The sequence below is a fragment of the Triticum dicoccoides genome, chromosome 2B (assembly GCF_002162155.2).
Source record: "Triticum dicoccoides isolate Atlit2015 ecotype Zavitan chromosome 2B, WEW_v2.0, whole genome shotgun sequence".
Lineage (NCBI taxonomy): Eukaryota > Viridiplantae > Streptophyta > Magnoliopsida > Poales > Poaceae > Triticum > Triticum dicoccoides.
This window is the reverse complement of record NC_041383.1, coordinates 190,103,249-190,175,337: the sequence shown is the minus strand read 5'-3', so window position 1 is coordinate 190,175,337 and position 72,089 is coordinate 190,103,249. Positions and strand designations below refer to the sequence as shown.

The following is a 72,089-nucleotide window of genomic DNA, read 5'->3' as shown; positions in this document are numbered from 1 at the left end:
CGCCTCCCCCTAGCTCCTTTATAAACGGGGGCGGGGGGCACCCCAAGGCACACAAGTTGATCATTGATCTTTAGGCGTGTGCGGTGCCCCCTCCACCATAATCCACCTCGGTCACATCGTAGCGGTGCATAGGCGAAGCCCTGCGTCGGTAGCTTCATCAACATCGTCATCATGCCGTCGTGCTGACGGAACTCTCCCTTGAAGCTCTACTAGATCGTGAGTTCGTGGGACGTCACCGAGCTGAATGTGTGCAGATTGCGGAGGTTTCGTACGTTCGGTACTTGGATCGGTCGATCATGAAGACGTACGACTACATCAACCGCATTGTCATAACACTTCCGCTTACGGTCTACGAGGGTACATGGACGACACTCTCCCCTCTCGTTGCTATCCATAACCATGATCTTGCGTGTGCGTAGGATTTTTTTTTGAAATTACTATGTTCCCCAACAGTGGCATCTGAGCCAGGTTTATGCGTAGATGTTATATGCATGAGTAGAACACAAGTGAGTTGTGGGCGATACAAGTCATACTGCTTACCAGCATGCCATACTTTGATTCCGCCGTATTGTTGGATGAAGCGGCCCGGACCGACATTACATGTACACTTACACGAGACTGGTTCTACCGACGTGCTTTGCACACAGGTGGCTGGCGGGTGTCAGTTTCTCCAACTTTAGTTGAATCGAACGTGGCTACGCCCGGTCCTTGTGAAGGTTAAAACAGCACTAACTTGACGAAATATCGTTGTGGTTTTGATGCGTAGGTAAGAACGATTCTTGCTCAGCCCATAGCAGCCACGTAAAACTTGCAACAACAAAGTAGAGGACGTCTAACTTGTTTTTGCAGGGCATGGTGTGATCTGATATGGTCAAGACATGATGCTAAATTTTATTGTATGAGATGATCATGTTTTGTAACAGAGTTATCGGCAATTGGCAGGAGCCATATGGTTGTCACTTTATTGTATGCAATGCAATCGCCCTGTAATTGTTTTTACTTTATCACTAAGCGGTAGCGATAGTCGTAGAAACAATAGTTGCTGAGACGACAACGATGCTACAATGGAGATCAAGGTGTCGCATCGGTGACGATGGTGATCATGACGGTGCTTCAGAGATGGAGATCAAAGGCACGAGATGATGATGGCCATATCATATCACTTATATTGATTGCATGTGATGTTTATCCTTTATGCATCTTATTTTGCTTTGATTGACGGTAGCATTATAAGATGATCTCTCACTCAATTTCAAGGTATAAGTGTTCTCCCTGAGTATACACCATTGCCAAAGTTCGTCGTGGCGAGACACCACGTGATGATTGGGTGTGATAAGCTCAAACTTCATCTACAACGGGTGCAAGCCAGTTTTGCACACGCAGAAATACTCGGGTTAAACTTGACGAGCCTAGCATATGCAGATATGGCCTCGGAACACTGAGACCGAAAGGTCGAGCGTGAATCATATAGTAGATATGATCAACATAGTGATGTTCACCATTGAAAAATACTCCATTTCACGTGATGATCAGAATTGGTTTAGTTGATTTGGATCACGTGATCACTTAGATGATTAGAAAGATGTCTGTCTAAGTGGGAGTTCTTAAGTAATTTGATTAATTGAACTTTAATTTATCATGAACTTAGTACCTGATAGTATTTTGCTTGTCTATGTTGTTGTAGATAGATGGCCCGTGTTGTTGTTCTCTTGAATTTTAATGTCGTCCTTGAGAAAGCTAAGTTGAAAGATGATGGTAGGAATTACACGGACTGGGTCCGTAACTTGAGGATTATCCTCATTGCTGCACAGAAGAATTACATCCTGCAAGCACCGCTAGGTGCAAGACTTGTTGCAGGAGCAACGCTGGACGTTGTGAACGTCTGGTAGAGCAAAGCTGATGACTACTCGATAGTTCTGTGTGCCATGCTTTACGGCTTAGAACCGGGACTACAACGATGTTTTGAACGTCATGGAGCATATGAGATGTTCCAGGAGTTGAAGTTAATATTTCAAGAAAATGCCCTGAGAGATATGAAGTGTCCAATAAGTTCTATAGCTACAAGATGGAGGAGAATAGTTCTGTCAATGAACATATACTCAAAATGTCTGGGTATAATAATCACTTGATTCAACTGGGAGTTAATCTTCCTGGTGATAGTGTCATTAACAGAATTATCCAATCACTGCCACCAAGCTACAAGAGCTTCGTGATGAACTATATGCAAGGGATGGAAAAGACAATTCCCGAGCTCTTCGCGATGCTAAAGGCTGCGGAGGTTGAAATCAAGAAGGAGCATCAAGTGTTGATGGTCAACAAGACCACCAGTTTCAAGAAAAAAGGTAAAGGGAAGAAGAAAGGGAACTTCAAGAAGAATAGCAAACAAGTTGCAGCTCAGGAGAAGAAACCCAAGTCTGGACCTAAGCCTGAGACTGAGTGCTTCTACTCCAAAGGGACTGGTCACTGGAAGCGGAACTGCCCCAAGTATTTGGCAGATAAGAAGGATGGCAAAGTCAATAAAGGTATATGTGATATACATATTATTAATGTGTACCTTACTAGAGCTCGCAGTAGCACCTGGGTATTTGATACTAGTTTTGTTGCTAACATTTGCAACTCGAAACAGGGACTACGGATTGAGCGAAGATTGGCTAAGGACGAGGTGATGATGCGTGTGGGAAATGGTTCCAAAGTCGATGTGATCGCCGTTGGCACGCTACCTCTAGATCTACCTTCGGGATTAGTTTTAGACCTGAATAATTGTTATTTGGTACCAGCGTTAAGCATTAACATTATATCTGGATCTTGTTTGATGCGAGACGGTTATTCATTTAAATCTGAGAATAATGGTTGTTCTATTTATATGAGTAATATCTTTTATGGTCATGCACCCTTAAAGAGTGGTCTATTTGTGTTGAATCTCGATAGTAGTGATACACATATTCATAATATTGAAGCCAAAAGATGCAGAGTTGATAATGATAGTGCAACTTATTTGTGGCACTGCCATTTAGGTCATATTGGTGTAAAGCGCATGAAGAAACTCCATACTGATGGGCTTCTGGAATCACTTGATTATGAATCACTTGGTACTTGCGAACCATGCCTCATGGGCAAGATGATTAAAACGCCATTCTCTGGAACAATGGAGCGAGCAACAGATTTATTAAAAATCTTACATACTGATGTATGCGGTCCAATGAATATTGAGGCTTGCAGCGGGTATCGTTATTTTCTCACCTTCACAGATGATTTGAGCAGATATGGGTATATCTACTTAATGAAACATAAGTCTCAAACATTTGAAAAGTTCGAAGAATTTCAGAGTGAAGTGGAAAATCGTCGCAAAAAGAAAATAAAGTTTCTACGATCTGATCGTGGAGGAGTATTTTTGAGTTATGAGTTTGATCTACATTTGAAACAATGCAGAATAGTTTCGCAACTCACGCCACCCGGAACACCACAGCGTAATGGTGTGTCCGAACATCGTAATCGTACTTTACTAGATATGATGCGATCTATGATGTCTCTTACTGATTTACCGCTATCGTTTTGGGGTTATGCTTTAGAGATGGTTGCATTCACGTTAAATAGGGTACCATCTAAATCCGCTGAGACGACGCCTTATGAACTGTGGTTTGGCAAGAAACCAAAGTTGTCGTTTCTTAAAGTTTGGGGTTGTGATGCTTATGTGAAAAAGCTTCAACCTGATAAGCTCGAACCCAAATCGGAGAAATGTTTCTTCGTAGGATACCCAAAGGAGAATGTTGGGTACACCTTCTATCACAGATCCGAAGGCAAAACATTTGTTGCTAAGAATGGATCCTTTCTAGAGAAGGAGTTTCTCTCGAAATAAGTGAGTGGGAGGAAAGTAGAACTTGATGAGGTAACTGTATCTGCTCCCTTATTGGAAAGTAGTTCATCACAGAAACCGGTTCCTGTGATACCTACACCAATTAGTGAGGAAGCTAATCATATTGATCAAGAAACTTCAGATCAAGTTACTACCGAACCTCGTAGGTCAAACAGAATAAGATCTGCACCAGAGTGGTACAGTAATCCTATTTTAGAGGTCATGTTACTTGACCATGGGGAACCTACGAACTATGAGGAAGCAATGATGAGCCCAGATTCCGCAAAATGGCTTGAGGCCATGAAATCTGAGATGGGATCCATGTATGAGAACAAAGTGTGGACTTTGGTTGACTTGCCCGATGATCGGCAAGCCATCGAGAATAAATGGATATTCAAGAAGAAGACTAGCGCTGACGGTAATGTTACTGTCTACAAAGCTCGACTTGTTGTGAAAGATTTTTGACAAGTTCAAGGGGTTGACTATGATGAGACTTTCTCACCCGTAGCGATGCTTAAGTCTATCCGAATAATGTTAGCAATAGCCGCAGTTTATGATTATGAAATTTGGCAAATGGATGTCAAAACTGCATCCTGAATGGATTTCTGGAAGAAGAGTTGTATATGATGCAACCAGAAGGTTTTATTGATCCAAAAGGTGCTAACAAAGTGTGCAAGCTCCAGCGATCCATTTATGGACTGGTGCAAGCCTCTCGGAGTTGGAATAAACGTTTTGATAGTGTGATCAAAGAATATGGTTTTATACAGACTTTTGGAGAAGCATGTATTTACAAGAAGGTGAGTGGGAGCTCTGTAGCATTTCTAATACTATATGTAGATGACATATTGTTGACTGTAAATGATATAGAATTTCTGGATAGCATAAAAGGATACTTCAATAAGAGTTTTTCAATGAAAGACCTCGGTGAAGCTGCTTACATATTGGGCATCAAGATCTATAGAGATAGATCAAGACGCTTAATTGGATTTTCACAAAGCACATACCTTGATAAAGTTTTGAAAAAGTTCAAAATGGATCAAGCAAAGAAAGGGTTCTTGCCTGTGTTACAAGGTGTGAAGTTGAGTCAGACTCAATACCCGACCACTGCAGAAGTTAGAGAGAAAATGAAAAATGTTACCTATGCTTCAACCATAGGCTCTATCATGTATGCAATGTTGTGTACTAGACCTAATGTGTGCCTTGTTATAAGTTTAGCAGGGAGGTACCAAAGTAATCGAGGAGTGGATCACTGGACAGCGGTCAAGAACATTCTGAAATACCTGAATAGGACTAAGGATATGTTTCTCGTTTATGGAGATGACAAAGAGCTCATCGTAAATGGTTACGTCGATGCAAGCTTTCACACTGATCCGGAAGATTCTAAATCGCAAACCGGATACGTGTTTATATTGAACGGTGGAGTTGTCAGTTGGTGCAGTTCTAAACAAAGTGTCATGACGGGATCTACGTGTGAAGCGGAGTACATAGTTGCTTCGGAAGCAGCAAATGAAGGAGTCTGGATGAAGGAGTTCATATCCGATCTAGGTGTCATACCTAGTGCATCCTGTCCAATGAAAATCTTTTGTGACAATACTAGTGCAATTGCCTTGGCAAAGGAATCCAGATTTCACAAGAGAACAAAGCACATCAAGAGGCGCTTCAATTCCATCCGTGACCAAGTCCAGCTGGGATACATAGAGATTAGCAAGATACATACGGATCTGAATGTTGCAGACCCATTGACTAAGCCTCTCTCACGAGCAAAACATGATCAACACAAAGACTCCATGGGTGTTAGAATCATTATTGTGTGATCTAGATTATTAACTCTAGTGCAAGTGGAAGACTAAAGGAAATATGCCCTAGAGGCAATAATAAAGTTATTATTTATTTCCGTATTTCATGATAAATGTTTATTATTCATGCTAGAATTGTATTAACCAGAAACATAATACATGTGTGAATACATAGACAATATAGTGTCACTAGTATGCCTCTACTTGACTAGCTCGTTAATCAAAGATGGTTAAGGTTTCGTAACCATAGACATGAGTTGTCATTTGGTAAAAGGGATCACATCATTAGGAGAATGATGTGATTGACTTGACCCATTCCATTAGCTTAGCACTTGATCGTTTAGTTTACTGGTATTGCTTTCTTCATAACTTATACATGTTCCTATGACTATGAGATTATGCAACTCCCGATTACCAGAGGAACCCTTTATGTGCTACCAAACATCACAACGTAACTGGGTGATTATAAAGGTGCTCTACAGGTGTGTCCAATGGTACTTGTTGAGTTGGCATAGATTGAGATTAGGATTTGTCACTCCGATTGTCGGAAAGGTATCTTTGGGCCCTCTCGGTAATGCACATCATTATAAGCCTTGCAAGCAATGTGACTAATGAGTTATTTGCGGGATGATGCATTACGGAACGAGTAAAGAGACTTGCCGGTAACAAGATTGAGCTAGGTATTGAGATACCGACGACCGAATCTCGGGCAAGTAACATACCGATGACAAAGGGAACAACGTATGTTGTTATGCGGTTTGACCGATAAAGATATTCGTAGAATATGTAGGAGCCAATATGAGCATCCAAGTTCCGCTATTGCTTATCGACCGAAGACGGGTCTCGGTTATGTCTACATAGTTCTCGAACCCGTAGGGTCCGCACACTTAACGTTCGGTGACGATCAGTATTATGATTTTATGTGTTTTGATGTACCGAAGGTAGTTCGAAGTCCCGGATATGATCGCAGACATGATGAGGAGTCCCAAAATGGTCTAGACATAAAGGTCGATATATTGGATGACTATGTTGGACTTCGGAAGTGTTCCGGGCAAGTTCGGGCATATACCGGAGTACCGGGGGGTTACCAGAACCCCCCGGGGAGGGTAATGGGCCTATTGGGCCTTAGTGGAGAAGAGGAGGGGCGGCCAAGGCAGGGCCACGTGCCCACTCCCCCTCTAGTCTGAATTATACGAGGAGGGGGGCGGCGCCCCCCTTTCCTTCCCCCCTCTCTCCTCCTTCCCCCTTCTCCTACTCCTACTAGGAAAGGAGGAGTCCTACTCCCGGTGGGAGTAGGACTCCCCCCTTGGCGTGCCCTCCTCCTGGCCGGCCACCTCCCCCTATCTCCTTTATATACGGGGGCGGGGGGGGCACCCCAAGGCACACAAGCTGATCATTGATCTTTAGCCGTGTGCGGTGCCCCCCTCCACCATAATCCACCTCGGTCATATCGTAGTGGTGCTTAGGCGAAGCCCTGCATCGGTAGCTTCATCAACACCGTCATCACGCCATCGTGCTGATGGAACTCTCCCTCAAAGCTCTACTGGATCATGAGTTCATGGGACGTCACTGCTACATCTTGAGCTTGCATTGGTTTTCCTTGAAGAGGAAAGGGTGATGCAGCAATAGTAGCGTAAGTATTTCCCTCAGTTTTTGAGAACCAAGATATCAATCCAGTAGGAGGCTCCTCGAAAGTCCCACGCACTGATGACCCACAAGTATAGGGGATCTATCATAGTCCTTTCGATAAGTAAGAGTGTTGAATCCAATGAGGAGCAGAAGGAAATGATAAGCGGTTTTCAGTAAGGTTTTCTCTGCAAGCACTGAAATAGTAGGTGATAGATAGTTTTGTGATAAGATAAATAGTAACAAGCAAAAGTAAATAAAGTGCAGCAAGGTGGCCCAATCCTTTATGTAGTAAAGGATAAGCCTGGAAAAATTCTAATAATGAAGAAGGAGCTCCCGAGGACACATTGGGAATTATCGTCAAGCTAGTTTTCATCACCTTCATAAGATTCGCGTTCGGTACTTTGATAATTTGATATGTGGGTGGACCGGCACTTGGGTACTGCCCTAACATGGACAGGCATCCCACTTATGATTAACCCCTATTGCAAGCATCCGCAACTACAAAAAGGAGTATTAAGGTAAACCTAACCACAACATTAAACATATGGGTCCATATCAACCCCTAACGAAGCAACGCATAAACTAGGGTTTAAGCTTCTGTCACTCTGGCAACCCATCATCTACTTATTACTTCCCTATGCCTTCCTCTAGGCCCAAATAATGGTGAAGTGTCATGTAGTCGACGTTCACATAACACCACTAGAGGAAAGACAACATACATCTCATCAAAATATCGAACGAATACCAAATTCACATGACTACTAATAGCAAGACTTCACCCATGTCCTCAGGAACAAATGTAACTACTCACAAAGCATATTCATGTTCATAATCAGAGGAGTAATAATATGCATAAAGGATCCGAACATATGATCTTCCACCAAGTAAACCAAATAGCATTAACTACAAGGAGTAATCAACACTACTAGCAACCCATAGGTACCAATTTGTGGTTTTGATACAAGACTGGATACAAGAGATGAACTAGGGTTTTGAGATGAGATGGTGCTGGTGAAGATGTTGCTGGAGATTGACCCCATCCCGATGAGAGGATCGTTGGTGATGACGTTGGTGATGATTTCCCCCTCTCGGAGGGAAGTGTCCCCGGCAGAACAGCTCCGCCAGAGCCCTAGATTGATTCCGCCAAGGTTCCGCCTCGTGGCAGCGGAGTTTCGTCCCGTAAGCTTGCCCACGATTTTTCCTAGTGGAAAACCCTTCATATAGAAGAATATGGATGCCGAAGGCCCACCAGGGGGCCCAGGAGATAGGGGGCCGCGCCCTAGGGGGGCGCCCCTGTCTCCTGGACAGGGTGTGGGCCCCTTGGCCTATTTCTTTTGTCCAAAAATTCTTATTAAATCTAAAAAGTTGTTTCGTGGAGTCTCGGGTCTTTTGGAGTTGTGCAGAATAGGTTTCCAATGTTTGCTCCTTTTCCAGCCAGAATTCCAGCTGTCGGCATCCCCCCTCTTCATGGTAAACCTTGTAAAATAAGAGAGAATAGCCATAAGTATTGAGATATGATGTGTAAAAACAGCCCATAATGCAATAAATATTGATATAAAAGCATGATGCAAAATGGGCGTATCAACTCCCCCAAGCTTAGACCTCGCTTGTCCTCAAGCGGAAGCCGAAATCGAAAAATATGACCACATGTTTAGAGATAGAGGTGTCGATAAAAATAAAATACGGACATGAGGGCATCATGATCATTCTAATAACAGCAACATATATGGATTTTGTCATATGGTTTGCTATGTTCAAGTAATAAGCAATTCACAATGTCAAGTATGGTTCAAAAACTTCATTGGGAACTAACAAACTATAATCTCAGTCATTGAAGCAATTGCAATTTATCGTGACATCAGAAAGAGTCAGTAATAGAGCTTTTCAGCAAGCTCACATACACAACTATCTCGTAGTCCCCTATAATTATTAACACTCACGCAATACTTGTGGTTATAGAGTTTCAGCCGGACACTAAGAAAGATAGGGGCTTATTGTGTTGCCTCCCAACATATTCACCTTTAGGTGATGTCAACAATAATAGCCTATTCCAACTTACATCCAATTGGATATATGTATCATGATCTTTCAAACACGAGGAGCTTGCCAAAGGATAAAAATAAAAAGGGAGAGGTGAAGATCACCTTGACTCAAGCATTAAAGTAAAACATAAAGTAAAATATAGGCCCTTCGCAGAGGGAAGCAGAGGTTGTCATGTGCATTTAGGGTTGATGCATGAAATCTTAATGCAAAAGAACGTCACTTTATATTGCCCCTTGTATGTGGACCTTTATTATGCAGTCCGTCGCTTTTATTACTTCCACAACAAGTTCGTACAAAGCTTATTTTCTCTGCACTAATAAGTCATACATATTTACAGAGAAATTTTTATTGCTTGCACCGATGACAACTTACTTGAAGGATCTTACTCAATCCATAGGTAGGTATGGTGGACTCTCATGGCAAAACTGGGTTTAAGGATATTTGGAAGCACAAGTAGTATCTCTACTTTGTGCAAGGAATTTGGCTAGCATGAGGGGGAAAGGCAAGCTCAACATGTTTGGAAGGTCAATGACAATATACTTTAACTGAGATGTCAGAAAACATAAACCATTACATTGTCTTCCTTGTCCAATGTCAACTTTTTTAGCATGTCATACTTAATGAGTGCTTCACAATCATAAAAGATGTCCAAGATAATATATTTATATGTGAACCCCTCTTTCCTTATCACTTCCTATTAATTGCAACGATGACCAAGGCTACGTTCATCAACTCTCAACAATTTTTATGCCTCATACTTTCTATGTGTGAAGTTATCACTATCCATAAGATCAATATGAACTCTTTTGTTCTTTCTACTTTCTCAAAATCATAGCCACATAGCAAAGCCCTTAACTCAACACCAATCTTTATTATAGATAGCACACGGACTCGATTACATAAAGAGATCACAATGAAAAACTCAAAACTACTTGATAGCAAAAACTTCAACTACTAAAAGATCAAGATACTACTAAAGGATCGAACTAAATAAAGTGGTAAAGATAGGAGTGTGATGGTGATACAATACCAGGGGCACCTCCCCCAAGCTTGGCAGTTGCCAAGGGGAGTGCCCATACCCATGTGATTATTTCTTCGAAGGTGGTGAACTAGGAGTTGTTGCACTTTTCTTCTCTAGCTTGCGTTTGAGGCTAAAATTTTCCTCCCTCAGATCCTCATTCTCGAGCTCGAGTTTCATTATCTTTTTGCATAGTGTTGCCTTGCTGTCCTGCAAAAAACGTGGTGGGATAGATTGGACCTTAGGGAGGCTTGACTTCTTGAACTCCACATGCATATCACCAGGTTGAGGAAGTGGATCGTCCTCTTCATCAGAGCTTGTCTCCTCCTTCCTTTTTGGATCATAGTCTTCTTCTTCCTCTGTGGTCCAGCCATAATGTTCCACATCCCCATATACTTTTGGGTTTGCAATATAATCAGCCATGTAGCTCTCTCCCTCCGAATCTTGGGACGACATCTTGTTCCAAATCTGCAACAGGAACAGCTCGAAACGAAAACAGAGGATATTTGCGTGATACGATGGTCAAAACCTTCGGGAGTATATATAATGAATTTTTACCGACCAAAATACATAACATACAAGAAAACGGAGTCCAGGAGGCACACGAGGTGCCCACGAGACAGGGGGCGTGCCCTATAGGGGGGCGCCCTCCTCTCTCGTGGGAGCCTCGTGTCCCTTTCGGACTACTTCTTTCTTCCTAAAATCCTTAAATAATCCAAAACTGATAAAAATTGCCATTAGAGTTGTTTTGGAGTCGGTTTACTTACCGTACCACGTACCTATGCCTTTTCGGAGTCTGGAACGTTCTGGAAAGTGTCTCTTATGTATTCCTCAGGGGGTTTGGTTTCAATAATATTAGTTTCAACATTGATAGGATTACCTGAAATATAATGTTTAATTCTTTGACCGTTTACCACCCTCGGATTTGTGCCTTCGAAGTTGTTGATTTGTATAGCACCAGAACGATAGACCTCCTCGATAACGTAGGGACCTTCCCATTTTGAGAGAAGTTTTCCTGCAAAAAATCTTAGACGAGAGTTGAACAATAACACATAATCTCCTACGTTAAACTCACGCTTTTGTATCTTCTTATCATGCCAGCGTTTGACTTTTTCTTTGAAAATCTTGGCATTCTCATATGCTTGGGTTCTCCATTCATCAAGTGAGCTAATATCAAATAACCTTTTCTCACTGGCAAGTTTGAAGTCATAATTGAGCTCTTTAATAGCCCAATATGCTTTATGTTCAAGTTCAAGAGGTAAATGACATGCTTTTCCATAAACCATCTTATATGGAGACATACCCATAGGATTTTTGTATGCAGTTCTATAGGCCCATAATGCATCATCAAGTTTTTTGGACCAATTCTTTCTAGATCTATTCACAGTCTTTTGCAAAATTAATTTGAGCTCTCTATTGCTCAACTCTACTTGACCACTAGACTGTGGGTGATAAGGAGATGCGATTCTATGATTGACATCATACTTAGCAAGCATCTTACGAAAAGCACCATGAATAAAGTGTGAACCACCATCAGTCATAAGATATCTAGGGACTCCAAACCTCGGAAAAATAACTTCTTTAAGCATTTTAATAGAAGTGTTATGATCAGCACTACTAGTTGGAATAGCTTCTACCCACTTAGTAACGTAATCAACAGCAACTAGAATATGTGTATAACCATTAGAGGCAGGAAACGGTCCCATATAATCAAAGCCCCAAACATCAAACGGTTCAATAACAAGAGAATAATTCATAGGAATTTCTTGACGTCTACTTATGTTACCTATTCTTTGACATTCATCACAAGATAAGACTGTTGGGGAACGTAGTAATTTCAAAAAAATTCCCACGCACACTCAAGATCATGGTGATGCATAGCAACGAGAGGGGAGAGTGTTGTCCACGTACCCTCGTAGACCGAAAGCAGAAGCGTTAGAACAACGCGGTTGATGTAGTCGTACGTCTTCACGATCCGACCGATCCAAGTACCGAACGTACGGCACCTCCGAGTTCAGCACACGTTCAGCTCGATGACGATCCCCGGACTCCGATCCAGCAGGGTGTCGGGGATGAGTTCCGTCAGCACGACGGCGTGGTGACGGTGATGATGTTCTACTAACGCAGGGCTTCGCCTAAGCACCGCTACGATATGAACGAGGTGGAATATGGTGGATGGGGGCACCGCACACGGCTAAGGAACGATCACGAAGATCAACTTGTGTGTCTAGAGGTGCCCCCTCCCCTGTATATAAAGGAGTGGAGGAGAGGGGACCGGCCAAGGGGGTGGCGCGCCCTAGGGGGGCAGTCCAACCCCAACCGGGAGTAGGACTCCCCCCTTTCCTATTAGGAGTAGGAGAAGGAAGCAAGAGACGGGAGGGAAGAAGGAAAGGGGGCCCGGCCCCCCTCCCAATTTGGATTGGGCTTGGGGGCGCGCCCCCTCCTTTGCTCCTTCTCCCTCCTTTCCACTAAGGCCCAATAAGGCCCATATACCTACCGGGGGGTTCTGATAACCTCCCGGAGCTCCGGTATAGTCCCAATCTCACCCGGAACCTTTCCGGTGTCCCAATATAGTCGTCCAATATATCGATCTTAATGTCTCGACCATTTCGAGACTCCTCGTCATGTCCATGATCACATCCGGGACTCCGAACAACCTTTGGTACATCAAAACTCATAAACTCATAATAAAACTGCATCGAAACCTTAAGCATGCGGACCCTACGGGTTCGCGAACTATGTAGACATGACCGAAACACGTTTCCGGTCAATAACCAATAGCGGAAACTGGATTCTCATATTGGCTCCTACATATTCTACGAAGATCTTTATCGGTCAAACCGCATAACAACATATGTTGTTCCCTTTGTCATCGGTATGTTACTTGCCCGAGATTCGATCGTCGGTATCCCAATACCTAGTTCAATCTCGTTACCGGCAAGTCTCTTTACTCGTTATGTAATGCATCATTCCGTAACTAACTCATTAGCTACATTGCTTGCAAGGCTTATAGTGATGTGCATTACCGAGAGGGCCCAGAGATACCTCTCCGACAATCGAAGTGACAAATCCTAATCTCGAAATACGTCAACTCAACAAGTACCTTTGGAGACACCTGTAGAGCACCTTTATGATCACCCAGTTACGTTGTGATGTTTGGTAGCACACAAAGTGTTTCTCCGGTAAATGGGAGTTACATAATCTCATAGTCATAGGAACATGTATAAGTCATGAAGAAAGCAATAGCAACATACTAAACAATCAAGTGCTAAGCTAACGGAATGGGTCAAGTCAATCACATCATTCTCCTAATGATGTGATCCCGTTAATCAAATGACAACTCATGTCTATGGTTAGGAAACTTAACCATCTTTGATTTATGAACTAGTCAAGTAGAGGCATACTAGTGACACTATATTTGTCTATGTATTCACACATGTATTATGTTTCCGGGTAATACAATTCTAGCATGAATAATAAACATTTATCATGATATGAGGAAATAAATAATAACTTTATTATTGCCTCTAGGGCATATTTCCTTCAGTCTCCTACTTGCACTAGAGTCAATAATCTAGATTACACAGTAATGATTCTAACACCCATGGAGTCTTGGTGTTGATCATGTTTTGCTCGTGGAAGAGGCTTAGTCAATGGGTCTGCTACATTCAGATCTGTATGTATCTTGCAAATCTCTATGTCTCCCACCTGGACTTGGTCCCGGATGGAATTGAAGCGTCTCTTGATGTGCTTGGTTCTCTTGTGAAATCTGGATTCCTTTGCCAAGGAAATTGCACCAGTATTGTCACAAAAGATTTTCATTTGACCCGATGCACTAGGTACGACACCTAGATCGGATATGAACTCCTTCATCCAGACTCCTTCATTTGCTGCTTCAGAAGCAGCTATGTACTCCGCTTCACATGTAGATCCCGCTATGATGCTTTGTTTAGAACTGCACCAACTGACAGCTCCACCGTTTAATATAAATACATATCCGGTTTGCGATTTAGAATCGTTCGGATCAGTGTTAAAGCTTGCATCGACGTAACCATTTACGACTAGCTCTTTGTCACCTCCATAAACGAGAAACATATCCTTAGTCCTTTTCTGGTATTTCAGGATGTTCTTGACCGATGTCCAGTGATCCACTCCTGGATTACTTTGGTACCTCCCTGCTAAACTAATAGCAAGGCACACATCAGGTCTGGTACACAGCATTGCATACATGATAGAGCCTATGGCTGAAGCATAGGGAACTTCTTTCATTAGTAGATATAGGTGCGTTGCATACATGACTGATTATCTTCTGCAGTGGTCGGGCATTGAGTCTGACTCAACTTCACACCTTGTAATACAGGCAAGAGTCCTTTCTTTGCCTGATCCATTTTGAACCTTTTCAAAACTTTATCATGGTATGTGCTTTGTGAAAGTCCAATCAAGCGTCTTGATCTATCTCTATAGATCTTGATGCCCAATATGTAAGCAGCTTCACCGAGGTCTTTCATCGAAAAACTTTTATTCAAGTATCCCTTTATGCTATGCAGAAATTCTATATCATTTCCAATTAACAATATGTCATCTACATATAATATCAGAAATGCTACAGAGTTCCCACTCACTTTCTTGTAAATACAGGCTTCTCCAAAAGTCTGTATAAAACCATATGCTTTGATCACACTATCAAAGCATTTATTCCAACTCCGAGATGCTTGCACCAGTCCATAAATGGATCGCTAGAGCTTGCACTCTTTGTTAGCACCTTTTGGATCGACAAAACCTTCCGGCTGCATCATATACAACTCTTCTTCTAGGAATCCATTCAGGAATGCAGTTTTGACATCCATTTGCCAAATTTCATAATCATAAAATGCGGCAATTGCTAACATGATTCGGACAGACTTAAGCATCGCTACGGGTGAGAAAGTCTCATCGTAGTCAACCCCTTGAACTTGTCGAAAACCTTTTGCAACAAGTCGAGCTTTGTTGACAGTAACATTACCATCAGCGTCAGTCTTTTTCTTAAAAATCCATTTATTCTCGATGGCTTGCCGATCATCGGGCAAGTCAACCAAAGTCCACACTTTGTTCTCATACATGGATCCCATCTCAAATTTCATGGCTTCAAGCCATTTTGCAGAATCTGGGCTCATCATCGCTTCCTCATAGTTCGTAGGCTCGCCATGGTCAAGTAAACATGACCTCCAAAATAGGATTACCGTACTACTCTGGCGCGGATCTTACTCTGGTTGACCTACGAGGTTCTGTGGTAACTTGTTCTGAAGTTTCATGATCATCATCATTAGCTTCCTCACTTATTGGTGTAGTCGTCACAGGAACCGGTTTCTGTGATGAACTATTTTCCAATAGAGGAGCAGGTACAGTTACCTCATCAAGTTCTACTTTCCTCCCACTCACTTCTTTCGAGAGAAACTCCTTCTCTAGAAAGGATCCATTCTTTGCAACAAATGTCTTGCCTTCGGATCTGTGATAGAAGGTGTACCCAACAGTTTCCTTTGGGTATCCTATGAAGACACATTTCTCTGATTTGGGTTCAAGCTTAATAGGTTGAAGCTTTTTCACATAAGCATCGCAGCCCCAAACTTTAAGAAACGACAACTTTGGTTTCTTGCCAAACCATAGTTCATAAGGCGTCGTCTCAATGGATTTTGATGGTGCCCTATTTAACGTGAATGCAGCCGTCTCTAAAGCATAACCCCAAAACGATAGCGGTAAATCAGTAAGAGACATCATAGATCGCACCATATCTAGTAAAGTACGATTATGACGTTCGGACACACCATTACGCTGTGGTGTTCCGGGTGGCGTGAGTTGTGAAACTATTCCACATTGCTTCAAATGTAAACCAAACTCGTAACTCAAATATTCTCCTCCACGATCAGATCGTAGAAACTTTATTTTCTTGTTACGATGATTTTCAACTTCACTCTGAAATTCTTTGAACTTTTCAAATGTTTCAGACTTATGTTTCATTAAGTAGATATACCCATATCTGCTCAAATCATCTGTGAAGGTGAGAAAATAACGATATCCTCCACGAGCCTCAACATTCATTGGACCACATACATCAGTATGTATGATTTCCAACAAATCAGTTGCTCTCTCCATAGTACCGGAGAACGGTGTTTTAGTCATCTTGCCCATGAGGCATGGTTCGCAAGTACCAAGTGATTCATAATCAAGTGATTCCAAAAGTCCATCAGTATGGAGTTTCTTCATGCGCTTTACACCAATATGACCTAAACGGCAGTGCCACAAATAAGTTGCACTATCATTATCAACTCTGCATCTTTTGGTTTCAACATTATGAATATGTGTATCACTACTATCGAGATTCATCAAAAATAGACCACTCTTTAAAGGTGCATGACCATAAAAGATATTACTCATATAAATAGAACAACCATTATTCTCAGATTTAAATAAATAACCGTCTCGCATCAAACAAGATCCAGATATAATGTTCATGCTCAACGATGGCACCAAATAACAATTATTTAGGTCTAAAACTAATCCCGAAGGTAGATGTAGAGGTAGTGTGCCGACGGCGATCACATCGACTTTGGAACCATTTCCCACACGCATCGTCACCTCGTCCTTAGCCAGTGTCCACTTAATCCGTAGTCCCTATTTCAAGTTGCAAATATTAGCAACAAAACTAGTATCAAATACCCAGGTGCTACTGCGAGCTCTGGTAAGGTACACATCAATAACATGTATATCACATATACCTTTGTTCACCTTGCCATCCTTCTTATCCGCCAAATACTTGGGGCAGTTCCGCTTCCAGTGACCAGTCTGCTTGCAGTAGAAGCGCTCAGTCTCAGGCTTAGGTCCAGACTTGGGTTTCTTCTCCTGAGCAGCAACTTGTTTGTTGTTCTTCTTGAAGTTCCCCTTCTTTTTCCCTTTGCCCTTTTTCTTGAAACTGGTGGTCTTATTGACCATCAACACTTGATGCTCCTTCTTGATTTCTACCTCCGGAGCTTTTAGCATTGCGAAGAGCTCGGGAATTGTCTTTTCCATCCCTTGCATATTATAGTTCGTCACGAAGCTCTTGTAGCTTGGTGGCAGTGATTGAAGAATTCTGTCAATGACGCTATCATCTGGAACATTAACTCCCAGTTGAATCAAGTGATTGTTATACCCAGACATTCTGAGTATATGCTCAGTGACAGAACTATTCTCCTCCATCTTGCAGCTATAGAACTTATTGGAGACTTCATATCTCTCAATCCAGGCATTTGCTTGAAATATTAACTTCAACTCCTGGAACATCTCATATGCTCCATGACGTTCAAAATGTCGTTGAAGTCACGGTTCTAAGACGTAAAGCATGGCACACTAAACTATTGAGTAGTCATCAGCTTTGCTCTGCCAGACGTTCACAACATCTGGTGTTGCTCCTGCAGCAGGTTTGGCACCCAGCGGTGCTTCCAGGACGTAATTCTTCTGTGCAGCAATGAGGATAATCCTCAAGTTACGGACCCAGTCCGTGTAATTGCTACCATCATCTTTCAACTTTGCTTTCTCAAGGAACGCATTAAAATTCAATGGAACAACAGCACGAGCCATCTATCTACAACAAACATAGATAAGAAAAATACTATCAAGTACTAAGTTCATGATAAATTTAAGTTCAATTAATCATATTACTTAAGAACTCCCACTTAGATAGACATCTCTCTAATCATCTAAGTGATCATGTGATCCAAATCAACTACACCATAACCGATCATCACGTGAAATGGAGTAGTTATCAATGGTGAACATCACTATGTTGATCATATCTACTATATGATTCATGCTCGACCTTTCGGTCTCGGTGTTCCGAGGCCATATCTGCATATGCTAGGCTCGTCAAGTTTAACCTGAGTATTCTGCGTGTGCAAAACTGGCTTGCACCCTTTGTAGATGGACGTAGAGCTTATCACACCCGATCATCACGTGGTGTCTGGGCACGACGAACTTTGGCAACGGTGCATACTCAGGGAGAACACTTTTATCTTGAAATTTAGTGAGAGATCATCTTATAATGCTACCGTCAATCAAAGCAAGATAAGATGCATAAAAGATAAACATCACATACAATCAATATAAGTGATATGATATGGCCATCATCATCTTGTGCTTGTGATCTCCATCTCCGAAGCACCGTCATGATCACCATCGTCAACGGCGCGACACCTTGATCTCCATCATAGCATCGTTGTCGTCTCGCCAACTATTGCTTCTATGACTATCGCTACTGCTTAGTGATAAAGTAAAGCAATTACAGGGCGATTGCATTTCATACAATAAAGCGACAACCATATGGCTCCTGCTAGTTGCCGATAACTCGGTTACAAAACATGATCATCTCATACAATAAAATATAGCATCACGTCTTGACCATATCACATCACAACATGCCCTGCAAAAACAAGTTAGACATCCTCTACTTTGTTGTTGCAAATTTTACGTGGCTGCTACGGGCTGAGCAAGAACCGTTCTTACCTACGCATCAAAACCACAACGATAGTTCGTCAAGTTAGTGATGTTTTAACCTTCGCAAGGACCGGGCGTAGCCACACTCGGTTCAACTAAAGTTGGAGAAACAAACACCCGCTAGTCACCTGTGTGCAAAGCACGGTGGTAAACCCAGTCTCGCGTAAGCGTACGCGTAATGTCGGTCCGGGCCGCTTCATCCAAAAATACCGTTGACCCAAAGTATGACATGCTGGTAAGCAGTATGACTTGTATCGCCCACAACTCACTTGTGTTCTACTCGTGCATATAACATCAACGCATAAAACCTAGCCTCGGGTGCCACTGTTGGGGAACGTAGTAATTTCAAAAACTTTCCTACGCACACGCAAGATCATGGTGATGCATAGCAACGAGAGGGGAGAGTGTTGTCCACGTACCCTTGTAGACCGAAAGCGGAAGCGTTAGAACAACGCGGTTGATGTAGTCGTACGTCTTCACGATCCGACCGATCCAAGTACCGAACGTACGGCACCTCCGAGTTCAGCACACGTTCAGCTTGATGACGATCCCTGGACTCCGATCCAGCAGGATGTCGGGGATGAGTTCCGTCAGCACGACGGCGTGGTGACGGTGATGATGTTCTACCGATGCAGGGCTTCGCCTAAGCACCGCTACGATATGACCGAGGTGGAATATGGTGGAGGGGGGCACCTCACACGGCTAAGGAATGATCACAAAAAACAACTTGTGCATCTAGAGGTGACCCCCTCCCCCGTATATAAAGGAGTGGAGGAGAGGGGGCCGGCCAAGGGGGTGGCGCACCCTAGGGGGGGAGTCCAACCCCAACTGGGAGTAGGACTCCCCCCTTTCCTATTAGGAGTAGGAGAGGGAAGGAAGAGATGGGAGGGAAGAAGGAAAGCGGGGCCGGCCCCCCTCCCAATTCGGATTGGGCTTGGGGGGGCGCCCCCTCCTTTGCTCCTTCTCCCTCCTTTCCAATAAGGCCCAATAAGGCCCATATACCTACCAGGGGGTTCTGATAACCTCCCGGAGCTACGGTATAGTCCCAATCTCACCCGGAACCTTTCCGGTGTCCAAATATAGTCGTCCAATATATCGATCTTTATGTCCCGACCGTTTCGAGACTCCTCGTCATGTTCGTGATCACATCCGGGACTGCGAACAACCTTCGGTACATCAAAACTCATAAACTCATAATAAAACTGTCATCGAAACCATAAGCGTGCGGACCCTACGGGTTCGAGAACTATGTAGACATGACCGAAACACGTTTCCGGTCAATAACCAATAGCGGAACCTGGATGCTCATATTGGCTCCTACATATTCTATGAAGATCTTTATCGGTCAAACCGCATAACAACATATGTTGTTCCCTTTGTCATCGGTATGTTACTTGCCCGAGATTCGATCGTCGGTATCCCAATACCTAGTTCAATCTCGTTACCGGCAAGTCTCTTTACTCGTTATGTAATGCATCATTCCATAACTAACTCATTAGCTACATTGCTTGCAAGGCTTATAGTGATGTGCATTACCGAGAGGGCCCAAAGATACCTCTCCGACAATCGGAGTGACAAATCCTAATCTCGAAATACGTCAACTCAACAAGTACCTTTGGAGACACCTGTAGAGCACCTTTATAATCACCCAGTTACGTTGTGACATTTGGTAGCACACAAAGTGTTCCTCCGATAAATGGGAGTTACATAATCTCATAGTCATAACATGTATAAGTCATGAAGAAAGCAATAGCAACATACTAAATGATCAAGTGCTAAGCTAACAGAATGGGTCAAGTCAATCACATCATTATCCTAATGATGTGATCCCGTTAATCAAATGACAACTCATGTCTATGGTTAGGAAAGTTAACCATCTTTGATTTACGATCTAGTCAAGTAGAGGCATACTAGTGACACTATGTTTGTCTATGTATTCACACATGTATTATGTTTCTGGGTAATACAATTCTAGCATGAATAAGAAACATTTATCATGATATGAGGAAATAAATAATAACTTTATTATTGCCTCTAGGGCATATTTCCTTCAAAGACAAACTTATGAGCATCTTTGAAAAGAGTAGGCCAATAAAAACCAGATTGTAGTACCTTCTGTGCAGTTCTATCTCCAGTGTGGTGTCCTCCATAGGGTTCAGAGTGACACTTGCGTAGGATTTGTTCCTGTTCATGCTCAGGCACACAATGTCTAATAATACCATCTACTCCTTTATAAAGGTGTGGATCATCCCAAAAGTAGTGTCTTAAATCATAAAAGAACTTTTTCTTTTGCTGGTATGTGAAACTAGGCGGTATATATTTAGCAACAATGTAATTAGCATAATCAGCATACCAAGGAGCAGTACGAGAAGCATTGACAACCGCTAATTGTTCATCAGGAAAACTATCATTAATAGGCAGTGGGTCATCAAGAACATTCTCTAACCTAGACAAGTTGTCTGCAACGGGGTTCTCAGCTCCCTTTCTATCAATAATATGCAAGTCAAATTCTTGGAGCAAGAGAACCCATCTAATGAGTCTAGGCTTAGCATCTTTCTTTTCCATAAGATATTTAATAGCAGCATGATCAGTGTGGATAGTAACTTTGGAATCAACAATATAAGGTCTAAACTTATCACATGCAAACACAACTGCTAAGAATTCTTTTTCAGTGGTAGCATAATTTCTCTGAGCAGTATCAAGAGTCTTGCTAGCATAATGGATAACATTCAATTTCTTATCGACTCTTTGCCCTAAAATAGCACCTACAACATAATCACTAGCATCGCACATAATCTCAAAAGGTAAATTCCAATCAAGTGGCTAAACAATAGGTGCAGTGATCAAAGCTTTCTTGAGTGTTTCAAAAGCTTCTACACAATCATCATCAAAGACAAAAGGAATATCTTTTTGCAATAAATTAGTTGGAGGCCTAGAGATTTTAGAAAAGTCCTTAATGAACCTCCTATAAAAACCGGCATAACTAAGGAAACTTCTTATACCTTTTATGTCCCTGGGACATGGCATCTTTTCAATAGCATCAACTTTGGCTTTATCAACTTCAATACCTCTCTCGGAGATCTTGTGCCCCAAGACAATGCCTTCATTAACCATAAAGTGACACTTTTCCCAATTCAGGACGAGACTAGTATCTTCGCATCTCTGCAAAACTCGATCAAGGTTGCTCAAACAATCATCAAAAGAGGATCCATAGACGGAGAAGTCATCCATGAATACCTCACAAATCTTTTCACAAAAATCAGAAAATATTGCCATCATGCATCTTTGAAAGGTAGCAGGTGCATTACATAAACCAAAAGGCATACGTCTATAAGCAAAAGTACCAAAAGGGCAAGTGAAAGTAGTTTTAGATTGATCCCCCGCTGATACAGGTATCTGAGAGAAGCCAAAATAACCATCTAGAAAGGAAAAATGTGTGTGTTTGGATAGCCTTTCTAGCATTTGATCAATAAAAGGTAAAGGGTAATGATCTTTCTTAGTAGCTTTGTTTAACTTACGGAAATCAATTACCATCCTATAACCTGTAATAATTCTTTGCGGGATCAATTCATCTTTATCATTAGGAACCACGGTAATACCTCCCTTTTTAGGGACACAATGGATAGGGCTTACCCATTCACTATCAGCAACGGGATAAATAATGCCTGCCTCAAGGAGTTTTAGTATCTCCTTTCTTAATACTTCCTTCATTTTGGGATTTAATCATCTTTGAGGATCTCTAACTGGTTTGGCATCTTTCTCCACTGAAATTTTGTGTTGACATAATGTGGGACTAATGCCCTTAAGATCATCCAGAGTATATCCAATAGCAGCTCGGTGCTTCTTCAGAGTTTTCAATAATCTTTCTTCTTCTTTCTCTGAAAGTTTAGCACTAATAATAACAGGATATATTTCTTTTTCATCAAGATAAGCGTACTTAATATTATCAGGTAATGGTTTGAGTTCAAACACGGGATCACCCTTGGGTGGAGGGGGATCCTCAAGAATTTCAACGGGAAGGTTATGTTTCAGCATAGGTTCTTGTTTAAGGAACACTTCATCTATTTCTTCCCTTTCCTTCATAAACATATCGTTTTCATGGTCTAGCAAATATTGTTCTAACGGATCAGTTGGAGGAACAACAATGGAAGCAAGATCAATAATTTCATCCTTACTAGGTGGTTCCCTTTCACGAGGTTGTCTACTAAACTTGGCAAAATTAAACTCATGAGACGTACCATCTATGCCAACAGTGACAACCTTCCTCTTACAATCAATCTTAGCACTAGCAGTATTCAAGAAGGGTCTACCAAAAATAATGGGACAAAAATCATCTTGTGGGGAACCAAGAACAAGAAAATCAGCAGAGTATTTAATCCTCCCACACAAGACTTCAACATCTCTAACAATCCCAATAGGTTTAATGGTGTCCCTATTAGCAAGCTTAATAGTAACATCAATGTCTTCTAATTCAACAGGTGCAATATTGTGCATAATTTATTTATAAAGATCATAAGGTATCGCATTAGCACTAGCACCCATACCACATTTACCATGATAACAATGATCTCCTATTTTAATAGAAATAATAGGCGTGCCTACAACATGTCTACGTGTCTTAGTATCGGGTCTAGCAATATTAGCAGTTTCACCCAAGAAAGAGATGACATGCCCATCTAAGTCCTCATCCAAAAGATCTTTAATCATAGCAATACTAGGTTCAACATTAATTTGCTCAGGAGGTGTATAAGTCCTAGTATTACTCTTGTGAACAACAGTCGAAGCTTTAACATGATCTTTTATCCTAGTAGGAAAAGGAGGTTTTTCAACATAAGCACTAGGAATAATAGGATCACTATATGTAATAGTCTTTTCTTCGACTGTAATTGGTGCAACTACTTTCACTTCAACAGGAGGATTATATTTAAACCACTTCTCTTTGGGGAGATCAAGGTGAGTAGCAAAAGTTTCACAAAAAGTAGTTACTATCTAAGAGTCAAGTCCATACTTAGAGCTAAATCCACGGAAAGCATCGGTATCCATAAAAGTTTAACACAATCAAACTTAGGTGTCATACCTGACTCCTTACCATCGTCGGAACCCCAATCTTCAGAGTTGCGTTTAATTCTTTCCAATAAGTCCCATTTGAAATCAATAGTCTTCAGCATATAGGAACCAGCACAGGAAGTATCGAGCAAGTTGCGATTATCAAGAGAAAGCCGAGCATAAAAATTCTGAATAATCATTTCCCGAGAGAGCTCATGATTGGGGCATGAATACAACATTGACTTAAGCCTCCCCCAAGCTTGAGCGATGCTTTCTCCTTCGCGAGGCCAGAAATTATATATCTAATTACGATCACGATGAACAAGATGCATACGATAGAACTTCTAGTGAAATTCCAACTTCAATCACTTATAATTCCAATATCTCGTATCATCACATAGCCTATACCATGTCATTGCATCTCCCTTCAAATATAAAGGGAAGACCTTCCTTTTGACAACATCATCGGGAATACCTGCAAGCTTAAATAATCCACAAACTTCATCCACAAGGATAAGGTGTAAGTCGGGATGCAATGTTCCGTCTCCTGCAAAAGGATTAGCTAGCAGTTTTTCTATCATACCCGAAGGAATCTCAAAGTGAATATTTTCATAAGGTTCAGTAGGTTGAGGAGCATCTCTTTGCTCTTCTGGTTGGGGTGACGATACCCCAAACAAGCCCCTCAAAGGATTAGTTTCCATAGTGACAAGTAAAAGAAAATTTCAGCACACTATATAAATGTTTCCTTACCAAGTTCCACTCACCAAGAGCGCTACGCTCCCCGGCAACGGCGCCAGAAAAGAGTCTTGATGACCCACACGTATAGGGGATCTATTGTAGTCCTTTCGATAAGTAAGAGTGTCGAACCCAACGAGGAGCAGAAGGAAATGATAAGCGGTTTTCAGTAAGGTTTTTCTTTGCAAGCACTGAAATAGTAGGTGATAGATAGTTTTGTAATAAGATAAATAGTAACGACCAAAAGTAAATAAAGTAAATAAAGTGCAGCAAGGTGGCCCAATCCTTTATGTAGTAAAGGATAAGCCTGGACAAATTCTAATAATGAAGAAGGAGCTCCCGAGGACACATTGGGAATTATCGTCAAGCTAGTTTTCATCACCTTCATAAGATTCGCGTTCGGTACTTTGATAATTTGATATGTGGGTGGACCGGCACTTGGGTACTGCCCTAACATGGACAAGCATCCCACTTATGATTAACCCCTATTGCAAGCATCCGCAACTACAAAAAGCAGTATTAAGGTAAACCTAACTACAGCATTAAACATATGGGTCCATATCAACCCCTAACGAAGCAACGCATAAAATAGGGTTTAAGCTTCTGTCACTCTAGCAACCCATCATCTACTTATTACTTCACTATGCCTTCCTCTAGGCCCAAATAATGGTGAAGTGTCATGTAGTCAACGTTCACATAACACCATTAGAGGAAAGACAACATACATCTCATCAAAATATCGAACGGATACCAAATTCACATGACTACTAATAGCAAGACTTCACCCATGTCCTCAGGAACAAACGTAACTACTCACAAAGCATATTCATGTTCATAATCATAGGAGTAATAATATGCATAAACGATCTGAACATATGATCTTCCACCAAGTAAACCAAATAGCATTAACAACAAGGAGTAATCAACACTACTAGCAACCCACAGGTACCAATTTGTGGTTTTGATACAAGATTGGATACAAGAGATGAACTAGGGTTTTGAGATGAGATGGTGCTGGTGAAGATGTTGATGGAGATTGACCCCCTCCCGATGAGAGGATCGTTGGTGATGACGTTGGTGATGATTTCCCCCTCCCAGAGGGAAGTGTCCCCGGCAGAACAGCTCCGCTAGAGCCCTAGATTGATTCCGCCAAGGTTCCGCCTCGTGGCGGCGGAGTTTTGTCCCGTAAGCTTGCCCACGATTTTTTCTAGGGGGAAACCCTTCATATAGAAGAAGATGGACGCCGGAGGCCCACCAGGGGGCCCAGGAGATAGGGGGCCGCGCCCTAGGGGGGGCGCCCCCCTGTCTCCTGGACAGGGTGTGGGCCCCCTGGCCTATTTCTTTTGTCCAAAAATTCTTATTAAATCTAAAAGGTTGTTTCGTGGAGTCTGAGGTCTTTTGGAGTTGTGCAGAATAGGTTTCCAACGTTTGCTCCTTTTCCAGCCAGAATTCCAGCTGCCGGCATCCCCTCTCTTCTTGGTAAACCTTGTAAAATAAGAGAGAATAGCCATAAGTATTGAGATATAATGTGTAATAACAGCCCATAATGCAATAAATATTGATATAAAAGCATGATGCAAAATGGACGTATCACGCACCTACACAAACAACAAAGAACTCGCAACCAACGCAATAAAGGGGTTGTCAATCCCTTCATGGCCACTTGCGAAAGTGAGATCAGATAGGGATAATATGATAAGATAAATATATTTTTGGTATTTTCTAATATAGATTGGAAAAGTAAAGATGCAAATAAAAGTATATTGAAAGCTTATATGATAAAAGATAGACCCGGGGGCCATAGGTTTCACTAGTGGCTTCTCTCAAGATAGCATAAGTATTAGGGTGGGTGAACAAATTACTGTCGAGCAATTGATAGAAAAGCGAATAATTATGAGATTATCTAGGCATGATCATGTATATAGGCATCACGTCCGTGACAAGTAGACCGACTCCTGCCTGCATCTACTATTATTACTCCACACATCGACCGCTATCCAGCATGCATCTAGATTATTAATTTCATAAAGAACAGAGTAACACATTAAGAAAGATGACATGATGTAGAGGGATAAACTCATGCAATATGATATAAACCCCATCTTTCTATCCTTGATGGCAACAATACAATACGTGCCTTGCTACCCCTGCTGTCACTGGGAAAGGACACCGCAAGATTGAACCCAAAGCTAAGCACTTCTCCCATTGCAAGAAAGATCAATCTAGTAGGCCAAACCAAACTGATAATTCGAAGAGACTTGCAAAGATAACTTAATCACACATAAAAGAATTTAGAGGAGATTCAAATATTTCTAATAGATAAACTTGATCATAAACCCACAATTCATCGTATCTCGACAAACACACCGCAAAAAGAGTTACATCGAATAGATCTCCAAGAAGATCGAGGAGAACATGGTATTGAGATCCAAAAAGAGAGAACAAGCCATCTAGCTAATAACTGTGGACCCGAAGGTCTGTGGTAAACTACTCACAACTCATCAGAGGGGCTATGGTGTTGATGTAGAAGCCCTCCGTGGTCGATTCCCCCTCCGGCGGAGCACCGGTGAAGGCTCCAAGATGGGATCTCGTGGATACAGAAGGTTACGGTGGTAGAAATAGTTTTTCGTGGTCGTCTTTGATGTTTTTGGGGTACGTGGGTATATATAGGAGGAAGAAGTAGGTCGGTGGCCGCCCGAGGGGCCCACAAGATAGGGGGCGCGCCCTGTAGGAGTGGGCGCACCCTCCACCCTCGTGGCCGCCTCGACTGCTTCTTGACTTGCACTCCAAGTCCTCTGGATCACGTTTGTTCCAAAAATCACGCTCCCGAAGGTTTCATTCCGTTTGGACTCCGTTTGATATTCCTTTTCTTCGAAATACTGAAATAGGCACAAAAAAACAGCAATACGGGTTGGGCCTCCGGTTAGTAGGTTAGTCCCAAAAATGATATAAATGTGTAAAGTAAATCCCATAAACATCCAAAACGGGTAATATAATAGCATGGAACAATCAAAAATTATAGATACGTCGGAGACGTATCAGTCACCGAGTTGAACGTGTGCAGATCGCGGAGGTGTCGTACATTCAGTACTTGGATCGGTCGATCGTCAAGATGTACGACTACATCAACCGCGTTGTCATAACGCTTCTGCTTATGGTCTACGAGGGTACGTGGATGACACTCTCCCCTCTCGTTGTTGTGCATCACCATGATCTTGCCTGTGCATAGGAATTTTTTTGAAATTACTATGTTACCCAACAAAAAGTAACTACTCACAAAGCATATTCATGCTCAAGATCAGAGGGGTATTAAATAGCATAATGGATCTGAACATATAATCTTCCACCAAATAAACCAATTAGCATCAACTACAAGATGTAATCAACACCACTGGCAACCCAGAGGTACCAATCTGAGGTTTTAATACAAAGATTGAATACAAGAGATGAACTAGGGTTTGAGATGAGATGGTGCTGGTGAAGATGTTGATGAAGAATGGCCCTCCCACGATGAGATGGTTGTTGGTGATGACGATGGCTTCAATTTCCCCCTCCCGGAGGGAATTATCCCCGACGGAATCGCTTCGCCGGAGAGCAAAAGTGCTCCTGCCCAAGTTCCGCCTCGAGACGGCGGCGCTCCATCCCGAAAGTCCTCCGATTATTATTTTTGGGTCAAATGCAATATATACCAGAAGATGGCTGCCAGAAGTGGGCCAGGGGCCCACTACCCACTAGGGCGCGCCTGGGGGGCGAGGTAGGTGTGCCCTGGTGCCTAGTGGGCACCTGGGCGGCCTCCTCCAGTATCTCTTTTCTCCAATATTTTTTTTATATATTACAAAATAATTCTCCGTAAAATTTCAGCTCATTTGGAGATGTGCAGAATATGTATCTCTGACATAGCTTTTTCAGGACCAGAATTCTAGTTGCCGTTATTCTCGCTGTTTGTATAAACCTTGCATATTACGTGAGAAAAGGCATTAGAATTACTCGCAAAAGTGTTATATTGAATGAAAACACTATAAATAACAGTAAGAAAACATGATGCAAAATGGACGTATCAGTTATATGCTCAAGTCATATTGGTTCTTTAGTTCTACGAAGTTTTTAATTTTAGGCCTTGTCTTCCATATCACACCAGGGCCCAAATTCCTAGAGACGGCCATGTATGCATGAAACCTTCGATGATGTTCATGAAACAACGTTGTAGAAGGGCGGGTGTTAGTAATAAATTAGCACATATCTATTTTTAATTAGCACATACTACTAATTACCGTCATAGCAAAAGGGCACGTCCAACCCCGAAGAGTCACCTTCCTTCTCTCTATATATTCCTGAAAGGCGGGAATGATGCCTCTGAACATGCACCTCTTCTTCCTATCAATTTTAGATGTGTATATACTTGAGAATAAATAGAAACTAGAGTTGGTCATCCATTCACTTCATTTCAATCTCGTTTTGCTCTAATGACGATATACTAGCTTCGACATTTATATATCTGCAGTCTCTACTAGCCCATCCCACTAGCATCATTAGTGGCATGTACTACAAAAAACACCTTACAACCACTCATTTTCGTATGACAATTTATAGGATGTGAAATAAAAGTTGTTCAAAATATGGAATGATTTGAGTTTACATATTTTTGAATCCAAAAAAGTACATCTCAAATGCATAATTGTACACATCTTGCCAAAATTTGACTAAGTGTGCCCAAAAAACAATTGCGAGCTAGCTCTACACTAATAGCGTGCTATAGCATATGACGAGAGCCCACGCTAAATTTTTGGTTGAAATCCTTTATTTTTGGGCTATATGTAACAAATTATTTTCAAAAGGTTAGTTGAATTATATTACACTATCATGTGTAGAATATGGAGGAGGCCGCTTATGGATGGCCTTCTTGTAGGGAGACAGGAGCGGATTCATAGTGGTGTATTGACCTAGTGAATATGTGTACTCTTGTGCACTTTCTCACCTCAAAGAAAATACTGGTAGTCATAGTTCAGGATAGCCACTGAGTCAAAGCTGACTTGCTGCAGTTAAACTCCACAACCCCCTTGTTGATACTGATGCATATGTTGTTAGCTCTGATGTAAGTCTTGCTGAGTACATTTGTGCGCAGGTTTGCTTAATTTATGTTTTTGCAGAGGAGACTCCAGTCTCACTTTAGATTTCTATGATGAGATCGACATTGGCCGATTAGCTTGGGAATCCCAGACAGAGGTCTGGTTCCTATGGAGGGTCTTGTAGGTAGTCAGGATTCTCAGCCTTTTTCTTTTGTAGCAGTTTGTACTCAGACATGATATGCTTCCGCGTGTTGCTTGTATGCCTCTGTATGTTGGGTCATGAGACTCATGTTTGTAATATCATGTTATGTATGGCTCCTCGGAGCCTCTTAAATACATACTTTGAGTCATAGAATTATGTTCTGATGCCATGTTGTACCAACACATACTTGCATGTTGTGTGTACGCTTGATGTGTATTGCTAAGTGTTGGGTCACGGCAGCTCTGATATATTTTCTTTGAGTGCCCTGCACTAAAACAATTGTATTATCCAAAAAAATATGTTTGAACCATTTATCTTCTTTTGTGGAGGATACATTATTGGGTGGATTTTATTAAACTACATTTTTGTAAAGGATACATTTAATCATAATTTTTGCACCATATGTGGAAGCCATTTTTTCCATCATATTGAAAGCTCGCTTGATTCCCTTCTTGCTCTGCGGAGAAAATCTAACAGATGCAAAACCATGACGGAATCACATCTCCCATGTTTATCAACACCATAACAAAGTACATTCATGATCCAACATCACAAGTTCCCAACAAAATGTATCGTACCACCTAATTAAGCAGCAAGCCAACAAAACACATGACTTCCATGAACTTGCCAGCAATGGGCTTGATTCAGTAATAGAACATCATGTCCTTGATGTCATCCCGAGGCGACAGAATGTCACAAGAGGACTAGCAGCTCCTGTGCCGGTGGCGGCTGACTCCCGGTGCCACTGCTGACAATCGATGCGCTGCCTGAGCCCTCCGACAGCTCGTCGTAATACCGTGCGCGGAACATGGCCAGGTGAGCGTAATAGACAGGACGAATTGTGAAGAAAGGACTCAAGCATTAGTATCATAGAAGGTCATTACATATCGCTCTGCTCTTTTTTACAAAAAAAATGTGAGATGAACTTGGAGAATAAACTCAAAATAGAGGCAGAGCGAGTGCATTGATCGTATCTGCATTTATAGGCAAAGATACCACATCAGAGTTAGTCTAGCTAGAAAGGGGAAGATGTGCCGAGCTTACGTGTAGCACAGGTTGTTTGTGAGCTGTTGCAGCGCATCGAAAGTGAAATGGTTCTCATCGAAGAGGATAAGGTAGTGAGTTGCTATGCTTGGGCCCTGAAAAAAACATGCAAAATGCTCACAATCAGTCAATGCAACACAAAGTGTATGTCCCAACCGGTAGTGAAAGAAATGTGTGCCACTGTACCTGAATCCTGGCATGGCTACATAGGTAGAAATCAAAGTCGGTGGGATGGCATATGTTTGTGTCGACCATGGTTCCTGCCAGTATCATCGACAGAATGGGGACAATCAAACACAATAGCAAATGTGTATGCTATTAAACTAGCATGTGTCGTGTATGTATACGGTGCGTGTACTCATGTGTGTGTGTCTGTGTGTGTGTGTGTGTGTGTGTGTGTGAGGCACACTTACCAGGAATGATGTTTCCACTTTTGTCGGTCTCTTTTCCATGCACCTTAGGGAAGAGCCTTGTGTGATGCCTTTTCTGGACAACCACAAATGTCACAGGGGGCTGATAATTCTCCTGCAAAGATGCACAAGCCTTTGGCCAAAGAAAGGAAAACTATTAATACACCATAATAGAATTAAAGCAGAATTAGACAGGCAAAGAACATGATGAATTGAAGGCATCACCTTCCCGATGACATCCAATTCATACATCAGAACTTGGGCGAACTGTCCTTCACTTCACTGACACCATCCCTACATACAAAACAAAAGCGATTCAGCAAAGGCACCGCTGACGATGAACGATAACATCATACTTGGAAGTTGGAAGCACTTACATGTATAATATGAAATGTTGGGTTTATGATTGGTCTTCTTAAAGAATGAAAGTAGTAACTCCCTACAGAAAATGTAACGATTTTAAAACCCACCGCCACCCACAACAAAATTTGTTTTGAGGTATGAGGCTTGGCCAAATAGCTACAAGATGGCGAGCACATGTTGCAATTCTTGCTCATTGGGTTGACAGAAAATCACGACATCATCATCTGCAAAAAAGATAGACGATGAATGTCGCATGCCTAGTGGTTAGCTGCTAGAGGATGCCGTGGCGGATGGCATGTCACACCCCAGAATTGAGGGCATCAATGACAAGGACGAATAGCATGGTCGAGAGGGGGCGCCCTACCATTGCCCACACGTGTGCTCTATGGGTGGTCCAGGGTTGTCGTTGATGTGCACTCTCATAGGGGAACTTGAGAGGAGAGTGGGGACCCAGGGGCTCCACTTTTTTCCAAAGCCGAGGTGTTGCAAGATCTCAAAGATGTAGGGCTATGACACCAAATCAAATGCCCGCAAGATCTCGAGATTGGAGAGGACACACGCGTTTTTGAGGTTATGTAGTTGTCTCACAGTTTGTTGAACCAGCATGAAGTTTTCATGCATGCCGCAACCGACGATGAATGAGCTTTGGTTGGCAGAAACTATGTATCCAAACCTAGGGGCAAGCCACAAGGAGAGAACTTTGGTGAATAGATTCTCTAGGGAATGGATCAAACTAATGGACCGATAGTCAAAATGCGATGATGTGTCTGGTATCTTGGGCAGAAAAGTAAACATTGCTTCATTCAGCTTGTGGAAGCCACGTCCATTCATCTGGAATAGCTTATGGAAGCATCACATATGTCACCTTTGACAACGTCCCAGAATGCACGCAGAAACTCAGAGGTGAACCCAGAGGTGAACCCATCCGATAGCCGCTTCATCGCATCCCAAATTGCAGCTTATGTGAATGGCGCACCAGGCGGCGAGGTGAAAAGATGTGTGGCCAATTGCATGTATATCAATGGAGAGATCACGATCCTCATGGTAGCCTGGGATGGTTGAGAAGTGGTGGAAGGCCACCTGGGCCATGCCAACAGAATCAGAAATGCAATGACCATCCGCCTGAAGGTGGAAGATGTGATTTTTCTGCTGTCCATGAGTTGCATGAAATTTTAGGAAAAGGGTGCTCATCTCGCCACCGTGAAGCCAGGAAAACCATGTGCACTGGCGTGCGATTGATCGCTTGAGGGACGCCAAGCCAAGATATATGTGCACTTGATTTTACACCATAGCCATGCTTCCGTTGTCGAGAGAGGGTGCAAGTCTTGAGCAACATCAAGGCGGGCTATGATCTCGCGAGCAAGAAGCAGCTGCAAGGAGATGTCGCCAATAGATCTCGTGCCCTAGATTTGCCGGCAACGGGCAATGGTCTCGAGCCTTGCATAGTTGTGCCTGGATGGGCCAGGTTTCGGCTCAATGTTGTTCCAGGCATCCGAGACAACCTGGTGGAATCCTTCCATCTTGGTCCAGTACCTCTCAGAATGGAAACACGGCCACCCATGGGCGCACGGTGCACAATCAATTCACAATGGGGTGATGATTCGAGGCAACCAAAGCCAAACACCAAAGGATGCAATGTGTACCAACCCAGAGTGCATAGCATGCGACCATTGTGTACCAGCAACGAACACTCCTGCTCATTGGACCATGTGTGTCTCCGGCCATGGTGGTAGATATCGCGTAGTTCAAGATCTGCTGTGAAGTGGCGGAAACGATGCATGATGAGTTGATTCAGTCGGTTATTATTCTTGTCATATGTGGAAAGGATCATTGTTGCAATTCCCCTAGGATCCAAGGGCCCACTCATGTAGCACGTTCATCTTGCAACTCCGAGAGGAAATCGATCTTTGCCTGGTCTTCCTGGGGTCCGTAGACTCCAATAATGCACCAATGATGGTTTTTGGCATGGGGATAAATGAGAGTCGTGATGTGGTGAGTACCCTAGAAAGAGCGATGGAAGAACGCTGCCAAGCCAGGATAATTCCTCCTCGGGTACCATTTGCGGGCAGGATAAGAAATCTTGGAAGAGAAGTCCAAGCATTCGAGAACAATCTCCAACTAGACCAAAAGAAGTTTAGTTTCTACAAGGCACACAATACATGGGGATGCATCGAAGATCATGCTGCACACAACAATCCATTTTGGCCTGGCTGTTTAGGCCACACACGTTCCAAAACACTATCTTGAGGTTGCAATCCACGGAAATATGGGGGGGGGTCCATGATGCACACCGCAATGTCGGCTCAAATCTCTACGAGGCATGTCTAAATAGGTAGCGGGAGTGAGGCAAGGAGATCAACTACATTCACTAGAATCGGCCAGTCGTAGAAGTCTGCGAATGCCTGGACAACATTGCCGACCAGTGTACGCTCGAACAACCTATTGTACCGCTCAATGGTCACGTGAGAGACTGGCTCATCATCTTTGCGGATGCCAAGATGTCGTAGGTTAACATGATTGGCCTTGGCCTTGCAATTGAGCCCACAGTCTGCTTTGGCGATGTGGCCACTCCACCACGACATGAAATTCGATAGAAGCTCAAGTCGTCGTCGACGAGCCACATGTGTGAAGGGGATGGGTGCAACTAGGCTTGCATGCCATTAAGAAATGTCTGCAACTTCCCAGGAGAGAATGTGCTACTTTCAATTTTCCATAGTGTTTTTAAAGGAAAGTGTACAAAGCATATTTATTGCTCTCCAAACTCATCAACATGTTTTCTCCTTCTTCAAAGGTTTTTCTCATATGAGTTATCATTATATGTTGCATCATTTTCTTCATATTATTGTCCCAATGGGTTTAAAGAGTTTTAGCAACATATCTGCACCATTCTTCTCATATTTTCCCACATGATTCTTGGAGGAGATTATCAAGATTATACAAAGGATTTCTCTAGATGGATGAATATACACAGGCCCGTCGAGGGGCATGTGCGAGAAGTGCGCTTGCACAGGGCCCTCAAATTCCGGGGGGGGGGGCGTTTGGGAGATGAAACCAGTAAAATCGCTAGATTGAATAAAAACGTAAAATCACTAGAGAAACAAGGATCCTACATGTTCATTTTTCATTCCCCACACAACGCGCGTAGCTTCGTCTCCGCCTCCATTCATGCCATCAGATGGACAAGGGTGCCTAGGGTTCCATTTACCCTCCGGCCACTCCAGCGGCTCGCCCCGTTAAGTTGTGCGACATGCCAGACTTCCATCACCCATCCTGACATCTTACTTATCTTTTTCGGCCTCGTCCCCATCTTCCCTCCCCATCTCGGCCTTCCCTCCTGTCCGGTGCCCTTGTCTCCTCTGCTCCGACTCGGCGTCCCCTCTTGCATCATCGTCTGAAGTGATAGCTATGTCGCTGACCTCCCGTTGCCCTGAGCCGGTAACCTCTCCACCCTCCTCCTTTATATCTCCCTCCTTTCCCTTGATTGGCTATGTTATCTATTTCTTCTGATTTTCTACTTCTATAACTGTGAAACTGTTGTATATAGTGAAATTATATGCTTCCAGTGCAAGTTTTGTTTGAGAATTATGACGATTAATTGCTTTGGAGTGTATATTCTGATTTTACACCGCGAATGGATTTTTTTGGAAGGTGTTTGTGACAATGCTTGTGTGAAAAAATATATCCTTTTCTTATATTCTATAGAAATTGATAGTTGAAACTCGAGCTGTCACAATATGTGTGATTTATTGATCATGCCTGACAATTGATAAACGATTGACGAATGTCCTCTACAATCGATCACTGTCGGCATGAGGCTAGGCACCAGAGGAGGGTGCACTCATCACTTCAACCCATCTGTCGACCTGACTTGGATTCAAATGCTTGTTTAGTTATATGCCCAAGTTATATTTGTTCTTTAGTTGTATGCAGTTTTTAAATTTTAGGCCTTGTCTTGCATATCGCACCAGGGCCCCAAATTCCTGGAGACGGCCATGTATACGTGAAACCTTCGATGATGTTCATGAAACAACATTGTAGAAGGGCGGGTGTTAGGAATAAATTAGCACATGTCTATTGTTTAGCACATACTAATTACCGCCATTAGCAAAAGAGCATGTCCAACCTTGAAGAGTCATGTCCCTTCTCTATATATATTCCCAAAAGGCATGAAGGATGCCTCCGAATAGGCACATCTTCTTCCTATCAATTTTAGATGGGTATATACTTGAGAATCAATAGAAACCAGAGATGATCGTCCATTCACTTCATTTCTATCTCGTTAGAGCACGACGATATACTAGCTTCGACATTTATATATCTGCAGTTTGTACTGGCCCATCCCACTAGCATCATTAGTGGCATGTACTACAATAAAAAATGCCTTATCAACCACTTATTTTCATATGACAATTTATAGGATGTGAACTAAAAGTTCAAAATATGGAATGATTTGAGTTTACATATTTTTTTAATCTAAAAAAGTACATCTCAAATACATAATTGTACACATCATGCCAAAATTTGACTAAGTGTGTCGAATGAAAAAAATTGCGCGCTATTTCTGCACTAATAGTGCGCTATAGCATATGATATGAGAGCCCATGCTAAATTTTTGCAATTTCGCTTGCTGTAGCGCTATTCGCGAAATAGGACATTGTATCGCGGTAAAACAGGATAGTGTGTAGCGCCCTATTTTTGGCAGCACATTAGCCCCAATAGGCAAAATACTCGATCCTCCACCAAAAGCGCTTCCAATCCTCCCCAACTCTACACTTCTCCATTTTCCACCCAACCACGTGCTCCTGTGGTGTGGTGGCGGCAACTCTAGCTTCCTCCAGTTCGATTGGTCTTCTTTTGTTACCCGCCGGTCTTCCCCTGTACCTAGCCGGTCTTCCCTCATTCACAACGGCAAGATGTCGCAGCCAACTGCACTGCCGACTAGTGAGGGCATCTCCAGCCGCGTCCTCAGCAAGGCCTCCCCAGGCGATTTTTTCGCGCCGGCGCCGAAAAAACGGCCCAGTCGCGTCCCCAGGAGCCCGATTTTCGCCGGCTTGGGCCGAAAACAGCGCCGGCGGACCCAGTCCGAACCGGCGCGCTGGGGGGCGCCCGGGGGCGCCGGGGCGAGCTGTTTTGACGCGAAAAAGACGCGGGTCAGCCGCGTCAGCGACTCGGCGCCTCGTCTTCCCCCAACGGCATCGGTTTCCGCAGGAAATCAATGGCAAGGCTGCCGCCGGTCAGCCTTGCCATTGATTCTTCATGGGCGGCGCTTCACGGGACGACGCGCCGACGCCTCCCCTCCCTTGCACGCGTACACACGGGTGCGGCCCGGCTATAAAAGCCGGCGGCCTCCACTCGCCTGTGCCCACACCAGCCCCGCCCCTCGCCGCCGTCCAGCCCCTCCCTCTCCCTGCCTCTCCCGAGCGCTGCCGCCCAGCCCCTCCCTCTACCTCTCCCGAGCCCGCCCAGCCCCGCCGTCGCCATGGCAAAACGCTTCCCCGGAGACGAGGCGGCGGCCAACGGCTTCAGCCTCGTTCACTCCGCGAACAGGAGTCCTGGCTCTTGTTCCAGGCGAACATCCCGGCGCCGCCGGACATGCGCGCCGGGCCAACGGGCTGGAGACTCAGCACCGGGGGAGTGCCCATTCCCCCATTGCCCGACGCCGTGGCGAAGCCGAAGTACTTCGCCGAGGAGGTCGAGATCGTGCGCGCGTCCCTCACCGACGCCCAACTCTCCCTCCTCCAGTACGCCGCCGACAACCACGCGGCCTGGGCGGCGTATTTCGAGCGCCGCCAGCAGCAGCGATTGGCGTCCACCAACGGCGCGCCGGTGGTCGGCGGTCGGCAGAACAGCGAGGGGCGCCACCTCTGGTGGGGCGTCCCCGGCCGCACACTCAAGGGCGTGCTCACGTACCTCGAGGGCGGCAACGACCCGCCGTTGGCGTACCCCCCGGCGCAGCACCGACGCGTCGGGCCATGGCTGCCAAGGAGGTTCGGGTCCTCCTCCTCCTCTTCCTCCTCCCGATCCTCATCGCACTCCTCCGACACTCCGGCCCTGCTCGGCGTCAAGGCCGAGCCCGCGGCGGAGTCGCCGCTCGACCGGCGCACTCGCAGCGTCGGCATCGTCATCAACGAGGGCGGCCGGCGCGCCTCCTCCTCGTCGGCTCCTCTGCGCTTCGTCAAGCCAAAGACGAAGCCGGGGCTGGCGCCGGTGAAGACGGAGCCGGGGCTGGCGCCGGTGAAGGCGGAGTTCGACGACGACGACGCAGCCCTAGAATGGGCGCGCCAGGACTCCATTGCGATGGAGAAGGCGCGCCGGGAGAAGGTGAAGGAGCGCCAGCGCGCCGCCCTGCGCCGCTTCGAGGAGCGCCGACGCGGCCGCGATGAAGACGGGGTCGTCGTCCTATGCGACAGCGACGACGACGACGACGACGCGCCGCCGCCAGTCCGCCATGGCGACGCCGGGTCCAGCAGGGGCGCCCGCGTCAAGGAGGAGAAGGCCGACGACGATGATGGCGGCGACGACTTCAGCCCCTTTCTTTTTTAGATTAGGTTAATGTAATGAAAATGCGCGAATTTCGCCAAAATTTGCCATGTTTAGCCGAAATTTAACTACTTTTTATCATAACTTCACCGAACGGTCCTTTTTTTTAATACGCGCCTGGGGGCGGCCCTGGGGGCCGACGGCTGAGGACCGACTCACCCCCATGGCCATTTTTTGCGTCGGCTCACCCCCAGGCGGCGCTTTTAGACGCCCCCTGGGGGGGCAACGGGTGGAGATGCCCTCAGGCACCAGTCAATTTCTTTGTGCTTGCTAGATGTTAGTGTATTTTGTCCAGCTGTGTTGCAGACTTGCAACTTGCAAGTTATTCATGTTTGTTCGTCACTTTGTCAAACTATCTACCTACTTGGAGTACTTACATGGCCTACAGGAAGTGATTATTACTCCCTCCGTCTTATAATGTAAGACATTATGGGACGGAGGGAGTATTTATTAGTGGAGATCCCGGCAGCATCTAATTCTCAAGATGTTATTATTGATGTCAGGCTTCTATGTTTTTTAACAATATCCAACATTCGTGTTGAAATCCTTTATTTTTGGGTTACATTTAGCACACTATCATGTTGAGCATAATGAGGACGCTGCCACTGTCTCTACGCTATTTTTTCGTTGAGTGCTCTGCACCGAAACAATTGCATTATCCAAATACTCCCTCCGTCACAGTTTAGAAGACATAGTTAAATTTGCGTGCGTTTCCACAATAGACAAGGTTTAGGGCACATTGCATTTATTTCTAGTGGCTAATTAGTACTCCGATGTACCATTTCTATATGCATGCGTACTGTGAATGCTAATTTTTAGCCCATCTCACAACCAATAGATACCAGAGAATTCCAAGCGCGCCTTCTAAACCGTGACAGAGGGAGTAATATGTTTGAACTATTTATCTTCATTTGTGTAGGATACATTTTTTGGGTGGATTTTATTTAACTACATTTTTGTGGAGGATACATTTAATCATAATTTTGCACCATATGTGGAAGCCATTTTTTTCATCATATTGAAAAGCCTGTTTGATTCCCTTCATGCTCTGCGCAGAAAATCCAACAGATGCATCACATCTCCCATGTTTTACCAACACCATGTTTTACCATCACAAGTTCCCAGCAAATGTACCACCTAATTAAGCAGCAAGCCAACAAAACACATGACTCCCATGAACTTGCAAATGGGCCGATTCAACAATAGAACATCACGTCTTTGACGTTATCCCTGATCCTGGGGAGGCGACGGAATGTCCCAGGAAGACCAGCAGCTCCTGCGCCGGTGGCGGCTGAATCCCGGGTGCCACCGCTGACGATCGAGGCGCTGTCCGAGCCCTCCGACGGCTCATCGTAATACCGTGCGCGGAACGCGGCCAGGTGAGCGTAGTAGGCAGGAGGAACTGCGAAGAAAGGACTCAAGCATTAGTACCACAGAAGATAATTACATACCGCTGTAGTCTTTTTTACAAGAAAAATGTGAGATGGAACTTGGAGAAGAAACTCACCAACAGAGACAGAGCGAGTGCATCGAGCGTATCTGCATTTACAGGCAAAGATACCACATCGGAGTTAGTCTAGCTAGCAAAATAGGAGTCAAGATGGTAGATTAACCTGAATCAGAAAAAAAGAAGTGAAAGAGGGAGATGTGTCGAGCTTACGTGTAGCAGAGGTTGTTGGTGAGCACCTGCAGCCCATCGGCAGTGAAAGAGTTTTCATCGAAGAGGACATGGTAGTGAGTTGGTCTGCTTGTGCCCTGAAAAAAACATGCAAAATGCTCACAGTCAGTCAATGCAACACAAAGTGTATGTCCCAACCGGCAGTGAAAGAAATGGGTGCCACCGTACCTGAATCCCGGCATGGCTACACAGGTAGAAATCAAACTCGGTGGGATGGCATATGTTGGTGTCGACCACGGTTCCTGCAAGCATCATCGAGAGAATGGGGACAATCAAACACAATGGCAAATGCAGATGCTATTAAACTAGCATGTGCCATGTATGTATACTGTGCATGTGTTCGTGTGTGTGAGGCACACTTACCAGGTAGGATGTTTCCACTTTTGTCGGTCTCTTTTCCATGCACCTCAGGGAAGAGCCTTGTGTGATGCCTTTTCTGGACAACCACAAATGTCACAGGGGGCTGATAATCGTCCTGCAAAGATGCACAAGCCTTTGGCCAGAAAAAAGGAACACTGTTAATACACCCAAATAGGATTAAAGCAGAATTAGACAGGCAAAGAACATGATGAATTGAAGGCATCACCTTCCTGATGGCATCCATTTCATACATCAGAACTTGGGCGAATTGCCCTTCACTCACACCGTCCCTACATAGAAAACAAAAGCGATTCAGCAAAAGGCGCCGCTGACGATGAACAATAACATCATACTTGGAAGTTGGAAGCACTTACCTGTAGAATATGATCCTGCTGGGTTTATGTTTGGTCTTCTGATAGAATGACACTAGCAACTCCCTGAAGAAAATGTTGCGGTTTTAGAACCCACCGCCATCCACTACTCTGAATTAACACAAAGGACTTACCGCATCATTCCACCGTGTACAGGGGTGCCCTTCTCAGGGTCTGTGCCTCTGCAATAGAGATCTTGAATAATCTCCTGCCTGGGCGGTTGGGCAGAAACCACCGCTTTGTACTTTGTGATTTCAGGCCAGTCCATGGAGGCCACCACCTGCAGGCACTCATCAAAAATCATGCAACTGCATCAGCACAATGACATCCAGATAATACAATGGAAGCTCATTTAAATTCACACACTATTAACCAAATCGTCAAGTGAACAATCGCTGTCAGAAGATGAACGGAACTCACGGCTGCAATTGACGGTGAAGAATCATCCCCAGCCGCCGGATGTGTTACATCAGCACCAAAAAAGATCGTCGGCTTGTCGGTGACTAACGGTATTTGACGTTTAAGAGCTTGCTGAAGAGCTGTATTTCTCCCTCCGACCTAATAATTAAGAAAACACAATATAACTCTCCATTGAACACTAAGCACGACAGAAAAAGGTGACTGCCAACGAACCCACCTTGACATTGACTTTAAGTGCAACATTTTCAAAATACTGCTTGTTTGCTCTTTCGACCTTGTCTGGCTTGAGACATTGAGAAACTATACCAAGGTCAGTCTCGCACACCTTCTTAACTTTACCTGCAGAGTTGCACAAATATATGGGTACCATGAGACAAGGTAACAGGAAGAGATAAAGGGCAATACTAAAGATGTGTGTGCCATAACTTAGGAAATGTGCATCACCTAAACTAGGTAAAAAAAGAATGTGCACAACATAACATTGTTTCACAAAAAAATTGCATACCGTAATGGCCAGTAACATCCGGGAGAATCACGATAAGCAACTGGAGGTCAGGGGCCCTCTGGTGAGCATGCTTCAAAGCACCTTCTATGTTATTGGCAGACGCTGAGAGAATTTCTACCACTGGGCTAGGATTGAAAACCTAAAGATTGAAAATAAATTGAGTGTGACGTGAATGATGATATGGACGACTTGTATGTACAAATATGCGCTGAACATACCATGCCGATGGCGTTGCACATTTTGACTAAGTCGCCACAAAACCTTTCGACTCCATCAATGTGCAAACGTGAAAAGTTCAAGCAAGTCCATCTCTGAACATTCCCTCCATTTATCATTTTCTAAAATACAAACAGAAATCATACATCAGAAAGAGGGACATGTTTAAAGAAACATAAACTAGATTACCTAGGGAGAACTAGTTAACTTTCATGAATAGAAGGAATAAGCGCCCACATTGTGTAGCTCACACTTCCAACCAAGTTTCTATTTAAATTCTATAGACTGAAAAAAATTACACAATCCAAGAATTTTCTGTTTGTGCGTCCATGTTATACTAAAAGACTACGACCACAATTCACAGTCTTGTGGCATTATTAAAAATGAGCCTGTAACAGATTTTTTTTGTTCCAAGTCAGAAATGGATCACCTTGCCAATCATGTTCCACTGGCCAACACTTGGTGCACAAGCTTTGTCCTTTCCAGACTCATGATATTTGAGCTAAAACAGCATAAACAGTTAAAATTAGCTAACAAAAACAGGGGGTAAAATATCAAAATGAGAACTAAATAGAATAGACACCATGGGGGGAGGTAGCACGCGAGCCTGCACATTGACCATTTTATCCGTAACATCGATTCCAAACTCCTGTGCCAGCTTATCAGCTGAATAGTTGTTGTGCTGCACCATCTATAGAATACATATTCATTAAAAATGCTAATGAGGCAAATATAACGAACATGATCACATGGAAAAAAATGATGTAATAAGCACTTTCAAGTAATTTCAATCAATTAGTTTGGTTGTGTTAAAACCTATTGTCTGGACAAATACCTTAAGTATGCTCTTCTCCCTATCATGGGGACGTTCGCACGTAGCTCTCAGTATGCCAGTCACTTGTTTCTCGTTAAGCTTCCTGGTGAACCTCTGCCCTTCAATAATTGTGCATACCTACGATCATATTATAGATCATTAGCAGACTTCCACATTTGGTGTTATGCACAAAATAAGAAAAAATTACCTCCATTGGCAAATATATAGGGCGAGAATCATTTCCAGACTGCAGACAAGGCCAAGAAGTGAACCTCAATCTATACTTGTATCGGCCCCAAAAATATTGCACAACAGTCATTTGGTTGCCGTCATCCAGAGGAAAGCTAAAACAACAAACACCAGTAAATCATTTGGCACTAGAAGGGAAAGAGGGAAGGAGAGGAGATGGAAGAAGAGGAACAATGTACTTGAGCTGAATCAGCGGAACAGAAGTAATCCCAGTTATCTTGTAGGCGCTCCTTTTGCCCTCTTGATGAGTGGTTTCAACACGAATCCCGCGCAATGCTTTCTTAAGCTGGAAAGAACGAAACAATTCAGCTAGTTGCGATAAACATTTTGTATGATACGTTCTTGGTTGATAAATGCAGTACCTTCAGGCGGTCCCTGTCAGAAAGGGGGCGATTGGGGTCGGCATTCCTCATATTCAGACATCCTGAACAAATTGTATCACCGATGTAGATTTGTAAAATGGCGTTGATGATATATCTGCACAACAAGTACAACAAGGGTTTATAGAAGTGATAACCCTGTGGAAAAGAACTTCTAAAATGAATCTGTGTTCACCTTAAAACTACACTGTAAAATCAAATTTGTTCAGTAGTTGACTTGTGTTTAAATCACACACATGCATACACTTTTCCTAATTGAACTCATGTGCTGCAAGTTTTCTCTCACTGAACCTCACCACAAGCTATATATGCTTCTGTTCAGTAGTTGACTTGTGTTTAAATCACTCCCCTTAGCTTTTGCAAATTTGGATAACCCAGGTAAACAAGTGACATAATACAGACAGACATGGGTTGGGTAGTAGCCTTATGCAGAACTAAACACAATAAATGTGATATCCACTTTGGCAAGAGCTCGTGCTATATCAAAAATATAATTGCAGTGTAGCCTACGTGATTCCGTAACCATGAATTAAGCGAGGGGTTTTGAACAAATACGCACCTATATTCAGTGAGAGGCCCATCTGAGTGGGGCGCAAGCTTTGGTAATATCCTCTCCAGCACTCCAGCCCATCACCGATGTCACGTTGGCCAAATATTGTGGAGTAGAAGGATCGAGAAACGGTGACATAGCTGTAGAACAACAAGAGCCATATACATATGATGATCACATTAAACAAAGTCAGCAGTAAAAACATAACAGAGAAGAGACGTTAATAATGATATCATACTTCAGAGAAGGTGACTCTCTCAACACAACGTCGAGCGCTTGTATTGTGTCCTGTGGAGAATCACGTTGCCTCCCACTGAGGAACTGCTGCAGGTGGTACAAGTTTGCCCGCGCGGCGAATTGAACCTTGACCTTGTACTCACTGTTTTTTTCAAAATGCAGAAGATAAAAAAATGTCAGAGCAGAAAAGTGTGAATTAGCAGCTGCACTTGAGATACAAGTAGGCCTAGAACGCACACGAGACAGGAAAGTTAAGACATGCTTACGTTTCTCTTGGTGGTTTCCCCAGCTTGATGGAGAAATCCATCGCCTGGAATGGCAGCTCGCCTGCAGTGTACAGGCTCTTGCTGCCATCGTATGCGGCCAGTAGGCCACCGAGAGACGACGCGCGGTGCTTGCTTGTCAGCTCCGTCATCAGAATCCTGTTGATCCGTCTTGTTTTGGGCTCAGGAGTAATTGCAACCTGACAGTGAGATCATCCGATTGAATGAAAATAGGCAGAATTAATTAGCATCATGTGAAAGAGAAGCTTGTAGTAGCATTCTAAAATGTTATAGACACTAACATTAGCCTTGGTCAAAACAAAGGGAATAATCAAGACCAGACCCCACACGGCACAAGGCAAAGTCTGCAGCTATTACGCCTATGAACCAACAAGCTAGGGGCCAAGGCCTTTTTGCCTAAATCAGCAAGGGCAGACAAGCGCGTTATCTCGTCTGCGCCTCAGTTTTTCAGAAAGAAACCAGCTGTGGTGACAGCAAGGGCAGACAAGCCATTCGGGACGACGTCCTCCCTCCAGAAACCAGAATGGAGCAAGCACACCACATGTGCTGCCGAACTTTTGCAAGAAATGGCAGCGTGTAAAAAGTAAAAACCTCACAGGAAAAGAGAAACCAACGGAAACCGGGCGAAAAAAAAGGCCTCTGGAAACCATCGGAAGCTGCGATTAAATGTACATCGCACTGTTGCAAAGCTAGCACGCCAAGGCCTAGCATCCGGCCGGCCTTCAAAAGATGTTACGCGGCCCCAAAGCACAAATGCCCAACAGCACAAAGCAAATGTGTGTAAACCATAAAGAAAAAACTAAAGAAAAATAATCTCCTGCTGAACATATCGAGAAACCACGCATATGCACTAGATCTGCGCGTCTTCGATGCAAAATAAATTTGACCACGTAGTCATATCCTAGTCCGTGACATCGTGTCCATGAATTAGCCGAACTCTCATCAGGAATGAAACTCATCTATGGAAACAACCACCAAGCAAAAGATACGAGATCTTTCCAAACCGAAAAGACGCGAGTCTACAAATCCAGGGCTCGCGCATAATCACGTATGGAAGTCGCAATCGCAACCAGGGCCAGATCGCAGCAAAACAAATGTAACAGAACCACTAGCCAGCATGCAATCTATGGTAGAGGAAGAACTTCTGGACAAAGAGAGGTAGGGTTGCTCACATCGTAGTGGCAGATGTCCTTGTCCGCGAAGCCGACGAGGAAGTGGTTCGCTCGCACGATCATCTTCCGCCCCGCCGTACCGAAACCCGGACGACCCGGTTGGGCCACCGACTTGCTCGACACCGGGGCGGCTGCCGGTGGCGCAGGCGCAGGCGCCTGGGATTCCGGTTGAGATCCGCCCGCGGCCGCGGGCAGAACAGGGGGACGAAGAGCCGGGGCTCCCGCCGCGGCGGGTGCGGAGGAACGGGGAGCCGGGGGCGCCTCCACGGTCAGCCTGCCCACGTCCCTCGCGAGAGCATCAGCAGGCGCCGTCGTAGCCGAAGACAGAGGGGCGCGCGAAGAACTCGTAGAGGCCGACGCGGGAACCGCAGGCGCGGCCGGACGGGGCGCGGCGGGGCGGAAGCCAGCCGGTACGCCGGGACCTCGGCCTCCAGCGTCGACGCGCGCGGGCGGCGCTTGCTGATTGTACCCGCCCGCTGCTGGAGTTGGAGCACCAGGGCCGCGACCGTAACCTCCTCCTCCAGCCTCGCCACGGCCGCCGGATCCGCGCCCTCGGCCGTCTCCCCGTCCACCGGGGCGGCGCCCTGCGCCGTCGCCTCGCCCGCCTCGTCCACCACCGGACCCGAACCCCCTCGACGCCATGGGAGAGGGTTTTCTGGGGAGAGAGGGAGATGCGATGTGAAAACTGAAGCGTGTGCGCGAAGCGGGAGGGTCGGGCCACGTTTTAACAGGGAAGGTGTGCAGACGAGGGGGCGGGGGGAACGTGTCCCTGCTGACCGTTTCCCTAGCAACACTCACTGAAACGTGGGCCAGATGTGCTTCCTGCCCCACAGGTCAGTGGAACGGCAAGAGTTTTCCCGTATACGTAGCTCTGCCGATTTTTCGGCAGCAGAAACAGAGTAAATTGCTGAAAGCCACCACATTTGTGGCGATGGTACTGCAAAACAACCGTTTTTGCCAAAAATCACGAAAAACCACCACTTTTGTGGCAAGTGAATAACAAATGCCACTGATTCAAAATTGAGCGGCGTTAATAGAAAAACTGACAGATGGGACCCACATATCTAGGCTGATGTGGTAAAGACTAGTCCTAGTCAATGTTTGACCTGCTGAGGTGGACAGGGTCCCACTTGTCTGCCACACCTCTTATCTCCTCCTCTCTCTCGTCCTTCCTACCCAGTCCGCTCCGACGAGGCCGAGCCCCTGTGCGCCCGCCCCCTGCCTGCTCCGGGGAGGTCGAGCTGCCGCACGCCGCCCCCATGCCTGCTCCGGCGCCCCCTGCCTGCTCCTCGTCTCACATGCGCGGCCGCCCCCTACCTTCTCCTCGCCGCGCACCCGCCTACCTACCTGCTCCGGCAAGGCCGAGCTAGCGTGCGCCCCCGCCCCCGCCCACTCTGACATGAACGAGCTGTCGTGCGCGCGCCTAGCACAGGGGACCGAGAGGCCACTGGTGAATCGGCGGCGCCGGTGATGCAGGGGCCCGACGACGATGGGTTTGAGGCCAGTCGGCGGCGGCGGATGCGGTCGTGGCCAGCCGCGAGACGCCAGCAAGCGGCTCGGGCGGAGCGTCTCTTCACCGCCAGATGCTCCCGTCACGGCTAGCCACTGGTGAATCGGCGACGACGGCGATACATGGGCCTTGGGACGGCGGGGTTCGAGTCCAATCGACGGCGGCGATGCAGGGGTCTTCCGGCGGTGGTTGGAGCCTGTTTTGGACGGGAAACAACAGCGGAGGGCAGATCTGGAGGCGGGAGGCCGATTCCGGTCTGTCCGGAGTCCGGCAGTGCGCCGACGGCGACGGCGGTGAAGCTCCATTACGGGACAGAGAGAGGGAACGTCGAGATAGAGAAGAACCAGAGAGAAAAATTAGAGAGAGAAAAAAGAGCTGAGGGGCTGACATGTGGGACTCTTGCCACCTCAGCATATTTGTCTACATAGATATGCCACGTCTGCCTGCCATATGGGTCCAATCTGTCAGTTTTGTGTTTAGTTGCGGTTCAGTTTTGAATCAGTGGCATTTGTTATTCACTTGCCACAAAAGTGGTGGTTTTTCGTGATTTTTGGCAAAAACGGTAGTTTTGCAGTACCCTCGCCACAAATGTGGTGGCTTTCAGCAATTTACTCGCAGAAACACCCCGTAAGTTGAACCAAAACCACCGTCATTTTTTAGTCCTACCCTTGCATCGGACATGGCTGTTATTTACTCCAAAGTTAATGAAAAATGTACCGGACGACCGATCCCTGCGTCTGACTATCTCAATCATCCATTTTGATGGCCAATTGCTATGGACAGCCGGAAACCCTAACCTTTTGCCCATCGCTCATCCCCTGTGTCGCGCAACCCCTCTATCCCTATTGTAATTGTCGTCTCCTCCCTCCCTCCCCCTAATTTGTTTTGCGCTCCCATCCTCTTTCGCCTCTTTCCCCTAAGTCGCAGTGCTGGGACCACTAACATAACCAATCAGGATTGGTGTGTCAGTGAGGTCAGCACTGACGTAAGGTGTGTCAGTGAGGTCAGCACTGACGTTTGGTGTGTCAATGAGGTCAGCACTGACGTAATAGGTCAATACCCGTCGGTGATATGTAAACAGTTGGTCTATACCAGTTCATCATGTGATGTTAGAACGCACATAAGAAAAAACATCATTGATGCCAGCCCGTCTGTGGTGTATAATGATTGGTTCATAGCAACTCGTTATTTGTTTTGGGGAGGCACGCAATAAGAAACAACATTGATGCCAGCCTGTGAGTGGTAGTGTATAAAAAGCACTCTACTAGAGGACACGATTACATACACAGCTCAGCGACTTACACCACATATACATTGTTCTAATGAAACTTACAACAAAGAAATACCACCAAGTATCACCAAGTCATGTATTTACTTGGCTTATTAGACAAAACTTAGGAATGCCATTAAGTGGGTGTTTAGTTGGAGAATAGCAATGCAGGAGTAATCATAATGGGGTCACACTAACACTCTAGCGGAATAAGAAAAATCATAAACATGTTTGGTTCAACTCTAAATGGACGGTATCATTTACATCATATCATAGGGTTTGTGCCAAATTGTGGAGTGGGCTAAATGAAAACACACAGGACATATAATCTCGAACTGAGATGATGAAGCCACCACAGAAACTGAGACACAAATCAAATCGAAGGACACATGAACACATATTATAGCTGCCTACCTAGCTTCGTTAACCATCATATATTTGTGTTTATTTACGACTTGGAGAAAGGAATGCGAGGAGAGTGGCGGCGGTGTAGAGATTCATAGAAGGGATTGGCAGACGACGTGTGTGGGTCACGTGGAGCCACAGTCCCAATGGAGATAACAGAGGTTGTCATTGCCACTCATGCTATTACAATGTGAATCTAGGACAACGATCGAGAAAGCAACAAGCTCGAGGCTATGGGCAAGAGGACCAATGTGGTATCACTATCAGAATACAAATAGGGCAGGCGGAATGGGTTGTGACTTGTGGTCAAACTTGTTTTTGATGTTATATTTTTGTGGGTGAATCCAACCAAACAGATTTATGGGTATCTAGTTGTGGTGTAATCAGATGATATGAAAAATATTGCCAAACAAACATGTCCTATGTACAGACAAGAACATTAGTAATACTTTGCTCTGGGTTTTGATATTTGATTTCTACTTGGAGTAAAAGCCAACTTGTAAACATATAATAAGTCGTTAGCATACATCAAGTACACACGCGCCGAAAGAACCAACCTATGGTTGGATGGTTAGAAGGGTGGTTGTACCCCTAGCCCACCAGGAATCAAATCCCAGGCTTGACTCATGCCGTCTTATAAAGGTGAAATATTGTTTCTGTGAGGGTTATGTTTCCGTCGATAACGAGTCGCCTGTGGTGACTTCATCAACCACAAGACCCGTCGGCTTAGTCTCTCAGAGGTGCTCATGGCGGTAAAGTGTGTGTTCAAGCGTTCATAGGCGTGCAAGTGTATGTGTGTGTGCATGTGAGCATTTGCATCTTCATTGTGCTTCACAAAAAAGTATATGACCAAGTTATAAATTAGGATGAAAATAAAAGAGGAGCAAGCCTTCACATCAATATTATCAAGTACACCCTGAAAATTGGAACATATTCAAATATCAAAGTATTGGAGATTCATATACAATTGTAACAAACTCTTAAAATGGATAATTACAAAACAATAGATGAAACTGTAAAACATGATTGATGACAGGGCAAAAAAGAGAAGTACAATGTTGATTAGTATAGCATGGCATATATACACAAGGAATTTTCACATGTAAAATAAACAAATCAGATGTGTATATAAAAAAGCAATTAGACGCAAAAGAAATATAACAAAAAAAGATCTTAAGCCAGAAACATGGCGTGCTTCTAATAGAGTAAAAGTAGTAGATAATATTAATCTCACCAAAATAGTGTCTATGGAAGATGAAAACTTCAAAATAATACTGTAAATAATAACTTATCTAAGCATTAAAATATCACAAACCCCATTGTGCAACTAAACTATCTAACCATCAAAGGTTCAAAACATGGCTAACAAGCCACCATGATTGAAGTTAAAAAAAGGATCCACCATGATATGAATTCTCAAAGAAATATACACAACATGTCATATCAAAGATTAGGACATGCTTATGGACATGTACTGTTAAAACATGCAAACAGGTAAAGCTACCTTGATGGACATGTCTTGCTCGTCATCGTTGCCAATCACCTCGACCAAGTCATCCTCTAAATCAGAACCTAGCCATCGCCCTTGCCTCATTTCCTAAGAAGTTACAAAGATAAACTGTCAAACTACTAAAGTTAGTGGAAATTTCTATTTCTATATTATTGCATCATGGTGTAATTTGTTTGGGAAATTCTTAGTTTCTGATAACCAAACGCGAACACAAAAGAAATAGATGTAAGATACGCAACATCACTTTGCAATGATTATGATTAGAAACAAAATTCTATGGGTACAAAAATATTTAGTGTCCACATGTAACATGCATGGTATTGTGTTTCTAAAATAATAATAAGGTCGGTTGATCATGAATTTTGGGTGCCAAGATGCAACACCATGTCCATCGATATGCCTCAGTAACGTTAAATTCACATGAAGAATGAGGCTGGAAAATGACCACACACAAATTTATTGCATTACATTACGTTATGAATATGTGTGACAATAGCAATAATGTACAGACAAAATATCATACCGAATCGATCATCCTAATTTTATCTTGGCACACAAAGAATTATTTGAGAAATGCCACCTAATGCACCAAATAGATGTACATGTACAGATTGATGTAGAGATGAGGGACTATTCCAAGATAGAAAAATAGTAACTACCAACATCATGCATGATTTGCCACCCCTTAGCCATAGAAAATTAGTTGTCCACTAGCACTTTGTTATACATTTATGTTATTCATTGTGTTGCCACAGAAGGTGTCAGTTTCATGCCCCTTTATTATTCACATATCAATATGTTCCTAAATAGAAGAAAAGTTGATTGAGCAGGACGAACATACATTACCACCAAGGAGGAGTGGCCACCTTCACACAAAGGCTAAACCTGAGATCATCAGGAATGCGTTGCCATGAGGGATGCCACCATGGGAACTAAACATGGGGAGGAGCACTATACCTTGTTGATACTGTGAGGGACACCACTGCGGGAGCCAAATGGGAGGGCAGTATTGAGCTTTGATGTCTCCGTGAGGGGCGCCCCGATGGAGCTAACCAAGAGCATCAAAATGCACAGCCGCCATCAATTCGAGGTGATAGGTCACATTGCCACTAACCCTGCAAGAAAAAGAGGAGTATGAGAGTTTGACATGGGTGTAGGATGAGGCAAAGGCCATGCACCTGTTCGCTCCAATGAAGCCAAACATGGCGCCCCTCCGATGGGCGAGGCCACATACGACACCACTCTGATTGGGCGAGGCCACACATGACCGGTGCACCATTCCGACAAGGCTAGAAATGGCTACCACAAGGCTCCGACGGTGGACTTCAGTAAGGACTAGAGGGGGATCCAGGGCGGGTGGGGGCGCAGATGGATTGGTCATGGGTTAATAAGGAAGGTGGGTTGGGGAGGAGGCTTCGGGATGAAGATGTAGCCGCCAACAACTTTGAGTCAGAGTGGAGAATGAGATGCAGAAAGGAAAACTAGGGTTATGAGTGTGTTGGGATGGGATTCCTGGATTGGTATGGGTACTAAAAATAGCACCTTTGGGAATCAAGCCTAACCTGCTAGTGGTGCTATTTGCACTACTAATAGGCCAGAAAGTAATGGTTGGTAGTGAAGACCCATCAATGGTATCAATTTCATCACTAATGTGCCTAGGTTTAGTTCCACCGGTGGTAACTTTCCCATCATATTTGGTCATCTAGAAAAAGTCATTATTGATGGTTCCATTTCTCACCCATTAGTGGTGTCAGAAGTGAAAACCATCTCGGTCTTTGTATGGTGCACCCTCGGTCTAGGGAGACCATACGTCTCTAGCGTCCTTTCTAGGGGTTCCCATGTATCCTCTAAGCTAGAATGGCTAGTGTGAACTCAATTCTTTCTAAATAACTTCTATTGTCCAGTGTGAACTCACTTATATTCTATATCAGCATAGGGGCTTCAGTACTTAGAGCATTTTCAGAGTTTGAGGTGGCAAAAAGCTTTAGAGCTTACTGGAGCTCTTAAGCATAAATAATTAAAAGTTGAACATGGATCAAGGTTGCTTGCTCCTATAGTTGGGCTGAAGTTGGGCCAAGGATGCTTGATACGTCTCAAACGCATCTATAATTTTTTATTATTTAATACTATTATATTATCACTTTTATATCATTTTATTATTTACTAGACTAACTTAATAATTTAGTGCCAAGTGTCAGTTCTAGTTTTTTGCTTGCTTTTAGTTTCACATAAAAACCATATCTAGGAAGGTCCAAATACGATGCCACTTTTTGATGATTTGTCTGGAGTATGAAGGACCCTAGAAGCTTCAGCAGAGCACGAGAGGATCCACCAGTCGGCCACAAGGGCATGTGGCGCATCCAAGGGGTGGCCGCTACACTTGGGCTTGTGGGCCCCCTGCTGCTCCATTTGACCTAATTCATTCGCCTATAAATTCCATATTCCTAAAACCTTCACAAAGACAAGAGAGAATTTTATTGCCACCGCAAGCCTCTGTTCTAAAGCGATCCCATCTGGAGCCCTATTTCGGTGCTCTGTCGGAGGGGGAAGCCACCACGGGAGGCCTTTTCATCAAACTTGTTGCCTCCATGATGATGTGTGAGTAGTTCTTTCAGTACCTACGGGTCCATAGTAGTAGCTAGACGGATTCTCTCTCTCTCTCTCTCTCTCTCTCTCTCTCTCTCTCTCTTGGATCTTCAATACAATGATATCCTCTTCGGGGGAATCCAACAACTCCTATACAATATTATGCCATGAACGATCATAGTTGTCAATGTTGCTTTTCTGTCAATTACCCAAAAGTAATTTGTTGGACATGATGCCTATAAAAGATTATGCCATGAATGATCATACTTGTCAATGTTGCTTTTCTGTCAATTACCCAATAGTAATTTTCCTACCATGCCATTGCCTTCCTTGGAGAGATGCCACTAGTGAACCTATGTCCCTGGGTCTATTCTTATCAATCCTTGTGTTTATACAATTTCTCTTTTATTTACTCTCTTTTATCTTAACGCTCCACTATGTTATATCATCCACTATTTACTTTGAACCTTGCAACTAGCAAGACGAGGGGATTGACAGCCCCTTGTGAAGTTGGGTGCAAGCATTTATTTTGTTTGTGTGTAGGTGTTGCTTATCTTGTTAGCATGTGGGATCCTACTGGTTCGATTAAACCTTGGTTCTTAACCCAGGGAAATACTCTCATCTATTGTGCTACATCACCCTTCCTCTTCGGGGGAATCCAACAACTCCTACGGGAGTAGCAATGCTCTGAATAATCATTTATCCACACAATCTTCATTAATTAAAGTGCTTGAATTAGTTATCAGACCGTCTTTCGTAATCCCCTCTAGTTAAGGCCCTCTTCCTCTCGGCGGCCGAGGTCAACGTTGGGAATTACCATCCCCTGCCGCTCGATCTCGCTATAGGTGGGCGGGGTTAGGGAGCTACACCTGGTGATCTCTGCTTAATCGGGTTAAGGAACTAGCGATGGAAGGAAAAGACTTCGGGTTGGGGTCTGGGAGGAAGGACATTGAGGTGGTGATGAAGGATCTTGGCCTCACTGAGGATGATCTTGACGACATGGTTTACGAGAAAGAGGGAAGAGCCACTACAAGAGGCGACCATGTGGATGGCTCTGGCAAGGGATACAACAAAACCCTATCCCAATTCTAGTTTTACAAAAACATGCGGGTGACCTGGGATCTTGCCCAGGAAGTGAAGATCACACCGCTCACTGATAACCTCTACACGATGCTTTTCTCGTGTCTCGAAGATTGGGAGCATGTGATAGAAGAAGGACCCTAGACTTACTGAGGTAATGCAATTGTTCTAGCTCCTTATGACGGTTTTACAGAACCTTCTGAGATCAAGCTTGACAATGTGGAGATGTGGATCCAAATCCATGACCTCTCAGACGGTTTTCTGTCCTATGATCAAACCTTTGGCTCCGAAAGTATGGGAGTTCGTCTATACTGAATCAAACTCTCATTAGTTTGAAGGCAATTTTTTTGTGTTTGTGTCAAGATTAATGTGCATAATCCTTTGAAGAATGTGGTGATAGTGGCGAAAGATAATAAGCTTCATTTTTTCCTAGTCAAGTACGAGCGTCTTCCTAATTTGTGTGCATTGTTTGGTCATCTCATCCACTTCTATAAGGAGCATGGGGATGGTGGACATCCATCGTTCACACTTGTCTTCAAGGATCTTAGGTCGACTTGGTTCAAGGGAGCAGGAAGAGGTCCGAGTGGAGGAAGAGGAAGTGTTAGAGTAGTACGTGGAAGAGGTCCTAGTAGGGGCTTTGGTGGTTTTGGTCGTGGATTAGGGGGGGATACAAATACTACTATTGATGAAGACCACGGTGCATATATGGAGGAGGCATATCCTAGTAGGAAGCGTTCGTCGACTCAGATCGGCAATGGTGCAACCTCCAAGCAATTGGGAGCACCTGCAGACGGATAGCCAACCCTGGAAGCCAATGTGTTGGCCCTTGCAAATCCAACAGTACCACCAATCCTTCCTCTCAAACCATGATTGGCGGCCTTCCTAGGGGAGGACCACAGGGAAAATGAGTCTCTTGTGTTGTATGTGTCATGGTGCGTGTAACCCCGTGACAGTTCATGAGCTTCATGATTTAGCAAGGCGGGTTACCCCTACAGTACTTTGGGCTAGTTATTTTGGGTGGCTTAAAAAATAAGCCGCCTCTCCCCAGCTTTTCCCATAAGCCGCCTCTTATATTCATTGGGGCTTCTAAACTAGTTATAGGATAACTAATTTAGAAGTCCCAAACAAATTTAGAGGCGACTTATTTTTTATGCTAGGGAGAGGCAGCTTGTTTTTCAAGCCGCCCAAAAGAACTAGCCCTTTGTATTGTAGAAACACAAATTGATAGAGTGTGTGTCGAGAATCTAAAAACAACACTATAGTATGTTAAATCTTATACAGTGAGTAGCTCTGATAGGAGCAGAGGTTTAGAAATCTTTTGGAATGATGAAATAAAGTTACAAGTAGATGGTTACTTTTAGTATCACATTGATACCTGATGATCCACAAGTGTAGGGGATCTATCGTAGTCCTTTCGATAAGTAAGAGTGTCGAACCCAACGAGGAGCAGAAGGAAATGATAAGCGGTTTTCAGTAAGGTTTTCTCTGCAAGCACTGAAATAGTAGGTGATAGATAGTTTTGTGATAAGATAAATAGTAACGAGCAAAAAGTAAATAAAGTAAATAAAGTGCAGCAAGGTGGCCCAATCCTTTATGTAGCAAAGGATAAGCCTGGACAAATTCTAATAATGAAGAAGGAGCTCCCGAGGACACATTGGGAATTATCGTCAAGCTAGTTTTCATCACGTTCGTAAGATTCGCGTTCGGTACTTTGATAATTTGATATGTGGGTGGACCGGTACTTGGGTACTGCCCTAACTTGGACAAGCATCCCACTTATGATTAACCCCTATTGCAAGCATCCTCAACTACAAAAAGGAGTATTAAGGTAAACCTAACCACAACATTAAACATATGGGTCCATATCAACCCCTAACGAAGCAACACATAAACTAGGGTTTAAACTTCTGTCACTCTAGCAACCCATCATCTACTTATTACTTCTCCATGCCTTCCTCTAGGCCCAAATAATGGTCAAGTGTCATGTAGTCGACATTCACATGACACCACTAGAGGAAAAGACAACATACATCTCATCAAAATATCGAACGAATACCAAATTCATATTACTACTAATAGCAAGACTTCACCCATGTCCTCAGGAACAAACGTAACTACTCACAAAGCATATTCATGTTCATAATCAAAGGGATAATAATATGCATAAAGGATCTGAACATATGATCTTCCACCAAGTAAGCCAACTAGCATCAACTACAAGGAGTAATCAACACTACTAGCAACCCACAGGTACCAATTTGTGGTTTTTGATACAAGATTGGATACAAGAGATGAACTAGGGTTTTGAGAGGAGATGGTGCTGGTGAAGATGTTGATGGAGATTGACCCCCTCTTGATGAGAGGATCGTTGGTGATGATGTTGGTGATGACTTCCCCCTCCCGGAGGGAAGTGTCCCCGGCAGAACAGCTCCGCCAGAACCCTAGATTGATTCCGCCAAGGTTCCGCCTCGTGGCGGCGGAGTTTCGTCCCGTAAGCTTGCCCTCGATTTTTTCTAGGGTAAAAGTGATGATATAGCAGAAGATGGACGCCGGAGGCCCACCAAGGGGCCCACGAGATAGGAGGCCGCGCCCTACAGGGGGGACGCCCCCTGTCTCGTGGACATGGTGTGGGCCCCCTGGCCTATTTCTTTTGCTCATAAATTCTTATTAAATCCAAAAAGTTGTTTCATGGAATTTCAAGACTTTTGGAGTTGTGCGGAATAGGTTTCCAACGTTTGCTCCTTTTCCAGCCAGAATTCCAGCTGTCGGCATTCCCCCTCTTCATGGTGAACCTTGTAAAATAAGAGAGAATGGCCATAAGTATTGAGATATAATGTGTAATAACAGCCCATAATGCAATAAATATTGATATAAAAGCATGATGCAAAATGGACGTATCAACTCCCCCAAGCTTAGACCTCGCTTTTCCTCAAGCGGAAGCCGAAATAGAAAAATATGTCCACATGTTTAGAGATAGAGGTGTCGATAAAAATAAAATACGGACATGAGGGCATCATGATCATTCTAATAACAACACATATATAGATTTTGTCATATGATTTCCTATGCTCAAGTAACAAGCAATTCACAATGTCAAGTATGGTTCAAAAATTTCATTGGGAACTAACAAACTACAATCTCAGTCATTGAAGCAATTGCATTTATTGTAACATCAGAAAGAGTGAATAGTAGAGGTTTTCAACAAGCTCACATACTCAACTATTTCGTAGTCTCCTAGAATTGCTAACACTCACGCAATACTTTTGGTTATAGAGTTTCAGCCGGACACTGAGAAAGATAGGGGCTTATTGTGTTGCCTCCCAACGTATTCACCTTGATGTCAACGATAATGACCCATGCTAATGCATCATGATCTTTCAAACATGAGGAGCTTGCCAAAGGATAAAATGAAAAAGGGAAAGGTGAGGATCACCTTGACTCAAGCATAAAGTAAAAACATAAAGTAAAAGATAGGCCCTTCGCAGAGGGAAGCAGAGGTTGTCATGCGCGTTTAGGGTTGATGAATGAAATCTTAATGCAAAAGAACGTCACTTTATATTGCCCCTTGTATGTGGACCTTTATTATGCAGTCCGTCGCTTTTATTACTTCCACAACAAGTTCGTACAAAGCTTATTTTCTCTGCACTAATAAGTCATACATATTTAGAGAGCAATTTTTATTGCTTGCACCGATGACAACTTACTTGAAGGATCTTACTCAATCCATAGGTAGGTATGGTGGACTCTCATGGCAAAACTGGGTTTAAGGATATTTGGAAGCACAAGTAGTATTTCTACTTGGTGCAGGGAATTTGGCTAGCATGAGGGGGAAAGGCAAGCTCGACATGTTTGGAAGGTCAATGACAATATACTTTAACTGAGATGTCGGAAAACATAAACCATTACGTTGTCTTCCTTGTCCAACGTCAACTCTTTTAGCATGTCATACTTAATGAGTGCTTCACAATCATAAAAGATTTCCAAGATAATATATTTATATGTGAACCCCTCTTTCCTTATCACTTCCTATTAATTGCAACGATGACCAAGGCTATGTTCATCAACTCTCAACAATTTTTATGCCTCATACTTTCTATGTGTGAAGTTATCACTATCCATAAGATCAATATGAACTCTTTTGTTCTTTCTACTTTCTCAAGATCATAGCAACATAGCAAAGCCCTTGACTCAACACTAATCTTTATTATAGATAGCACACGAACTCGATTACATAAAGAGATCACAATGCAAAACTCAAAGCTACTTGATATCAAAAACTTCAAACTACTAGATCAAGATACTACTAAAAGGATCGAACTAAATAAAGCGGTAAAAATAGGAGTGTGATGGTGATACGATACCGGGGCACCTCCCCCAAGCTTGGCAGTTGCCAAGGGGAGTGCCCATACCCATGTGATTATTTCTCCTTCTTCACGTTTGGTGTTATGATCTTCTTGGCGATGATGCCTTTCAGGATACGGTTCTCCTCCTTGAGCTTATTGACTTGTTGTTTGAGGTCCATATATTCTTTACGGAGCTTGCCCGTAACGGACAAAGCTCCTTTTACCCAAGGATGCTGCATAGCTTCTGGAGAACAGGTGAAACTCTTTTTCATATTTTCATAAGAAAGAAATCTAGAGTTGGAAGGAGTGACCAAAGTAGGGACAGCCAGGCTAGGGAGTTCCCCCATAGTGAATTCTGCTCGGAGACGAGAGGTAACTTCTTGATCCTCCTCCATGGCATCTATTCTTTTCAAATCAGCCTCCATCTCATCCTCCGTTGAAGGTCCAAAGTGATAGGCATCACTATTTGCTCCGGGACCTGGCGTTGGGTGAGACACCCGACTCTCCCCAACTGACTCCTGAGAAGACATCTTGCTTAATGCTGCAGCAGAAACAACTCGAAACGAAAACAAAGGATATTTGCGTGATACGGTGGTCAAAACCTTCAGGAGTATATATAATGATTTTTTACCGACCAAAATACGTAACATACAAGAAAACGAAGTCTGGGAGGCACACGAGGTGCCCACGAGACAGGGGGCGCGCCCTACAGGGGGGGCGCGGCCTCCTCTCTCGTGGGAGCCTCGTGTCCCTTTCAGACTACTTCTTTCTTCCTAAAATTCTTAAATAATCCAAAACTAATAAAAATTGCCATTAGAGTTGTTTAGGAGTCGGTTTACTTACCGTACCACGTACCTATGCCTTTTCGAAGTCTGGAACGTTCTATAAAGTGTCTCTTATGTATTCCCCAGGGGTTATGGTTTCAATAATATTAGTTTCAACATTGATAGGATTATCTGAAATATAATGTTTAATTCTTTGACCATTTACCACCCTTGGATTTGTGCCTTTGAAGTTGTTGATTTTTATAGCACCAGAATGATAGACCTCCTCGATAATGTAGGGACCTTCCCATTTTGAGAGAAGTTTTCCTGCAAAAAATCTTAAGCCAGAGTTGAATAATAACACATAATATCCTACGTTAAACTCACGCTTTTGTATCCTCTTATCATGCCAGCGTTTGACTTTTTCTTTGAAAAGCTTGGCATTCTCATATGCTTGGGTTCTCCATTCATCAAGTGAGCTCATATCAAATAACCTTTTCTCACAGGCAAGTTTGAAGTCATAATTGAGCTCTTTAATAGCCCAATATGCTTTATGTTCAAGTTCAACAGGTAAATGCCATGCTTTTCCATAAACCATCTTATAAGGAGACATACCCATAGGATTTTTGTATGCAGTTCTATAGGCCCATAATGCATCATCAAGTTTTTTGGACCAATTCTTTCTAGATCTATTCACAGTCTTTTGCAAAATAAATTTGAGCTCTCTATTGCTCAATTCTACTTGACCACTAGACTGCGGGTGATAAGGAGATGCAATTCTATGATTGACATCATACTTAGCAAGCATCTTATGGAAAGAACCATGAATAAAGTGTGAACCACCATCAGTCATAAGATATCTAGGGACCCCAAACCTCGGAAAAATAACTTCTTTAAGCATTTTAATAGAAGTTTTATGATCATCACTACTAGTTGGAATAGCTTCTACCCACTTAGTAACGTAATCAACAACAACTAAAATATGTGTATAACCATTGGAGGCAGGAAAAGGTCCCATATAATCAAAGCCCCAAACATTAAACGGTTCAATAACAAGAGAATAATTCATAGGCATTTCTTGACGTCTACTAATGTTTCCTATTCTTTGACATTCATCACAAGATAAGACAAACTTACGAGCATCTTTGAAGAGAGTAGGCCAATAAAAACCAGATTGTAGTACCTTGTGTGCAGTTTTATCTCCAGCGTGGTGTCCTCCATAGGATTCAGAGTGACACTTGCGTAGGATTTGTTCCTGTTCATGCTCAGGCACACAACGTCTAATAATACCATCTACTCCTTCTTTATAAAGGTGTGGATCATCCCAGAAGTAATGTCTTAAATCATAAAAGAACTTTTTCTTTTGCTGGTATGTGAAACTAGGCGGTATGTATTTAGCAAAAATGTAATTAGCATAATCAGCATACCAAGGAGCAGTACGAGAAGCATTGACAACCGCTAATTGTTCATGAGGAAAGCTATCATTAATAGGCAGTGAGTCATCAAGAATATTCTCTAACCTAGACAAGTTGTCTGCAACGGGGTTCTCAACTCCCTTTCTATCAATAATATGCAAATCAAATTCTTGGAGCAAGAGAACCCATCTAATGAGTCTAGGCTTAGCATCTTTCTTTTCCATAAGATATTTAATAGCAGCATGATCAGTGTGAATAGTAACTTTGGAATCAACAATATAAGGTCTAAACTTATCACATGCAAACACAACTGCTAAGAACTCTTTTTCAGTAGTAGCATAATTTCTTTGGGCAGTATCAAGAGTCTTACTAGCATACTGGATAACATTCAATTTCTTATCGACTCTTTGCCCTAAAACATCACCTACAGCATAATCACTAGCATCACACATAATTTCAAAAGGTAAATTCCAAACAGGTGGCTGAACAATAGGTGCAGTGATCAAAGCTTTCTTAAGTGTTTCTAATGCTTCTACACAATCGTCATCAAAGACAAAAGGAATATCTTTTTGCAATAAATTAGTCAGAGGCCTAGAGATTTTAGAAAATTCCTTAATGAACCTCCTATAAAAACCGATGTGACCAAGGAAACTTCGTATACCTTTTATGTCCTTGGGACATGGCATCTTTTCAATAGCATCAACTTTGGCCTTATCAACTTCAATACCTCTCTCAGAGATCTTGTGCCCCAAGACAATGCCTTCATTAACCATAAAGTGACACTTTTCCCAATTCAGGACGAGACTAGTGTCTTCGCATCTCTGCAAAACTCGATCAAGGTTGCTCAAACAATCATCAAAAGAGGATCCATAGAAGGAGAAGTCATCCATGAATACCTCACAGATCTTTTCACAAAAATCAGAAAATATAGCCATCATGCATCTTTGAACGGTAGCAGGTGCATTACATAAACCAAAAGGCATACGTCTATAAGCAAAAGTACCAAAAGGGCAAGTAAAGGTAGTTTTAGATTGATCCTTTGCTGACACAGGTATTTAAGAGAAGCCAGAATAACCATCTAGAAAGCAAAAATGTGTGTGTTTTGATAGCCTTTCTAACATTTGATCAATAAAAGGTAGCAGGTAATGATCTTTCTTAGTAGCTTTATTTAACTTACGGAAATCAATTACCATCCTATAACCTGTAATAATTCTTTGCGGGATCAATTCATCTTTATCATTAGGAACATCGGTAATACCTCCTTTTTTAGGGACACAATGGACAGGGCTTACCCATTCACTATCAGCAACGGGATAAATAATACCTGCCTCAAGGAGCTTTAGTATCTCCTTTCTTACCACTTCCTTCATCTTGGGGTTTAATCGTCTTTGAGGATCTCTAACTGGTTTGACATCTTTCTCCACTGAAATTTTGTGTTCACATAATGTGGGACTAATGCCCTTAAGATCATCCAGAGTACATCCAATAGCAGCTCTGTGCTTCTTCAGAGTTTTCAATAATCTTTCTTCTTCTTTCTCTGAAAGTTTAGCACTAATAATAATAGGATATATTTCTTTTTCATCAAGATAAGCATACTTAAGATTATCAGGTAAGGGTTTGAGTTCAAACACGGGATCACCCTTGGGTGGAGGGGGATCCCCAAGAATTTCAACGGGAAGGTTATGTTTCAGCATAGGTTCTTGTTTAAGGAACACTTCATCTATTTCTTCCCTTTCCTTCATAAACATATCGTTTTCATGGTCTAGCAAATATTGTTCTAATGGATCAGTTGGAGGGACAACAATGGAAGCAAGACCAATAATTTCATCCTTACTAGGTGGTTCCCTTTCATGAGGTTGTCTACTACACTTAGCAAAATTGTACTCATGAGACATACCATCTATGCCAACAGTGACGACCTTCCTTTCACAATTAATCTTAGCACTAGAAGTATTTAAGAAGGGTCTACCAAAAATAATGGGACAAAAATCATCTTGTGGGGAAGCAAGAACAAGAAAATCAGCAGGGTATTTAACCTTCCCGCACAAAACTTCAACATCTCTAACAATCCCAATAGGTTTAATGGTGTCCCTGTTAGCAAGCTTAATAGTAACATCAATGTCTTCTAATTCAACAGGTGCAATATCGTGCATAATTTCTTTATAAAGATCATAAGGTATCGCACTAGCACTAGCACCCATATCACATAAGCCATGATAACAATGATCTCCTATTTTAACAGAAATAACAGGCATGCCTACAACAGGTCTACGTGTCTTAGTATCGGGTCTAGCAATATTAGCAGTTTCACCCAAGAAAGAGATAACATGCCCATCTAAGTCCTCATCCAAGAGATTTTTAATCATAGCAATACCAGGTTCAACAATATTTTGCTCAGGAGGTGTATAGGTCCTAGTATTACTCTTACGAACAACAGTCGAAGCTTTAGCATGATCTTTTATCCTAACAGGAAAAGGAGGTTTTTCAACATAAGTAGTAGGAATAATAGGATCACTATATGTAATAGTCTTTTCTTCGACTGTAATAGGTGCAACTACTTTCACTTCAACAGGAGGATTATATTTAAACCTCTTCTCTTTAGGGAGATCAACGTGAGTAGCAAAAGTTTCACAAAAGGAGCTACTATCTCAGAGTCAAGTCCATACTTAGAGCTAAATCCACGGAAAGCATCAGTATCCATAAAAGATTTAACACAATCGAACTTAGGTGTCATACCTGACTCCTTACCATCGTCGGAACCCCAATCTTCAGAGTTGCGTTTAATTCTTTCCAATAGGTCCCATTTGAAATCAATAGTCTTCAGCATATAAGAACCATCATAGGAAGTATCGAGCAGGTTGCAATTATCAAGAGAAAGCCAAGCATAAAAATTCTGAATAATCATTTCCCGAGAGAGCTCATGATTGGGGCATGAATACAACATTGACTTAAGCCTCCCCCAAGCTTGAGCGATGCTTTCTCCTTCGCGAGGCCAGAAATTATATATGTAATTACGATCACGATGAACAAGATGCATAGGATAGAACTTCTGGTGAAATTCCAACTTCAATCGCTTATAATTCTAGGATCTCATATCATCACATAGCCTATACCATGTCATTTCATCTCCCTTCAAAGATAAAGGGAAGACCTTCCTTTTGATAACACATCGGGAATACCTGCAAGCTTAAATAATCCACAAACTTCATCCACAAAGATATGGTGTAAATCAGGATGCAATGTTCCGTCTCCTGCAAAAGGATTAGCTAGCAGTTTTTCTATCATACCCGAAGGAATCTCAAAGTGAATATTTTCATAAAGTTCAGTGGGTTGAGGAGTATCTCTTTGCTCTTCTGGTTGGGGTGAAGATACCCCAAACAAGCCCCTCAAAGGATTAGTTTCCATAGTGACAAGTAACAGAAAATTTCAGCACACTATATAAATGTTTCCTTACCAAGTTCCACTCACCAAAAGCGCTACGCTCCCCGGCAACGACGCCAGAAAAGAGTCATGATGACCCACAAGTGTAGGGGATCTATCGTAGTCCTTTCAATAAGTAAGAGTGTCGAACCCAACGAGGAGCAGAAGGAAATGATAAGCAGTTTTCAGTAAGGTTTTCTCTACAAGCACTGAAATAGTAGGTGATAGATAGTTTTGTGATAAGATAAATAGTAACGAGAAAAATGTAAATACAGTAAATAAAGTGCAGAAAGGTGGCCCAATCCTTTATGTAGCAAAGGATAAGCCTGGACAAATTCTAATAATGAAGAAGGAGCTCCCGAGGACACATTGGGAATTATCGTCAAGCTAGTTTTCATCACGTTCGTAAGATTCGCGTTCGGTACTTTGATAATTTGATATGTGGGTGGACCGGTACTTGGGTACTGTCCTAACTTGGACAAGCATCCCACTTATGATTAACCCCTATTGCAAGCGTCCACAACTACAAAAAGGAGTATTAAGGTAAACCTAACCACAACGTTAAACATATGGGTCCATATCAACCCCTAACGAAGCAACGCATAAACTAGGGTTTAAGCTTCTGTCACTCTAGCAACCCATCATCTACTTATTACTTCCCCATGCCTTCCTCTAGGCCCAAATAATGGTGAAGTGTCATGTAGTCGACGTTCACATAACACCACTAGAGGAAAAGACAAAATACATCTCATCAAAATATCGAACGAATACCAAATTCACATGACTACTAATAGCAAGACTCCACCCATGTCCTCAGGAACAAACGTAACTACTCACAAAGCATATTCATATTCATAATCAGAGGGATAATAATATGCATAAAGGATCTGAACATATGATCTTCCACCAAGTAAACCAACTAGCATCAACTACAAGGAGTAATCAACAGTACTAGCAACCCACATGTACCAATTTGTGGTTTTGATACAAGATTGGATACAAGAGATGAACTAGGGTTTTGAGAGGAGATGGTGCTAGTGAAGATGTTGATGGAGATTGACCTCCTCTTGATGAGAGGATCGTTGGTGATGACGTTTGTTGGGGGGATGAACCCCGGGCAGACAACGGAACCCGGATCTATTTCAACAACAGTGGGGCCCGCATCGCCCCGCAAACCGGCTTGTGCCAGGCCGGGTCGCTCGACCCGGCAAGGCGCGCAACCCGGCCAAGACCCTCGACTCGACAAGGTACGTCAACCCGGCCGCAGCGGCTGGCGCAAGGCAACTCAACCCGGCACAACCTTGGCTTCCCCAGTAAGCCAACCCACCCGTGGCGTCCACGGCAACCCAGCCACGGGTCGGCTCCCGTCCCATCCAAGCCGTACGATGGGATGAGACCTCAATCACTAATGACCAAGACTACAGTGCCCCCACCCATGCCCGTGGCCAGGCAGAGCATGGCAACAGTGCCCCTAACCTACCCGCTGACCAGGGCTGGCACGACAACAGTGTTCCCGCCCTTACCGCTGATGACAGCAAGCGGCGGCCTGACGGAGAACACTGTGCGCAACTCGACCCGGCCACGCCATGACGATCGACAAGACGGCGCACAGTCCCCCTAGGCACACGGGGCTCACACCTAGGGGAACCCGGCGAACCACAAGCCCCCAAGCGGGACCCAGCCTAGCACCCTGGACGCCGACAATATGGACCTACCGACTAGGCATATTACCATTGTAACCCTGGGTGGGTTGGTCTATAAAACCCCCCAGGATTCCACGCCTACAGAAAGGGGGACGAGAGATATTCAACAGAGACATACGACACACACGGCATGCAAAGCCACACAAGATAGAGCGAGCAAGATAGGACTAGCCACTACATAGCAACACCAAGGAGAAGGAGCAGCCGGAGCCTTGGCCAGCCTCCTTCCTCCTCCAAACAGCTCCAGGAGCGACATTGTACTATCAACCATCCAACTAAACTCGGCAGGACTAGGGGTGTTATCTCTCCGGAGAGCCCCGAACCTGGGTATGTCCGGCGTCCCGCGCCCGCACATATCAACCTCGCCTCCGAAGCCCACCAGCGCCCTCGAGCCTCCTCCTCTCTTTAGCCATCCCTTGGCATCTGCCGTGCGCCCACCACGACAGTTGGCGCCCACCATGGGCAACTCGAGGAGCTGGCCGGAAGCATGCTTCGGACGGGGCCCCCCTCCTACTCCGACGAGTGTGTCGCTCTGGTGAAGAACATCATCGGCGTGCTCGCTCCCTCCTTCACCGCGCTGCGCATCTCCGCCGCGCTCGCGGAGGACGAGTACCCCAGCGGGGTGCTCAGCTACTCCGACTCCCTGCTTTCTCTCAGCGGTGGATTCACTGCCGGGGCGATGGACGCCCACGTAGAGGTCTTCGTCACCGGCGATGGCGCCTCTTCCTCGTCGAGCAAGGTGGGAAGAGCCGTTGAAGCCGTAGCTGCGGTGGCACGGACGGAGCCGTCCGACCCGCTGCGCGCCGCGATGCAGAGCCTCCGCATCCCCATCGGCACCGACGTTGATGCCACCAACATCGCTGAAGCCCGAACCCAGCTCGAGGACAGGAGCCAGCAAATGATGGACCTGTCCGAGACGCTGGCCGCCACCAGACGCCGCCTGGAAGCTGCTCAGATGGAGCACGACGCTACCCACGGGTTCACGCCCGCCGTGGCCGAGCCAAGCCGGGCCGCCGATACTCGCGCCCGGGGAGGAGCGATCAGCCGGGCCTTCGGCGTCGGTCGGACCATCTACGAGACCCCAATCAAGAACATGCACGCTGCAGAGGCAGCCGCGGTCGGCCTCGACCAACTCGTGGGCGAGGAGCTCAAGGAGCGCATCGGGCGGATGCGCGAGCTCCTCCGCGCCGCCAACACCCAGTAGGATCGCGTCAACCAGCTCGCCAAGCCGGCGGGGTCCGGCTCCGCCCGCCTTGGCAGACCCGGCGAACTCCTGCACATGGCCTCTTCGCCGCCCGGCGAGGCGCACTCCGGCCTAGGCCGGACCCGGCGCAACTCGGCCGACACCGCCGCCGATGCTCTGGGCAACAAGCCCGCCCCGGAGACCTAGCACGGACCCGGCCAGCCTGGCCGACGTCCAGCTCCAGCCGACTCGGCCCCTCGGGGCCTGGCCGCCAGTCAACTCGGCCCGCGCGCCATCGACGATGCCGACACGCACAACCGCCTCGATCAGCTCGGTCGCTCCATGGAGGTGGAGGAGAGCGGCACTATCGGGCCAGCGTGTTTCGGCCCACGCATCCGGGAGGAGCCCTTCCCCAAGGGGTTCGTGCTTCCCCGCGACACCCCCAAGTACAATGGGACCGTGAAGCCAGAAGACTGGATCACCGACTACACCATGGTCATTGGCATCACTGGTGCCAATCGTCGTCTCGCCGTGCGCTATGCAGCGCTCATGCTCCAAGGATCGGCCCGCACATGGTTGAACAGCCTGCCAATGGGCAGCATCAACACATGGGTCGATTTCGAGGAAGCATTTGCCTGCAACTTCACGGGGACGTACAAGTGACCCGGTCGCCCCAGTCAGCTCGCCATGTGCGTGCAGGGGCCGATGGAGACCGACCGCAAGTACCTTGCACGCTGGACCGAGCTCCAGAACAGCTGTGAGGGCGTCCATGAAGTCCAGGCGATCCAATACTTCGTCAGCAGGTGCCGAGACAACACCCTTCTCAAGCACAAGCTTCTACGCTCCGAGCCGGCCACCATGGCCGCGCTCATGGTGACGGCGGACAAGTACGCCAACGCAGACTCCGCCATGAAGATCCAAGTAGCGCTGGACGAGGCCGGCAAGGCGAAGCCGGTCCCCCCACAGAAGCCGGCCGGCAAAGGCAGCCGACAGCAGCACCACCAGAACAACAGGCGCAAGGCCGAGCAGCCGGCGCAACGTCACGACAACCGGCTCATCGCGGCCGCCGAGCCCGCAGCGGACCCGGCAGCGAAGCGCCAGCAGACCGACAAGATGGCATGGCAGCCTGCCATGAGCTTTGAAGAGATGCTCGACGCCCCATGCAAGCACCACAGCGGCGCAAGACCCTCCACGCACACGCTTCGACAGTGCGCCATCACCAAGCGCATCATGAGAGGCGACGTCCCGCCTCCTCCGGCTCCGGCTCCGACTCTGGGCGCGAGACAGCCGCCTCCGCCTCCACTGCCGCCTCCCACCGGTGGTGCAATGCGGAACAACACCTACCCGGACCAGAACACAGCCTACATCGTCTTCACCAGCCTCGGCGATGACAAGCGCAGTGAGCGCCTCCTCCGGCAGGAGGTGAACACCGTCATCCCGACCAAGACGGAGTTCATGCATTGGTCGGAGCGCCCGATCACCTGGACCCGGGAGGATCACCCGGCAGTCATGCCAAGTCCGGGTGGATACGCCCTCGTCCTCAACCGTACCATCGTCGCGTGGCGCACCTGCAAGTTCTCCGGAGTCCTCATCGACGGCGGCAACAACATCAACATCCTCTACCGCGACACGATGACCAAGCTCGGCCTCAAGGCCGAGGACCTGGAGCCGACCAGGACCGTCTTCCACGGCATCGTACCCGGCCTCTCCTGTTCACCCATTGGCCGGGTCCGGCTCAACGTCCTATTTGGCGACATCACCCACTTCTGACGCGAACCAATCTGGTTCGAGGTGGTGGACCTGTCCAGCGTGTACCATGCTCTGCTGGGCCGGCCCGCACTCGCCAAATTCATGGTGGTTCCCCACTACGCGTACCTGAAGATGAAGATGCCGGGTCCCAAGGGCCTCATTACCGTCACTGGCGACTACTACAAGTCTCTGGAGTGCGCCCGAGACGGCGCAAGCTGGCCGAGTCGCTGGTCATTGCCGAGGAGCGGCGCCAGCTCGACCGGATCATCGTCCTGCCGGCGAGGCCTCCGACGCATCGATCCCGACCCTGGACCCGACCGATGAGGCCGCCTTCAAGCCCTCCAAGAAAACCAAGAAAGTGAAGCTGAACCCGGAAGACCCCAACTGCAGCAAGTACGTTGTCGTAGGCGCCCGCCTCGACAACAAATAGGAAGGCGAGCTCGTCGACTTCCTCCATGAGAATCAGGATATCTTCGCATGGACCCCCAAAGACATGTCGGGTATCCCGAGGAAGTACGCCGAGCACAAACTCCACGTCCGCAAGGACGCCAAGCCTGTCCGTCAACCCCTCCGATGATTTTCCGAAGAGAAGAGAAGAACCATTGGTGAAGAGGTCGCCAAGCTCTTGGCGACCGGCTTCATAATGGAAGTGTTTCACCCCGAGTGGCTGGCCAACCCAGTCCTCGTCCTGAAGAAGAACAAGACCTGGCGCATCTGTATCGACTACACCAGCCTCAACAAGGCATGTCGCAAGGATCCGTTCGCCCTCCCGCGGATCGACCAAGTCATCGACTCGACCGCCGGGTGTGAGCTGCTGTCCTTCCTGGACGCCTACTCTGGCTATCACCAGATCAAGTTGGACCCGACCAATGCCCTAAAGACGTCCTTCATCACACCCTTCGGGGCGTACTGCTACATCAACATGTTGTTCGGGTTGAAGAACGCTGGCGCCACCTTCCAACGCTGCATGCAGAAGTGCCTGCTACCGCAACTCGGCAAGAACATGCACGTATACGTGGACGATATCGTGGTGAAGACCAAGCAGCACCTCATGCTCCTCGACGATCTGAAGGAAACATTCGCCAACCTCCGCGAATACAAGGTCAAGCTCAACCCGGAAAAGTGCGTCTTCGGCGTCCCAGCCGGAAAGCTGCTCGGTTTCCTTGTCTCGAAACGTGGCATCGAGGCGAACCCGGAGAAGATCAAGGCCATCGAGCGCATGCGCAAGCCAACCCGGCTACGCAATGTCCAGAAGTTCACAGGCTGCCTGGCCTCAGTCAGCCGGTTTCTAAGCCGGCTGGGCGAGAAGGTGCTGCCCCTGTACCACTAATGAAGAAAACAAGCCCGTTTGAGTGGAACGGCAAGGCGGACAAAGCCTTCCAAGACCTCAAGCGCATGCTCTCCACCGCACCCGTCCTGGCCGCGCTGACCGACAAGGAGCCGCTGTTGCTCTACATAGCCGCAACCTCGCGGGCGGTCAGCACGGTGCTGGTGGTCGAGCGACCGGAGAAGGGCAAGATCCAGGCCGTCCAGCGCTCGGTCTACTACCTGAGCGAAGTGCTCTCCACCTCCAAGCAGAACTACCCGCACTACCAGAAGATGTGTTACGGCGTGTACCTCACCGCCAAGAAGCTGAAGTAGTACTTTCAAGAACATGTCATCACCGTCGTCAGCACGGCGCCTATCGGAGAAATCATCGGGTGCCGGGACGCCTCCGGCCGGGTCGCCAAGTGGGCGATCCAGCTAGCTGGCCACACCATCCTCTACAAGCCCCGCACCATGATCAAGTCTTAGGCCCTGGCCGATTTCCTCGTCGACTGGACCGAGACCCAGTACCTGCCGCCGCCTCCCGACTCGACGCATTGGCGCATGCACTTCGACTGGTCCAAGATGCGACTCGGCTTAGGGGCCGGCATCGTACTGTCATCTCCGAAGGGTGACTGACTCCGCTACGTGCTCCAGATCCACTTCGCCGCCTCCAACAATGTCGCCGAATACGAAGCCCTTCTGCATGGCCTCCGGCTTGCCAAGGAACTCGGCATCTGGCGCATCCTGTGCTACGGCGACTCGGACTTGGTGGTACAGCAGTGCTCCGGCGAGTGGGACGCCCGCGACTCCAACATGGCAAGCTATCGCTTCCTCATCCAGAAGCTGTCCGGATCCTTCGATGGCTGCAAGTTCCTCCACATCCCGTGCGCGGAGAACGAGGCAGCCGACACGCTCACCAAGATCGCCTCGTCACGTCAAGCCATCCCGTCCGGCATCTCCCTTGAGCACCTGCGCAAGCCGTCCGTCAAGCTGCACCTCGGCTGCAAAGAAGAACTCAGTAGGAAGAAAAAATAAGACAAGGCCTAAGATTTGGCCCAACTGTTACATAGTTGGCCCGAATCTCGGGGGCTACACCCAGTGGGTGCACTAGCGCCCCCCACTAGAAGGAACAAAGTACCTGCGGCGACGCGAAGCTCCTCCTCCTTGGCAGCAAGCTGCTCCTTGAGCTCCCGATGCTTGCCCAGGAGCCGGTTGTAGGCGGCAACCCGGAAGGCGTCAAGGTGCTGAAGAGAAGACCAAAGTCAACACAAGGCCAACGCTCCTAAGGTTCGACCCAACTACTACATAGTTGGCCCAAACCTCGGGGGCTACACCCTGTGGGTGCGCTGGCGCGCCCCCATAGAGATAAAATCACAAGAAAACAATAAGAAGAAGGACTTACCAGGACAGCACGCTCCAGGTCGCGCGTCCGCTCCGTCTCGGCCTGGGCGAAGGCCTCAAGGTGCTCCGTCCGGCCTCGCAGACGGCGGCTGACGGCATCCAGCGCCGCCTCCTCCTTGGTCTGGGGCTCGAAGACGGCCGCGCCCCCGCTCCAAGCGGGCTGCAGCACGACAGCTCAGCGTCCGCCCTGCCGGGGCACCAAGGCGTGCCCCCCGCTGGCTGCTTGCGATGCGGCCAGCACCTCCTCCGACGCCGGGGCGCCCTGCGTCGCCACCTCAGGCACCGCCGCCTGCGGTGCCTCCATCATAGCCGACGGCGCCTCCGGCGCCGCCGCTTGCGGCCCCCCTCCAAGACGCCGCCTCCACCACCATCATCCCCCGCGCGCTCGACAATGTCGGCTCGCGGCGGGGTATCGCCCCCCACCTCCACGACCTTCTGGTCGAGGAGCACCACCTCGGGCCGGCCCCCACGGCCGCGCTCCCTCACCGACGACAGTTCAAAAACCTTCGCCTCCACCACCATGCCCTCCGGCATCTCGCGCCAGGCCGGCTCCGCGCCGCCTCGCGCCCACGCCGCCGCCGCGTCGGTCCAAGCCTGGACCGATGCCGCCTCCAGCTCCGCCTCGGCCCGGTTCCTGTCACGCCAGGCCAAGGTGTCACGCCCAATATGCGACCCTATCCAAAAGGAACTCGAAGCTCCCACCAAGGATAGACCCGCATATTGAAACGCTTTTGCAAGGTGGATATCATTACATCAACATTACATAATAGATGGGGATACATACAAGAGGCATACAATGCCACACGAATACAACATCACAATACATTAGAGCATCATCCGACTACGGATGAAACACAAACAGAAACTCAAACGACATCCACCCTGCTAGCCCAGGCTGCCGACCTGGAACCTATCCCCTGATCGAAGAAGAAGCAGAAGAAGAACTCCAAAACAAG

General features: G+C 45.3%; 1 pseudogene; it reads right to left on the bottom strand.

The window, feature by feature from the left end:
* Positions 1-39,245: 39,245 nt before the first annotated feature.
* On the bottom strand, positions 39,246-45,634 carry LOC119362986 (annotated as a pseudogene).
* Between the last annotated feature and the right edge of the window lie 26,455 nt (positions 45,635-72,089).